The 71671-nt window shown below is 33.2% G+C and overlaps 6 protein-coding genes and 1 long non-coding RNA gene across 8 annotated transcripts; 4 read left to right on the forward strand and 3 right to left on the reverse strand.

The window, feature by feature from the left end:
- Positions 1-3607: 3607 nt before the first annotated feature.
- LOC120150696 lies at positions 3608-5102 on the reverse strand. Of its 2 annotated transcripts, XM_039163327.1 has the most exons (2): positions 4153-5102; positions 3608-4122 (listed from the first exon to the last, which is right to left on the reverse strand). In XM_039163327.1, exons 1-2 carry the CDS (start codon positions 5032-5034, stop codon positions 3886-3888), a joined length of 1119 nt encoding a protein of 372 aa, XP_039019258.1. In that variant the 5' UTR covers positions 5035-5102; the 3' UTR covers positions 3608-3885. The 2 variants fall into 2 exon arrangements, with proteins under 2 accessions (XP_039019258.1, XP_039019251.1); XM_039163320.1 differs by having other exon boundaries at positions 3608-5101.
- Positions 5103-10792: 5690 nt separating this feature from the next.
- On the reverse strand, positions 10793-11800 carry LOC120150712 (protein PPLZ02-like). Its single transcript, XM_039163339.1, has 2 exons — positions 11636-11800; positions 10793-11548 (listed from the first exon to the last, which is right to left on the reverse strand). The coding sequence occupies exons 1-2, from the start codon at positions 11716-11718 to the stop codon at positions 11077-11079; spliced, it is 555 nt and encodes a 184-aa protein (XP_039019270.1). The 5' UTR covers positions 11719-11800; the 3' UTR covers positions 10793-11076.
- A 10776-nt stretch (positions 11801-22576) lies between these two features.
- On the forward strand, positions 22577-41578 carry LOC120149662 (aspartate aminotransferase, chloroplastic-like). Its single transcript, XM_039162392.1, has 6 exons — positions 22577-22777; positions 37512-37544; positions 37637-37803; positions 38293-38557; positions 38904-39049; positions 41569-41578. Exons 1-5 carry the CDS (start codon positions 22577-22579, stop codon positions 39033-39035), a joined length of 798 nt encoding a protein of 265 aa, XP_039018323.1. The 3' UTR covers positions 39036-39049; positions 41569-41578.
- Positions 40098-42841, reverse strand: LOC120150722 (probable receptor-like protein kinase At1g80640). Its single transcript, XM_039163345.1, has 10 exons — positions 42598-42841; positions 42090-42263; positions 41712-41962; positions 41484-41616; positions 41312-41375; positions 41138-41234; positions 40951-41053; positions 40751-40869; positions 40574-40663; positions 40098-40381 (listed from the first exon to the last, which is right to left on the reverse strand). The coding sequence occupies exons 1-10, from the start codon at positions 42758-42760 to the stop codon at positions 40241-40243; spliced, it is 1335 nt and encodes a 444-aa protein (XP_039019276.1). The 5' UTR covers positions 42761-42841; the 3' UTR covers positions 40098-40240.
- Positions 42842-49329: 6488 nt separating this feature from the next.
- On the forward strand, positions 49330-50434 carry LOC120149672 (protein MEMO1-like). The gene is made up of 4 exons (XM_039162404.1): positions 49330-49392; positions 49477-49619; positions 50044-50218; positions 50309-50434. Exons 1-4 carry the CDS (start codon positions 49330-49332, stop codon positions 50432-50434), a joined length of 507 nt encoding a protein of 168 aa, XP_039018335.1.
- A 7750-nt stretch (positions 50435-58184) lies between these two features.
- LOC120150730 (topless-related protein 1-like) lies at positions 58185-65116 on the forward strand. Its single transcript, XM_039163357.1, has 26 exons — positions 58185-58291; positions 58868-58972; positions 59081-59260; positions 59363-59476; positions 59564-59722; positions 59864-60041; positions 60145-60265; positions 60354-60421; positions 60509-60656; positions 60748-60857; positions 60951-61020; positions 61117-61190; positions 61275-61370; positions 61448-61543; positions 61627-61754; positions 61856-62090; positions 62210-62377; positions 62633-62776; positions 63050-63145; positions 63261-63440; positions 63679-63807; positions 63899-63994; positions 64088-64276; positions 64386-64552; positions 64656-64948; positions 65031-65116. The coding sequence occupies exons 2-25, from the start codon at positions 58890-58892 to the stop codon at positions 64873-64875; spliced, it is 3249 nt and encodes a 1082-aa protein (XP_039019288.1). The 5' UTR covers positions 58185-58291; positions 58868-58889; the 3' UTR covers positions 64876-64948; positions 65031-65116.
- Positions 65117-65555: 439 nt separating this feature from the next.
- LOC120149179 lies at positions 65556-67178 on the forward strand. The gene is made up of 3 exons (XR_005518441.1): positions 65556-65860; positions 66523-66581; positions 66655-67178. It is a non-coding gene; the product is annotated as an uncharacterized LOC120149179 (long non-coding RNA).
- The last annotated feature ends 4493 nt before the right edge of the window (positions 67179-71671 follow it).

Here is a 71671-nt window from a genome sequence, read left to right on the forward strand (position 1 = left end):
TAATCTTTGTACTATATATCCTGCTAAGCTTTTTTTTTCAATCCTCCCTCTCAACTACTTCTTCGACACAAGTCCTTTCATTTTTTAGCCCCAACACCCTACAACTTCCTGAACCCCCCAGAGAAAATGAATATCCACTGAACCTAATTCTATGGTTTTTAATATCAAAATTCTCTATCAACTCCAGACACAACTCCCGACGAATTGCTCATGTCGTTATTTCAATCAAAGTATCGAATCATATTTCTTTGATAACATTTAGTTATTCCTTTCCTTTTAGCTCTTCCATCAATTCATGCATTCTTATCAAGCTATATTTTGTCAAGAGTTTCTACATTTATTTAAAAACATGTTATGTTATATTCTACACAAGCTTTATAAAAAAAGTTACATCTTTATTTAATTGTGAAAGTATTACTCCTACCTTCTTTTTATGTGCACTCCTACATGCATTACATACTTCTTTATATTTCTGCGATAGTTTAACAGAAGGTTCTTTCTCCTCTTCGGTCATCAACTTCCATTTCAAATATGCTTCTTTTCATCTGCAATCAACTTTTCTTTATCAATAATCTTTATAATACTCATTCTCTATAACCTTGTCAATTCAATTTACATACAAACATAACCAACCTTTTTATACGATGCTCCCTTCAACCGTCGACATTCACTCACACTATAAACATTTCAAATTTGTCACCAATCTAAAAATCTAAAATACTTAATTTCAATAACCACCATTCAACCAAGTATTAGACAAATACATGGTTACTTCCTAAAAGTGCATATATGGAGACATTGATTGCTTCGGCCTTCTTTCTCTCTCAGTTGTCTCTTGATCCTCGAAATCATCTTCTTCTCAAAACACAATTGACATGTCATTTGTTTCTTCCTCATACGTTTTTTGTCCACGTGATGCCAACTTCTTCTTCTTCCTTTTAATTCATTAGATATAGATTTCAACAATATATGTTGCGATTAACAATTCTGTAAATGTAAATGTAATTGATTTTCATAACTGATTATTATAGTAATCTTTTATGTACAACCAATAACGTTCTCTACAACCCAATCTTTCTCTCTCAGTAGTCTCTTGATCTTCGAAATCATCTTCTTCTTGAAAAACAAATTGACATATCATTTGTTTTTTCCTCATACGTTTTTTGTCAACGTGATGCCAGCTTCTTCTTCTTCCTTTTAATTCATTACAATATAGATTTCAACAATATATGTTGTGATTAACAATTCTGTAAATGTAAATGTAATTGCTTTTCATAACTGATTTTAGCCATAACTGATTTTAGCCATAACTGATTATTATAGTAATCTATTATGTACAACCAATAATGTTCTCTACAACCCAATATTTTCTATTCAACCTATAATGTTACATTGCACTTGCTTTACTAACCCCATTTATTTTTCATTCATTCAAACTATAACAATAATTGATCTATTATTTTACATATTTCTCCTATAAATTAAACCATAATCCCTAAATTCAAATTCCTTAATTGAAATAATTGTAAACTAGGTTTTCACGAACATATCTCTCTATTCTACAAATTGCAATTTCAGTTATATTCTTTAGTATTGATGTATATTGCTTAGATGGAAAACGAATTCTACAAATGAAAACTTTTTCTTCTATTCTCTAATTCTACCCTTTACCTTCCCTTAACCGGTTATGTTATCTATAAATACTTGATAATTTTCCCTTTGTATCGAAATATGTGGAAAAGTTCGATACTTTTAAAGCCTTCTCGTCTTCCTTTTTTTTAAAATAGAAAATATCGATACTTCAAAAAATAGTATTGATATAATCGGTTTACAACACAAAACGTTCTATCTAGAAACAAAAAAAAATTATCCGTTTATATAATAATATTGGTTTAAATTTAAAATGTTACCATTCTAATTAGGGGTGTTCAAATCCGGGTACCCACTTTTTTTGGTCCCTAAGTACCAGTTACCCGGATGTTCGGATAACTAAAATTCGACCCATAACCCGGCCCATAATATTCGGGTACCCGTAAGTTGGGTACCGGCTAATTCGGGTAATATGGTACCCGATTCCTTTCTCAAGAATCCATCTAGTGTAGTTTTCGTCTAAATTAATTTTTCCAGAGATTTTATAGACTTAATTATTGAAAGGCTTGCAACTGGAAGAAAAAAAATTTCTTCCCTTGATTCACTTAAACAAACAATTAAGTTGCAGCAGACAAACAAATATTATTATGATCTAATTGAAATGCTAAGAACAATGTTTATTATCAGATACTATTAACAACTAATGATATTAGAAAACATTGATAATTATTTATGTATTTCAAGGTTCTTTAATAAACTGCTTTACCTCTAAAATCCAACAAAAGTCGACTAGCAAGCCAAGGACAGAAAGGGGGCAGGGTTGAATCTAAATAATTGAAGACACGAACAATTGAAGATTGAAGATTTAAAATAACGAGGGTTGAAATTGAGAAAGTATTTGGGGCTGGCGTAATAACATTGGTTGGCTCTAGGTCTTAGGCTACTTGTTAACGAGTGATGGTGAGAAACGATGAGAGCACCGAGCAATGAGTGAGCACCTGACCGGTAGATATGTGAGCACCGAGCAGTGAGTGATCGTCTGGCGAGAGAGATCGTGCATGAGGGGACTAGGGATTGAAAATTTACAATTCGAGATTGAGAATTGAGGACAGTTGGACGAGGTTAAAGATTTTTTTAATAAAATAATATAAAAATTAATTTAAATCAAATAAAAAAAATCGAGTATCGCGTCAGTATGTACCTAATTAAAACATATATCATGACCTGAGCCTGACCCGAAAACCCAAAAAAATAGTGGGTTGAGTATAGGACCTGTAAAATCAGGTATTTTTAATATAATTATCCAATAATTTTAAATCGGGTCAGCAGATCAACGGATCGGGTAATTTTGAAGACTCCTACTTACAACGATCACAAAAAAGTTAAAAACCGTCAATGTTATTAGTATATTTAACATTTTAGGTTGCCTCTTCAAATGTTACCGAATTTTAAGATGATGTAAACTTATTCATTCACACAACAACAAAATAAGTTGGTTGTTATCTAAAGAATAGATTGTAATATGAAATGTTATATATTTCGAAACTATCGATATTTTTGTACAAAGTATCAATACTTACCGGTAAAATAAGTTACCTGATGAAATCATTTTAAATTATTTTAATTACTTGCAACCTAATATATTAAATTTAATTCAATATTTTCAGACTCTGTAACTTTAAACCTATTTTCTTAAATTTCTTTTAAAATTTCTGATAGCCGGTTGCGCCGTTTTCCCCCCTCATAGTACTCTTCCCTTTCATAGAATTTCCTCAGGTCATAGGATCCAAACCCTAGTGATAATCTTTTACACGCATCCCCAAGGAAGCCAAACGAGATCCACATCTCACTTGCACCGTCGCCAATGTTGGAAACTTGGAAATTTCCAATCACAAGCACCATTCCAACCAGCAAAAAAGACTTGGCATGCAGCAATGAAAACCAAGAACAAAATGGTGTTCATGAAATAGAAAAATAAACAATTGCTTCTCACTCAATCTGTAATCTATATGATATATTTGATCTCAACCAGGGCGGGAGTATCAAATTTACTACCGCAAACTTACAAAGAAACAACTATAATGATTTCAATTATACAACCGTAATCTCTTCGAGAATACGGGAAAGGATTGAATCTATCTATATGTATAAATCTCTCTCTCTCTCTCTCTCTCTCTCTCTTTATAATTTCGTTCTCCTAAGTACTATGTTCAATAACAAATGGGGTTAGTGAGAAATCGAATAGCGACATTATCAACCAAGGATTAGAGGATTATCAAGGACAATGGAAAATCTTTATTTTTTCCAGGCATGAACAAGCAAAGAGAAACCAGTAGGAGCACTTAACTCACTCTCCTCCACGCTTGCCCACTCCATTACGGAAGAGCTGCCTCCTGAGGAAGCCGAAGACATAGAAAGCGAAGAAGATGATGAGCTTCTAGCAGTCCTCAACAAGCTTTTCCTCATCTTTTTCCACTCGATTCCATTGACGCCAAAACTACATGAACTTTGCTGCCACAAAACGCCCCCATTCTTCTCGTTGAAAGCACCGACTACTTCTTTGGCTCCATCTTGCTGATAATCTCCACCAAGAATTTCAGAGCCTTCGTTCTCAAACTTAAACATGAAAACTGCATTCCCGTTGTTCAAATCATTATCAAACAACCAGTTATACACGTCCCACGAGACTTGTATTGAAACGCCATCTACTTCAATACGTTCATTGCCTCTAAATTTCCACTTAAGTCGCTTCACTTGCAAAACCCTTTTGTTATCAACGCTAAAACACAGCTTCCCATCCTCGTCCGCTTTAAATTCAATAGAAATTTCCCTATTTTTGCCTCCAAATCTAGCTTTTGTGTTGTACACTTTGTTGCCGAGCACGTGTTCTCTTCTCAAAACAAGAGCTTGGCTTTCCCTAGGCTTTTGAGCTCTAGTTCTGGCATAAGCCTCTTTGGCAGAATCGCCAACAAGAAGCGCCATTTCTCCATCAACAACAATAGCAATATAGAATCCAGAGTCGGGTTCCGGCCCGGATCCGAACTTGGCCCTGGAAAGGTCCCAGAAGACTTGAACATTAGGGACCGTGGAGCTGCTCAGTTTCTTATATCCATGTTTCTTCCAAAAAATAAAGGGCTTAATAGGCAGATGAAAATTGAGGGTGGTGAACGAAAGGGAGGCAGGGAGAGGGAGCGGAGAAGAGGGAGAGTAGTGAGAGGAAGGGTGGAGGTGGAGGTGGAGAGAGTGGCCAAGGAAAGTCCGTGACCAGGTGAGGGAAAAAAGGCCGAGACTTGTGTTGTAGAGACTCGTAGCAAGATCCGTTTTACCTGAGATCTGTGGCGGCGGTGGCGGTGGAGGAGGTGCTATGAAGCTTCCATCGGCGGTGGACCAGGGTCGGAAACAAGAATGGAACGAAGGGGAGTGGTGGTGGGATTGAAGAGGCATCCTTTGTTGGCTTGAGATTTGTGTGAAATGAAGTTTCAAGGGATTTCCAATGGAGGCTGTATATCAGCAGGGCCTTATAAGGATGGGTTTTTTCAAGGGATTGAAAGTTGAGACTTTAGACTTTCCTACCTGAAATTTTTCGTTAGGGCCATTTTTTTTAATTAGATAGACTAAAGATTTTTATTTTTCTGAACAATTTAATCCCTTGCATAGAAAAATATATATTAATCTTTTATGGTGATGCATTGCAAGTAATTAACAAATAATAATGACTAATTACATATTAATGCTTCTTGAAATTTGACCAAGGTCAAACCGGATTTTATTATTTTAAACACAACCATTTATTTATGTAAATACACTACATACTCTAATATATGTCTCATTTACCTAATCATATTTTATAACTAAAAATAAAATTGTTTGGTAGGAAATTAAAACTATGAATGTTTTGGGTTATAAAAAATAATGGTAATGCATAACACATTCCAAAAATTTATATTAGGTTGTTGAACTTGTATGAATGTAGTTGTTGTGGCAAATTACTTCCAACCTTTCTCTTTATTTTTCTCAACAAATATGGTTTAACTTCATTCAATTTGTTTCCTCTAAAGAACAGACTCCACTCGCTTTGTTTAAATTAAAGCCTCTGAAAATCCGGTAGCCATGATAATACATGCCAACTTCAAACTTAAAATTTTCGAGAATTATTGTTTTTATAATTTATAAATATATAAGATATTGCCAGCAAATGGCATTATTTCGAGGGTCCAAAGAAACAATTGGAAAGAGGCAGAATTAGTATTAAAGGTTTGACGATGGAGTCTAGGTTTAATTATGCACACGATTGGACCAATTCTCATTTAAGTTGGGAACATAACATGTGATGTTTAACCAAGCATGATGCCGGAAGTGGAAACCAAATGACTTTAAAAGAAAAACATCCCAAACTGTTTGATTTAATCACTTCGCTGCTAAGACGACGATAGCTTGACTGGGACGGCTCTTTGGTCCAACATCATCCAATTGTGGAGTAAAGTAGGGTCATCGAAAGCTAACAAGCAGCCATGTCCCAGCCGGTTCATCGTATTTGTTTAGTTGAAGCCGTGAATGGATAACTCTCTCAACGAAGCTGGCATTGTCTCCTCGGTTACTCGGTGTCCATCCTTTGCTTTTAATTCGGACAGCTGGTACATCCATGTACTCGCAATCTCGTTGGACCATTTTTTCTTTATTGTTATGCTTACCCTCACCAAAATACAATCTTCCACGGCCTAATTGGCTGGAGTTGGTGAAGTTTCCTGGAAAATGTTTCAAGTTACAAATACGATCATTGAAATAAAATCAAAGTGTACGTTACATAATTGTTAATTTTGAAGTCAATAGGTCAAAAGTGTGTGGGAGGGAAAAATATTTTACATTGGACTGCGTCAGGCTGATTCCAAGGATTAATAAAACTCAGACTAAACCCGTGCTCAGATTCGACTTGTACAAGTTTGTAGCGTGTGGATCATGAGACATTTGAAGATTGAAGACTTATAAGGGGATTTGTCAAAGTAAACTGCCAAGAAAAGAAGAAAGTTGACCCGTTGCATCACAAGACTCAAAACCAACACGCGGTTTTAACAACGCAGTGATCAAAGTTGAACTCAAGATTAGTTTTTTGAATCCATTTCTTTTACATTGTTTGTTAGAGTCGCAGGCAGCTTGTTGGAAAAAGACACTCCAATTTAATTATTAACATCAAACACAATTAAAAATTCTTTTTTCCTTTTTTTGGTTTTAACCAACAACTGCTAACTCGGTAATTAATTTACTGATTAATCAAAGGAAAGACGGATCTATCTATGATAATCTGCAAATTTAATGATGTGTTCAGACATCAAGCTAACTCTTTACCTAAATATTCTCCAAACTCTTCCAGCTACGACACTATCCAACAGATGTCTTACCATCTTAATTCTAGCTTAATTAATTAGGGTAGCTAACCCAAAAGTATATGGAGTTGTTGAACTCATCAAATAAGATGTGGGTTTCCATTTTCTTGCGGTTTTACTCTGTGTTTTATCTAATGTTTTTTTAGTTGAAATATCGGGGGCGTCACTGCATAAAGACGGAGTTCCCTGCCATGTGAGTTGAAGTCTGATAAGGCTGAGCCCAGGGAGATGGGTTTGAACTTCGAAGAGTATAATCCTTACTTAAAGCTGGCAGCCCTAATCTGTCATCATGACTAATTCCAGGCCACACATCTTTCTTAGAGGGCCAATTAAGGCACTAACTACGGAAAACAATTGGTTTTTTTTTTTTTTGCCGTATTATGGATTCCAGCCCATGCACATTTTCCAAGGTAAACTGGTTTGAAACCTTGCTAATATACTATTATGGACTGATCCAGTGGACATTATGATAAAGCAATGGAGCTGCAGCAAAGTGTTTTCATGTCGTGGAATCTGACAAACCAAAATACAATTCCATCATCGCTTTATAATTTTTCTATACAAGGAGAATTTTTTTATTATATTAACTTTAAAACCTGAAACTTGAAGGGACTAAAAAAGAAATTTTCCCATTATGGGAACTGTTAATTAGATCAGCCCTTGGGTGGGGAAGGTCTTCCTGTATTTAACATTTCAACTGCACAATGATAACCGATTGAAATGAACAGTGCTGAATACTAAAAAGAAAGTAAATTACATATTTTAGTCACTTAATTGTTCGTGTGGTTTAATTTTAATTATTTAATATTTTATTTTTGAATTATCTAATATTATATTTTTAATTTATTTTAGTCACCAATCATTAAAAAATTAATTGTAATGTCGATGTGTCACTATAAGATAATGTCATATCATCATTAAAAAAAATGTCACGTTAATAGTTTTGTCAATTTTTTTTTGACAACGTGTAACTAAAATATAACATTAGATATGATTTTATAAAAATAGTTAGATGATCAAAACGAAACTATTTGAATAGTTGGGTGACTAGATACATACTTTACCCGGAAAAAAAAAAGCAATCACGATTGCAATGGAATCTAATGAAATCTCCAAAGCTTAAACGGATAAATATACACATAAATGTCTATAATTGGATGGAATGAAACTTGAATACTAGTGGATTACAGGGCAGGTATTGCTTTAGCAAAGTTTCAATATAATTGCATTTATGATACTGACAGTGATGGCACTAGCAATATGAAAGAAAATGATATTTACAATTAATTGGCGCATAATTCATTCCCTAAAAGATGCTTACATAATAAGTATGACAATGATTTACGAAAGGACAATTGGGAAGGAAGAAAGAGCCGGTAGGTCCCCTTTCATCTTTGTATCGTCTTTCTATCATAAAGGAATGGAGGTTTTAGGACACAAACAATATACATGTTGGCATTCACATGGTCATACATGTGAACAGAATGGAGATACAACAGGAAGAAGATGACATTCCATGCCATGGCATGCACTGCACCATGATGTCTAGAGGCCCTCCTTCTACATATAAAAATCTGAGGTTCTGTTAGTAAAGCAATTTTAAAGGACTTTTTTTTTTATGATCCAGAAGTTGTTGAAACTAACCTTGGCCTTTTTCAGGGTGTAGGCCAATAACCTTTTTGTAGCACTCTTGAAAAAAGTTTGGATTTTTGCATGACTCACTTCATTCAACGAATCAAAAACAAAGATAATACCCCATTAGGATGACAATCTCAGCACAAATTTAAAAGAATTACGTGATATCTGGAAAGGGTTTTAAGGGCATATGATTGTCTTTACCCCCCAACATTTCCTCACGAGATTCTATACATCATGATTGGTTTTTGACCACTTTTCTTCTAAGGAAGATCTCACCCTTGACTCTTGTGTTCTTCCCTCTATTTTTTTCACTAAGATGTGCAATCTAAGGGAATCAAGTAGTAAAGTTTTTTTTTTACTAGGTTCACCGGAAGGAGCGCAACTCCACTTCTTAGAACCAGATACTCTGTTATTTTCCAACTCAGTACTTGAATTTCAACATCAATCACCGATAACAATTACAAGAATATTTAATCAATTCATACAAGAGCATTCAAGACAGTTCTGTATCGCCTGGTGACAGAATTCAGACTTCATTCAAGTTGCCAGGCCATGACCATGAACAATTGCAAGAATATTCAATCATTTCATGGTAAGGTGGAATTACAGAATGTTTTTTTAGATAAGAGAATTGGTAGGTCTGTTTAAAAATATCAGAAGCCAAAGGTGATCAAAGTTTCAAACTATTAATGATGGTAAAACTCACTAACATGCCATGATGTTAATCACTTTTGCTGAATCAAAAGTGAAACAATATAATGAAAATGAAAACAACTTTATTTATTTATTTTCTTTTGAAATGGTTGTGGGAAACAAAATCAATTTCCAAACAGGTGAACCATCATGAAGTTTCATTGATGGAGACTAGACACTAAGAACAAAAAAGCATTCATTCATTTTTATACTTAAAATAAGCCATCCATGCAAGTTAATCATAGAAAATTAGGTTAAATCATATTTGCTCTTAGCTCTTTTTACATGACAATTATTATTTCCTTTGGATCAAGTAAAAATGTTCTCTATATATATATAAAAAAAGCAGTGAAATCCTGCTTATAATTTTAAGACTTATCGGTTAAAACTATAATAACCATCAAATGTTTTGGATCAACTTGAATAGGGTTGTTTCAGTTCAATTAAGGTTTCGAGTTAAGTGTTTGAGATAATTATCTTTATCTATATGATTCGATAAAATTAGCTTTTACTTGAACTGTTAAACTAACATGTAATGGACAGCCGTAGTTCATAAAAAAGGAAAGACTATTGTAAAACAACCGGATAAAAGGTTAATTAGGCTTGTATCGTTGCATCTTCTTTATTTCCATATTTGTCAAAAAAGGGCAAGTTGTTTCCAGATCCCCAAGAATTTTTGGCTAATCAAGTTGTTTTAAATTAATATATTCTAAAGGTGCTCTAGTTTTCTTTCCTCATTCTTGGGTTGTTTGTCTTACCTAATTTAGAAGTAAAGATACTGCTATTTTTAGCTATACCGTTTGATGAACTTAGAATATAGTGATGGGAAGTGCTTGCCAGATTACTTTATGTAGAAATTGAAGTGTTAATATGGAAAAGAATTGCCTTGTCTTGGTATGTGTGGGTTTTCTGTGATGGCATGTTAATTTCTATTAGTAGAGATTCTTACAGGAAGCGCCCTATATTCAGTTTTATCATCAAAAACTTCACTAACATGAGTGTTTCCCATAAGTTTTCTAGGTCTAGTTCTGTTGATTATCATTGATTAATTTCAGCAGAAGTATGTTTGGAGCTCAAACTCTTGATGAATAAATGATACTAATAATTTCTGCAGGAGTATGTTGCCAAGAACAAAGATGTTATCATTATACTAAAACAGGTGAATCACATAACTTGTTTAATAATGAGGAAATGATCCGCACATCACGTAAAACCCTGTGATAGTGACGAATAATGTTTGAGTAGCTCGACGGTTTGGTGTGGAAACCTTGCAAATAATAAAAGGGATGATGGTTCTACTGTTGCTTTGAAAAGTACAAGCATGACTTTGCCTTATCTAGGAAGATAGGCTAAGTCCATTTGAATTGTGAAAATATGGCAATGAGAGGTAATTTATTATAGAATACTCAGGAACATTGCAAAGCTGAATGATGGAAACTCCTACATTTCATCCTCCGAATCCATGATCGAAAAGCAAGAGACAGAGCAGATGATAAGAGTAACATATATCATAACAGAGCTTACTGTACACCGTAACATAGTAGACGCTAGGAACTAAAGGGACGGTCTAAACACTTGGTAAAATGGTATTGGGAAGGTTCAAGGTTGCTTAAGAATGGGTTACATTAGCGAATCAATGCCGCTGGCATGGAATATGGTGTAAAGACTAATGACCAAGCCAGCCTTAACTCCTCAAGGCTTGTGTTTCCAACGATGATGAAAAGGAGAGAAGGGGAGAAATGTGGAGAGAGAGAAGAAAGGAATGTTGGATATCCTATGGACATAGTTCAATGGAGCCATAATCAAGCAGCTCCTCAATCATTTGTTCAATGTGATCCTCTTCAAGAGATTTGAAAGGTTGGGTTCTTTCAACTTGAGCTTTTTTGACAACCCAATTGGTTTCAGTCTCTTGAACTGGCAGTGGTCTCTTCTTCAGCAGGCCAACTCCCATTCCATTGTCTCTACCTGCAATGCCATTGTTGCTGATGACATGTGGTGTTGGTGGCTCACTTTTTGGCTCCTTCAGTGGTTGTTGTTTGCTCATTTGAAGTGAAGCCATGTAGCATTTATGTAGTTTAGCTGTCAAAGTTGCTGATAGTATCTTGGATGATGATGATTGAGGTGCATTCGGATTATAAGGGAAGTTTGTTCTAGCCCTCGGTCCACACATAAGCCTTGCAGCTTCATCGTAAGCGCGAGCCGCATCTTCTGCCGTTTCAAATGTTCCCAGCCAAATTCTAGTTTTTCTGTACAAACGAAACGTTCGAGTCAGTACACATGCTTGAAGAGCCCAAACGTTCATGGTTTTCGGGAAAAAATAAAGTTAAACTTACAGGATAGGATGGCGAATTTCGGAAACCCAAGAACCCCAATGCCTTTGTCGGACACCTCGATATCGTTGTTGTTGTCTAGCCATGTTAGTGTGAAAGAAAGTTGCTTTTGAAAAGAAAAAAAAAAGTGTTTGTGGAAATGCCTGAGAGAATGAATAAGAATGATGCTAGGGAGGGGGGAGGGGAGGGGAGGGAGAGGGCCTTTTTGTAGCTGACGGACATTGTAAAATTCAGTCATCCAATTTGAAAAATTGAAGGGTCCCGCAAATTTTCAAGGTCTTGGATCTTTTGTTCTTTATTTAGTTACAGTTCGCTGATTGTTGAATTGATATATAGGAGAAGGGAAATTGAAAACATCAAGCACATGGTTATCAGGTTATGAAAATATATTCTGGTCCAAAAATAATTTCCGAATATTGAGCTCTTGTTTTATTCACCCTTCTGTCCTTATGAAATTCTAAGGTCAAATCCCATTAGATTCTTTAGTTCAGATAATGTGCATAACTACCTGTTGCTTTATAAAAGAAGGGTTTATTTTTAAAATAAATACCTAAATTATACATCTGGCTGATTTTAATATTCAAAGATTTGTTTATCAAACTAGGTGATTAAGGTTTTGTTTTGTTTCGTTTTCATTTTCATTTTCATACTGTCCCTTAAAAAATATCGTTATAAATCATTGATGAGTTCTGTCACTTTTTTCACAAATAAAATCCAAGTATTTTGAGATTACGTTTTTAGAGTAATAATTTTGTTTTGAGTACTAAAAATCTTAGAACATATCACAAAAAAGTATATATATATTTTTTTACAAGAATCCTGAATTTGAGCATATATCAGCGGCTATTTTCCCGGTATATCACCGGTGATCGGTATTATTATCGATCTAACACCGGTCAGATTATATTTCTTGATCTAACACCCTTAGCAGAAAAGCGCGCCCCCTGCACTGCGCTATATGTTGATTTGACGTCACGTGGGTATAGCGCGCCCCCTGTCCCGCGATATACGGTGATCTGGCGCCACGTGGGTATAGCGCTCCCCTGATCCGTGCTATACGCCACGTAGGGGTATAGCGCGGATCAGGGGGCGCGCTATACGCCGTACCAAAATTATATTTAACGCGGACCCTGATCTGCGCTATATCTTTTATCACATATAGCGCGGTGCAGGTACCGCGCCTTATATGCTTATAAATACACTCCTTCGGCTCACATCTCCTCGCATCTCTCCTCTCTTATAAATTAATACAATAATTCCGTCAACGAGTAATAATTCTCGCAATCTTCTCAAATTTAATTTAGAAGTTCGTGCGATTTTTCGTTATAAGGTAATTTTGTTATAATTTTTTAATTATACTTATTGTTATTATTATTATTTGGAAAAAATATTATACTAATTATTTTCAATTAATTTTTATGTTTGTAAAATTGAAAAGCGGGAGCATACGTCGAAATAGTTTTGCGGTGCAGGTAATAATATAAAATTATATTATTTAAATTATTTACGTTGATGTGTAAAAAATTTATTGTGTTATATTTTCGTTCATATATAATATATTTAATCAGGTTTGTTTAAGTTATTTTTTTGTAGATATAATATTGCCGCACTTTTAAACTTAAAGAATGGCGTGACTTTCAGCTATTGTTTATTATGATGGTGAAATTCGAGAAGATGAAACTGGCGTTATTTTCGTATCAAATGAGCGTATTAAAATATCATTCAAGAGAAACATAACTCTTGAGGAGCTAATAACGAAGATTTCGAGGAAGATTCATGTTGGAAGTAACAGAAGAATGTCGTCGTTGCAGTACAGATTTCCAACATTATTGTTGCCATTAACTTATACAGCATTCGAACTTTCGAACAATGATGATGTTCAAATGATGGTTGAAGCTCAAAGTAATTATTCAGACGCCATTATTGAGATGTATGCACATTTTGTTCAAGTGCGTGCTGTTCGGGGTCAATCTTTAAGCTCACACTATGGGCTGGCTGAACAAGTTGATCAAGTTGACAGCCCGACTACAATAATGTGTAATGATTTTAATGCCATAATGGGGAGACATTCATCCGCAACTCCTTACGATATGTACCGAGGTGGGTCCACGAACAATCCGTATGGCAACATCGCATCCAATTCAAGGGGAAGGCATTCATCTGCAAATTTCTTTGACCATATGGAGATGCCATCGACGCAACCATCTGTGCAATTTCCATTTGACACGATGGCTTCAAGCTCCAGGGGGAGGCATACACGTCAAGACTATAACCATTTTGTGGATCCCGTATACCTACTATCTAAAGTTTTTAAGGTATACGAATTTGAGTTTCCCCCCATAGGTAATGACAAAGACCCTGATGAGGTTCAAGATTGGCTTCCGATTGTACCAAATCCGAGTTTATTGAGGGAGCGTGGTCGTCCAAAATCCAATCGAATTCATTGCGATATGGATATTCGAGAAAGATCTAGACAAGATAGAAGATGTGACCATTGTAGAAACCCAGGACACACTAGAAAAACATGTCCACTTCTGTTGTCATCAAGTAACAATTGATGAGGAAATGATGTATTTGTTTATCAAATAATAATTCTTGTATTTTAATTTGCATTTACTTCAAGTTAATGTCATTCGATAATCGCTGATGAAGATTAAAAAATGAACACTATTATTAAATTTTATCAAACTAATAACAATTTGATATTTAAATACAACAAACTTACAATAAGAATTAAATGGTAAATGATAACCAAATTACAATAACTGATATTAAATGGTAATAAACAAAATTAACTAAAATATATTAAAAAAAAAGTCCAACAAATTTAACAAAATAAAGTAAGTATTAAATGAGAAATAATAAAAAATTACAATTAAACAAAATAAAGTAAATACAAATATAATAAAAAAAATCTATCGATGCTTGCGTCGCGAATGTGTTCTGCATGGCGGTGGCTTTCGGTCTCGAGGAGGATTTCTTCGTATCACTGGTTCTGACTCCTCGCTGTCATCATCATCGTCATCGTCGTTGTCACCATCGTCATCGTCATCGTCGTCGTCCTGAACAGGTACATCAGGTTGATGAGAAGTTGATGACGATGAAGCACCTCCATAGAATAAGGACCCTGGAGGTGTATGACTGACTATCCCACCGACATGCGAAAACTGGGAAAACTGAGAAAACCCAAACATCGCTGAGTGTGAAAACTGTACAGGAGGTGTTTGTGTTGCGGCCATGGGTGATGAGGATGAACCCGCTAAATATCCAGCATATGAACCCCAAGTCAGATCTGCAAACATAGACCCATAATAGCCTCCAGGAGGGGTCATCTGTGACGGTGGCGGTGGCAAGGTCATAAAACCAGGTGAAGGCGGCGGTGGCGGCATCTGGTAATGGAAAGGCGATGGCGGCATCATATATGGTTGTAGCATCATATATGGTTGTGGTGGCTGCTGTGAAGGTCCTGCTGGTGTAGCTGAGGATGAACCGGAAGCACCTACTCTCCGTCCACGAGTCGGGGGACGATGGTACTGTGTCGGTGAACGTCTCTGTCGACGTCGTGGAAAGGTCTGCCCTCGTACATCCTCGGGTAGTAGAAACGGTTTCCCGTTACTGTTGAACCACTCATAATAATCCTCAGCATACATCAAGAGGTCATAAAAAATAGGCTCTCTACGGGGAAGGCGCCGATATCAATCCTCCCACAACACGATCCACCCATGATGCCTTACCAACCAATCTGTATCTGTCTTGCCGCGTCTATCTAAGCTATGCAACTCGTCCATATTGTGAGGTGCTTCCGGAATTGGTTGAAAACAACCAAACTGCCGGAGCACGCGATCAATAGAATATGGCACCCATTCAAACTAAAACAAATAATATATAATTTTTATCAAAATAATAATCTAATTATATAACTATAATCTAAAATCGATTTTTAAACATTAAAATTCATACATGTGTGCCAGCCTTCTGATCGATTAGCACCCTAACTTTTTCTAAATCATCAGGTAACTCCTGATGATTTTTCCTATCAGTAGACCACCTATTCAAGGAAAAAAATTTGTTATACGCTTTATAAAATTATTAATATACAAAATCAGTTTTATAATTACCTCAGAAGTAGTGGAAATATGAATGGGCTCTTCACAACATGACATAAAAAGGGCAATCAATATCATGCCCAAGACTGCAGCAGCAGGAGACATCCGTCGATAGCATTACGTATGTAGTCAGTGGCTCCACACATCTCCCTGTACAGCAAATCCAAAACTGCCGAGCCCCAACTGAATGATCCGACGAGACGAAAGTCGCTAAGATGTCGCAACCACATGCAGTGAACTAGGTTGTGCAATTTGTCCGGCATCAGCAACCCTCCTATCAACTGCAGTATGCATGCCCGTGCATACATCTTAACCTCATCCTCAGAGGCATCTGTGCTCAACTCCCGAAAATTGGCATCTAACCAATTTAACGGTATCCTACCTCCGATAAAATTTTTCGGGACACGTCCTAGACTATCCCGACACAAAGTAGTCCAAGAACCGGAAGCTATCCCCGATATCACATCTCCATCCACCGGAAGCCCAGGTGCTTAGAAACATCCTCAAGCGTGATCGTGCACTCTCCGCACGGAAGATGAAATGTGTGGGTCTCCGGCCTCCACCGCTCTACTAAGGCAGAAATCAGGTCTGGCTCTATCTTACAGTGACCCTGATATCTACCTATGTAACCGAATCCAACCTCTACTAAATACGGCAAGACACAATTGTGTATCACTAACTTAAGATTCCTAATAAAAGGATCTAATACACAGTCCTTCTCTTAAAAATAAATAATTACAAAAATTAATTCTTAATCTAATAATCATGCATTAAATGAATCAACTAATTATTACTAATAATTTAAATTAAATTAAAACGTTAAAATGTTATCGTATTAGCAAAGTGTCGAGATATTTAATTCTTAATCTAATAATCATGCATTAAATAAATCAACTAAATATTACTAATAATTTAAATTAAATTAAAACGTTAAAATGTTACCGTATCAGCAAAGTGTAGAGATATATGATTTCCATCCGAGCGAAGTAGACTGCCTTCCATTATATATCTGTAAAAGAATTATATTAGTAAAATATTAAATAAAGTAAAAATATAATAGTGAAAATATTATAAAATATACCTTAAAAAGAGAGTATTTGAGAGAAATTTAGAGAATTTGAGAGAATTTGGTGTGATAAAAGTGATTGATGATGGGGGTATTTATAGGGAGGATGAGAACGTGAAGGGTTGGTAATTAAGGGTATAGCGCGCCCCCTACATCGCGCTATACCCCACGTGTCAGATATCCAAGTATAGCGCGGATCAGGAGGCGCGCTATACTCACGTGGCGCCAAATCAGCATATAACGTGGTGCAGGGGGCGCGCTTTTCTGCTAAGGGTGTTAGATCGGAAAATATAATCTGACCGGTGTTAGATCGATAATAATACCGATCACCGGTGATATACTGGGAAAATAGCCTATATCAGCAGCTATTTCTGACCCTTTCAATTGCTTGATTCAGGATGAATGAATCCACATGACACCAAGACACAAAGCAGCAAGTTCGTGACAATTTGGCAATGGATTTTAACTTATTTTGATACATTTCTTAAGCAAAAGTTGCCAACTTGATATTTGATTTATGGTCATTCATAAAGCTAATCCTAAAATATACACAGAAAACTAATCCTTTTGAACTGCATATAATAAAGGTTAGTAGTTCGTTCACGGATGGAACACGCAGCATGTAATTGGACAGAAAAACATTTAAAAAGTTGGTCTCACTCCTGGTTTACAGCTAGACCTAACCTAAATTCTGTATTAAGATTGAAGAGAAAAGTCAAAAATATGAAATGAAAGCTAATTAAAAGCCTGGATGGAAACAAAATGAGAGGGCCCACTTCGCAATTCAAACGCGTTATGAGAAGAATCCAAAGAACATAACATGGGTGATGAAAGAAGATGGATATGGTTGTCCTTTCATTACCCAACCAGTGGGTGTCGATAAAATCTTCTCAAAGGTTTTTGAAGGCGAAGGCTCAGCCGTCCACCCAATTATCTGACCAAACACGCTTCACAAGCTCTTTCCTTGCCCATCTAATCCTACAACCTCACATGCACACACAGTTCATTGGTCCAACGACATTTGTGATGGGAATATGTTGTGTCGCGCAGGCCGCTGTGGATTTGGGTAGCAGGGCAGCCAGTCTGTGGGTTTGAATTTCTGGAACACATACCACTAATCTCATCATTAGTATTGACCGAGGAGGCGAGGGGGCCGGGTTGGATTTATTTTTTTGTCAATTCAATCCAACTCAAGAAGCATATTATCTTCGTCCGACCTGATTCAAGAAGTATATTCTTTTCATCCAATTCGAGCTGACTTGAGAAACATATTTTCTCCATCTAAATACGATCCAACCTGAATTTTAGAGTAAAAATCTACATCTGAATCAACTTGGTTCGAGAAATATATCTCTTTCACCCGACTCTATCCAACTCAAGAAGCATATCTCGTCCATTCGAATTCAATCTAATATAAATTTTAGAGTAAAAACCCGAATCCAACCCAATCCAACTTGATATACATATATATAGATTATTCGTTAAATAAAAACTTAATTAAAAAAATTATTAGTGAGGGCATTATAAAAATTATCTTTAAATTTATAGAAGAAGATTATACTATTACCTTATATCGGGTCAAATATTTTTCAGTATAAATCTAAATCCGACCCCACCCTCAATAAAAACTGACCTAATTCGACTCGAACGAAACCATTCCTTAATCTTATCAAATGATGACGTATCAAAATCTATCAAATCCTAATTAAATAATCATCTCACCCAGTGTTGACATGAAAAAGATATCTCAAAATCTGCATGTACATGTCCATGTTTCGTTTCAGTCTTAGCCTTAGCCATACATTTATTCATAATTTGTAGACACCCATTTTCGTCTGGGACATTAATGGTTTTATTTTTTTAGTATATAATATATATATTTTTTCAAATGTTATTTTTGAAAGTATATAGTATATGTTTTGAAAACGTATAATATATGGTTTCGAAAATATTTTTTGGAAAACATATAATATATAGTTTTTGAAATATCTTTGAAAACATATAATATATAGTTTTCAAAATATCTTTGAAAACATATTATATATAGTTTTTTTTAAAAATATTTTTGAAAACGTATAATATATAGTTTTCAAACTATCTTTGAAAACATATAATATATAGTTTTAAAAAAATATTTTTGGAAAACGTATAATATATATATTTTTAAATATTTTTGAAAACATATAGTATATAGTTTTTAAAATATTTTTGAAAACATATAATATATAGTTTTTAATGGTTTTTATAGTTTTTAAAAATAAAAAGCGTATACATATTATTTGTAATGCCCCAAATATTGTATAAGGGACTTTATTGAAAAGATTTTAATTTTTGGGGATTTAATTGAATAAATGATCAAAGATGAGAAAATGATTGGGAATAGTATTTTGAACTAAATTGTATAGAAAGATGAATAAAGAGGGTACTTTGGTCTTTTAAGAGGGAAATTAAAATATATCTCTATTAGGGATTTAAAAAGGGGAAAAGAGGAAAAGTTGATATCTCTCTTTTCTCTTCTTTCCCGTGGACAAGCTCTCCCCATAACAAAGGTGAGATTTCAAATTGATGGTTTATCCTTTTATTTTTGGTTAGTTATTGAAGCCTTAAGCATGATAGAAGCTTAAGGAATGATTATATGAGATTAAAACTAGGAGATAAGGGAAATATTAGAGCTTTAAGAAAATGGGGTTTTAAATGATATGTTAATATATGAGTGTTTATTGAGGTTTATTGGTAGAATTGACTTGTCTTAGAGGTAAATGAAAGATTAGAAGCATTGGATGAGTGTAAAAACAAGTTAGAAATTTTGGTGTGATTCTTAGAATCAAATGCTCTTGAAGGATACTAGATGTTTTAAGCATCTAAATGAGGGAAAGTCAATATATATAAGTAATGAAGAGTTTAGTAGCATTATGGGAGGTAATCCTAACGAAATTTGACTTAAATTGTGTAATAACCGAGGTAAAAACTAGAAAATCTAGGCAAGGATATCGGTACTGATAGAACAGTACCGATGCTATAGGCTAAAATATGATGAATTCGTTGAGTAGTATCGTTACTGATTCAATCAGTATAGTATCGGTACCATGGTAAGAGTATCGATACCAGGAATCATCAAATCTAAAATTGGTATCGATACCGAAAGGTGTATCGGTACCATAGCATGGTAGTATTGATACCATGGTAAGGGTATCGATACCAGGCAACATCGAACCTAAAATTTGTATCGATACAAAAAGGGGGTATCGATATCGTAACATAGAAGTATCGGTACCAGGGTAGTTTATCAATACTATGAAGCTAGAATTATTAAAAATAGGCTGATATTAGTATAAAAAGTTAATGATATGTTCTTTTGAGTATGATTTAAGTATAATGATTAGGAAATATACTAACATTGAGTATGATACATGTTTTAATGGATGCTTGAGTAGATCGGCACCAAACTCTTGAGACAAGCAAAATTAAGGGTAAAGACAAAGTACTGGAGTAGTCATCCTTACGTTTGGATACTTAGCGAGGAAAGTCAGGTGAGTACATTTAATTATGTACATATATGTTATTGTAGTCATAGTTATATTAATTATTAATGTAAGAAATTCATACTAACTGTATAAATTTCCGTATAGGGCACTTTATGCGCTAAAATGTTAAGAAATTCATACTAAGTATATGAATTTCTGTATAGGGCACTTTATCCGCTAAAATGCTAAGAAATTCATACTAAGTGTATAAATTTCCGTATTGGGCACTTTGTGTGCTAAATGATAAGAAATTCATACTAAGTTTATGAATTTCCGTATGGGAAATACATGTGTATAAAATGTTAAGAAATTCATAATAAGGAAATGGCTTTTTATATTGGTAATGGGTATACAAACTATAAAATTTTTAGTGATGGTTTATAAAAAACGGTATTAGCAATATCGATGTAAACCATAGAGTGTTTATTGAATTGAAAGAATCTCTTGATGAACTACCGTATAGGCACTACGTATGCATCTCAATAAATGAACAAGAATAAGAAGTTGGTAAATTATCATGTGAGCACTAAGGGTGTAACTGTATAAGGGTTATAATAAATTAAAAGAGAGTTAATTGATAGTAAAAGTAAGTATTAGAGTTAAAATTATTCCAAATAAAATATTAAAGGTCTAACTGTGCATTTGGCAGAAAGGTGTCAATTATGCCAATTAGATGAAAGGCTAAGTGCCTTTGAGGCCTAACTGTGCATTTGATAGAAAGGTGTCAATTATGCAAGATAGATGAATGGTTAAGTACCGTTGAGTAAAAGAATAATAGCCTAGCTATGCATTTGACAAAAATATGTCAATCATGCCAGTTAGATGAAAGGCTAAGTGCATTTGAGGCCTAATTGTGCATTTGATAGAAAGATGTCAATCATGCCAGTTAGATGAAAGGCTAAGTGCCTTTGAGGCCTAACTGTGTATTTGACAGAAAGGTGTCAATTATGCCAATTAGATGAAAGGCTAAGTGTCTTTAAGGCCTAACTGTGCATTTGACAGAAAGGTGTCAATTAAGCCAGTTAGATGAAAGACTAAGTGTCTTTGAGGCATAACTGTGTATTTGATAGAAAGGTGTCAATTATGCCAGTTAGATGAGCGGTTACGTACCGTTGAGTAAAAGAATAATAGCCTAGTTGTGCATTTGATAGAAATGTGTCAATCATGCAGTTAGATAAAGGTTAAATGATTTGAGTAAAAGACTAGATGTATAACAATATATAATGGTGTATAAAAGGCATGAAAAGATGACATAAATGAAATGTATAACGGCGTATAAAAGGCATGAAATGATGCCATAAATAAAATGTATAATAGTATTTATAAAAGGCATGAACAGTTACCATAAATGAAAATGCATAATGATGCATTATAAGCATGAATGGATGTTTTCAATGAAAATAAAGAATAATGACTAAAGAGATAAATGGAAAAAGAAAAATATAAAGAAAATAGGTATGCTAGGCGTACTAAAAATCATTAAGGCAATTGTGAATGGAAAACGGTTTAACTGATGAGGATTATAGGATCCTTAAAGAGTATACGATTTAGTATGAACTAAATAAATATGGCATACTTATGTATTCATAAAGATTTCTTAAAATATTTTGTCTCACTACGTAAATACTTAATGTGTGTTGCTTCCATGCGTAGGTAAAAGAAAAGCAAATCAAATAAGGAGTACAAATGTAGCAGTAGATATCATCAATTAAGATTGACCCATTAGTAACGGTAAGACAATCATGTTTATTTTTGAAAATAAATAAATTACTGCATGTAATCGAATTAAAAGAAAAATGCTCTGGAATGTATGTAACTTGAAATTTTGGTAGTATAGTTCAATGATTGTTTTATAATTGTACTTAAATGTTTTAAATAACAATTTTTGAAACAAATTTTTAAGGGTCTTTACTAAAGAGGAAATATTTTAAAAGTGATGTGACATCGATATTTCGTGTACGGAAAGGTATACGAGATATGGGTGTTACATTTATTGGTATCATAGCTACAGGTTTAGCCGATTCTTGACTAAAATCGAATGTCTTTTAATGTAAAAAGGATTACATGCCATTCAGATTTTCAAAGTTACTGATATGGTGTCAATTAAAAGGCGATTGATATCACTCATTATTAACTTTATTGTTATTCTTATGAATGTTCTAATAGATGTCAGAAACTAAGGACAAAAGTAAGAAAATAGATGATATAAAAGAAGGTTGAGATAAAAATCGACCCAATAGAATTCGACATGATTTTAGTATCATGCCGAAAAAGAGTAGAAGCTGCTAGGGATTTTCCTCAATTCTATGGAAGAAATACCCTAGTGTTTAACGATGATCCTGCATTTGGGGAATCTATTAAAAAGTTTGAATGGTTTATAAGAGAAGTTGGATCAGATAAGGATCCAGAGGAGATTCTGAATATATTGATGATTCTGAAATTTATTCAGGTAAGCTTAATTAATTGAGAAATATTTAAGTGAAACAGTAAATTGTTCAAAGTGTTGTTAATTTGAGTAAGAGGAAAAAAGTAAGATGTAAATATATTAACCGCTAAAAGCCTATAGAAAGATGAATTATTAGTGGATCAAGTGATTATGAGTTTGTTTAAGAGTAAATTTGGTTACTAATATTTTTTTTTTGCATTAACTGTTATGAGGTTATTGCCACAAAGTTATTAAGTCTTATTATTTAATAAAGTGGATAACTAGACTTTCATAGTCGAGAGATAAAATGTTTCAATTACTCGAGAATATTTTAAATAGATCTGGAAAGTTACAGATTTTCTCGAGAAGGAAATGAAATATTTTAGAATAATAGTATTATACTTAAATTAATCTCGAGTGAGATGATAGTAGTAAACCCTAGTGGGTCATGGTGCAAAGATGAGCTGGACAGGTAGTAAACAATTGATATAGATTCCAGGGGCTATGTTTCCGGTGAACTTGATGAAATTATCAATTGATGAGTTAAAATCATATTGAAATAAGTTGTCTGTCTCTAGAGACGATTATTTCAGAAAGATGTAGAGGGTATGAAAATTATAAATTTTAGTGAGAAAGTAAAATCATCGCTCAAGACGATATCGATAATGATTGTGAGGAGAATGATGTTAGAAATATCTATATATATAACATGTTTCTATGAGTTAGTATTAAATGAATTAAGTGAGTCAAGAGAATTAGAGACTCAATTATAAGAGTTGATTGATCAAAGTTTTATCAACTCGAGTATTTCATCTTGGGAAGTATGTGTGTTATTAGCAAAAAGAAAGATAAATCTATGTGGTAATACATAGATTTTGACAGTTAAACAAGACTCTTTGAGAGAAGAACTTGTTTTTCAAACTATTCAAATGTGAAACTTTGGTAAGAAGAGATGGTTTCTTTAACCATGTTGTTTCGGTATAAGGTATAAGATTAGATCTTAAGAAAAACTCATGTTGTAGTAAATTGAAAACTCCCAAAGAATGATCCTAAAGTTTGGATTTCTTTGGGGCTTGCAGTTTACTATCGAAGGTTAGTGAAAAAAAAACTTTTCGATGTTAGCTTTGCTGCAAACCAAGTTTTAAGGAAAGATATATCTTTTTGTAGAACGAAAAAAGGGGTCAGGAGAGTTTTGAAATACTAAAGAGGATTGTAACATAGATACCAATGTTTATACAATTGGAGTTGGTAAATATTATGTAGTTTTTACTAATGCATCTATCAACGGGTTAGGAAGTGTGCTTATGCACAAAGGAAAAGTTGTGGCATATGCCTCAATAAAGTTAAAGACTCACAATAGGAATTATATATGCATGCATTAGAGTCGACCGTAGTCGAATGCCTTAAAATATTTTACATTATAATTTTTATAGTGAGCGGTACTATAATTGTGCTAATTACAAAAGTCTTATGCTCTTATGCTAATCTGAAGAGAAAAATGATTGAGTAAAAAGAAAATGGTAAAGTTTTCTGAAGGTATCACTTTGGAAGTAAGTATTGAGGTTGGAACTGGGTTTGAGAATTATTGAACCTTAATAGATTTTATCAGTTTACTGGAAAAGAACCAATACAGATCTGGATTAGAAAAAAATCCAGAAATCGCGAACCAAAACGATTCCTCTAGTTGTAGTAGTGTAGTAAACGCATAAAGTTTTTTTTTAATTTAAGGATGAAATTTCTTAAGGAGGAGAATTGTAATGGCTCAAATATTGTATAAGGGACTTTATTGAAAAGATTCCAATTTTTTGGGATTTAATTGAATAAATTTTAAAAGATGAGAAACTGATTGGGAATAGTATTTTTAACTAAATTGTATAGAAAGATGAATAAAGAGGGTACTTTGGTCTTTTAAGAGGGAAATTAAAATATATCCCTATTAGGGATTTAAAAATGGGGAAAAAGAGGAAAAGTTGATATCTATCTTTTAGTTTTTTAGAAGCCTTAAGCATGATAGAAGCCTTAAGCATGATAGAAGCTTAAGGAAGGATTAGATGGGATTAAAACTAGGAGATAAGGAAAATATTAGAGATTTAAGAAAATGGATTTTTAAATGATATGCTAATAAATGAGTGTTTATTGAGGTTTATTGGTAGAATTGACTTGTCATATAGGTAAATGAAAGATTAGAAGCACTGGATGAGTGTAAAAACAAGTTAGAAATTTTGGTGTGATTTTTAGAATCAAATGCTCTTAAAGGATACTAAATGTTTTAAATATCTAAATGAGGGAAAGTTAATATATATAAGTAATGAAGAGTTTAGTAGAATTATGGGAGGTAATCCTAATGAAATTTGACTTAAATTGTGTAATAATCGGGGTAAAAATTGGAAAATTTGGGCAAGGGTATCGGTATTGATAGAACAGTACCGATACTATAGGCTAAAATAGGATGAATTCGTTGAGTAGTATCGATATTGATTAAATCAGTATCGATACTGAAGAGGTAGTATCGGTACCATGGTAAGAGTATCGATACCAGGAAATCATCGAATCTAAAATTGGTATCGATACCAGGACTCATCGAATCTAAAATTGGTATCGATACCGGAAGGGGTATCGATACCATAGCATGGTAATATCGATACCATGGTAAGGGTATCGATACCAGGAAACATCAAACCTAAAATTTGTATCAATACAAAAAGGGGGTATTGGTACCATAGCATAGAAGTATCGGTACTAGGGTAGTAGTATTGATACTATGGAGCCAGAAATATTAAAAATAGGTTGATATTGATATAGAAAGTTAATGATATGTTCTTTTGAGTATGATTTAAGTATAATGATTAGGAAATATACTAACATTGAGTATGATACATGTTTTAATGGATACTTGAGTAGATCGGAACCGAACTCCCGAGACAAGCAAAATTAAGGGTAAAGGCAAAGTACCGGAGTAGTCAGCCTTACGTTTGGATACTTAACGAGGAAAGCCAAGTGAGTACATTTAATTATGTATATATATGTTACCGTAGTCATAGTTATATTAATTATTAATGTAAGAATGATGATTATCAAATGACACTAAGTGTATAAAGTTAAGAAATTCATACTAAGTGTATGAATTTCCGTATAGGGCATTTCATGCGCTAAAATGTTAAGAAATTCATACTAAGTGTATGAATTTCTGTATTGGACACTTTGTGTGCTAAATGATAAGAAATTCATACTAAGTTTATGAATTTCCGTATAGGAAATATATGTGTATAAAATGTTAAGAAATTCATAATAAGGAAATGGCTTTTTATATTGGTAATGGGTATTCAAACTATACAAATTTTAGTGATGGTTTGATAAATGACGGTATTAGCACTATCGATGTAAACTATAAAGTGTTTATTGAATTGAAAGAATCTCTTGATGAACTACCGTATAGGCACTACATGTGCATCTTAATAAATGAACAAGAATAAGAAGTTGGTAAATTACCATGTGAGCACTAAGGGTATAACTGTATAAGGATTATAATAAATTAAAAGAGAGTTAATTGATATTAAAAGTAAGTATTAGAGTTAAAACTATTCCAAATAAAATATTAAAGGCCTGACTGTTCATTTGACAGAAAAGTGTCAATTATGCCAATTAGATGAAAGGCTAAGTGCCTTTGAGGCATAACTGTGCATTTGACAGAAATGTGTCAATTATGCCAGTTAAATGAACGGTTAAGTACCGTTGAGTAAAAGAATAATAGCCTAGATGTGCATTTGACATAAATGTATTAATCATGACAGTTAGATGAAAGGCTAAGTGCCTTTGAGGCCTAACTGTCTATTTGACAGAAAGGTGTCAATTATGCAGTTAGATGAAAGGCTAAGTGCCTTTTGAGGCCTAACTATGCATTTGACAGAAAGGTGTCAACTATGCCAGTTAGATGAAAGGCTAAGTGCCTTTGAGGCCTAACTGTGTATTTGACAGAAAGGTGTCAATTATGCCAGTTAGATGAGCGGTTAAGTACCGTTGAGTAAAAGAATAATAGCCTAGCTGTGCATTTGACAGAAATGTATCAATCATGCCAGTTAGATGAAATGTTAAATGCTTTGAGTAAAAGACTAGATGTATAACAATGTATAATGGTGTATAAAAGGCATGAAAAGATGTCATAAATGAAATTTATAATGGCATATAAAAGACATAAAATGATGCCATAAATAAAATGTATAATAGTATATAAAAAGGCATGAACGGTTGCCATAAATGAAATTGCATAATGATGCATTATAAGCATGAATGAATGATTTAAATGAAAATAAAGAATAATGAATAAAGAGAGATAGAAAAAGAAAAATATAAAGAAAATAGGTATGCTAGGCGTACTAAAAATCATTAAGGCAATTGTGAATGGAAAATGGTTTAACTGAGGAGGATTATACGATCCTTAAAGAATATACGATTTAGTATGAGCCAAATAAATATGACATATTTATGTATTCATAAAGATTTCTTAAAATATTTTGCCTCACTAAGTAAATACTTAACGTGTGTTGCTTCCACGCGTAGGTAAAAGAAAAGCAAATCAAATAAGGAGTACAACACTAGCAGCGGATATCGTCAATTAATATTGACTCAACAGTAACTGTAGGACAATCATGTTTATTTTTGGAAAAAAATAAATTAGTGGCCTGTAATCGAATTAAAAGAAAAATGCTCTGGAATGTATGTAACTTGGAATTTTGGTAGTATAGTTCAATGATTGTTTTATAATTGTACTTAAATATTTTAATTAACAATTTTTGAAACAAAATTTTAAGGGTTTTTACTAAAGAGGAAATATTTTAAAAATGATGTGACATCGGTATTTCGTGTACGGAAAGGTATACGAGATATGGGTGTTACATTTATTGATATCAAAGCTACAGGTTTAGCCGATTCTCGGCCGAAATCGAATATTTTTTAATGTAAAAAGGATTACATGCCATTCAAATTTTCAAAGTTACTGATATGGTGTCAAGTAGAGGGCGATTGATATCACTCCTTATTAGCTTTATTGTTATTCTTATGAATGTTCTAATAGATGTCAGAAACTAAGGACAAAAGTAAGAAAGTAAATGATATTGAAAAGAATGTTGAGATAAAAATCAGCCCCATAGAATTCGACATGATTTTAGTATCATGCCGAAAAAGAGAAGAAGTTGCTAGGGATTTTCCTCCATTCTGTGGAAGAAATACCCCAGTGTTTAACGATGATCCTGTATTTGGGAATCTATTAAAAAGTTTGAATGGTTTATAAGAGAAGGTGGATCAGATAAGGATCCAGAGGAGATTCTGAATATATTGATGATTCCGAAATTTCTTCAGGTAAGCTTAATTAATTGAGAAATATTTAAGTGAAACATTAAATTGTTCAAAGTGTTGTTAATTTGAGTAAGAGGAAAGGAGTAAGCTGTAAATATATTGACTGCTAAAAGCCTATAAAAAGATGAATTATTAGTGGATCAAGTGATTATGAGTTTTTTTAAGAGTAAATTTGGTTATAGATCTGGAAAGTTACAGATTTTCTCGAGAAGTAAATGAAAGATTTTAGAATAAAAGTATTATATTTAAATTAATCTCGAGTGAGATGATAGCAGTAAACCCTAGTGGTCATGGTACAAAGATGAGTTGGACAGGTAGTACACAATTGATATAGATTCCAGGGGCTATGTTCCCGGTGAACTTGATGAAATTATCAATTGATGAGTTAAAATCATAATGAATATAAGTTGTCTGTCTCTAGAGACGATTATTTCAAAAAGATGCAGAGGGTATGGAAATTATAGATTTTAGTGAGAAAGTAAAATCATCGCTCAAGGCAATATCGATAATGATTGAGAAAGATATCAGTGTTTATACAACTGGAGTTGGTAAATATTATGTAGTTTTTACTAATGCATCTATCAATGGGTTAAAAAGTGTGTTTATGCACAAAGGTAAAGTTATGGCATATGCCTCAATAAAGTTAAAGACTCACAATAGGAATTATATATGAATGCATTACAGTTGACCATAGTCAAATCCCTTAAAAGATTTGACATTATAATTTGTATAGTGAGCGGTACTATAGTTGTGCTAATTACAAAAGTCTTATGTTGATCTGAAGAGAAAAATGATTGCGTAAAAAGAAAGTGGTAAAGTTTTCTGAAGGTATCACTTTGGAAGTAAGTATTAAGGTTGGAACTGGGTTTGAGAATTATTGAACCTTAATAGATTTTATTAGTTAACTGAAAAAGAACCAATACAGATCTGGATTAGAAAAAAATCCAGAAATCGCATAACCAAAACGATTCCTCTAGTTATAGTAGTGTAGTAAATGCACAAAGTTTTTTTTAAATTCGAGGATGAATTTTCTTAAGGGGTAGAATTGTAATGCCCCAAATATTGTATAAGGGACTTTTTTGAAAAGATTTCAATTTTTGAGGATTTAATTGAATAGATGCTAAAAGATGAGAAACTGATTGGGAATAGTGTTTTGACCTAAATTGTATAGAATGATAAATAAAGAGGGTACTTTGGTATTTTAGGAGGGAAATTAAAATATATCCTTATTAGGGATTTAAAATGGGGGGAAAAGAGGAAAAATTGATATTTATCTTTTCTTTTCTTTCCCGTGGACAAGCTCTCCCCATAGCAAAGGTGAGATTTCAAATTGATAGTTTATCCTTTTATTTTTGGTTAGTTATTGAAGCCTTAAGCATGATAGAAGCTTAAGGAAGGATTAGATGGGATTAAAACTAGGAGATAAGGGAAATATTAGATATTTAAGAAAATGGGTTTTTAAATGATACGTTAATAAATGAGTGTTTATTGTGGTTTATTGGTAGAATTGACTTGTCGTAGAGGTAAATGAAAGATTAGAAGCATTGGATGAGTGTAAAAACAAGTTAGAAATTTCGGTATAATTCTTAGAATCAAATGCTCTTGAAGGATACTAGATGTTTCAAGTATCTAAATGAGTAAAAGTCAATATATATAAGTAATGAAGGGTTTAGTAGCATTATGGGAGGTAATCCTAATGAAATTTGACTTAAATTGTGTAATAATTGGGGTAAAAACTGGAAAATCTAGGCAAGGGTATCGGTACTGATAGAACATTACCGATACTATAGGCTAAAATGGGAAGAATTCGTTGAGTAGTATCGATACTGATTTAATCAGTATCGATACCGAAGAGGTAGTATCGGTACCATGGTAAGACTATCGATACCAGGAATCATCAAATCTAAAATTGGTATCGATACCTGAAGTGGTATTGGTACCATAGCATAGTAGTATCGATACCATGGTAAAGGTATCGATACCAGGCAACATCGAACCTAAAATTTGTATCGATACAAAAAGGGGTATCGATACCATAGCATAGAAATATCGGTACCATGGTAGTAGTATCGTTACTATGGAGCTAGAAATATTAAAAATAGGCTTATATTGGTACAGAAAGTTAATGATATGTTCTTTTGAGTATGATTTAAGTATAATGATTCGGAAATATACTAACATTGAGTATGATACATGTTTTAATGGATGCTTGAGTAGATCGGAACCAAACTCCCGAGACAAGCAAAATTAAGGGTAAAGGCAAAGTATCGGAGTAGTCAGCCTTACGTTTGGATACTTAGCGAGGAAAGTCAGGTGAGAACATTTAATTATGTACATATATGTTACGGTAGTCATAGTTATATTATTTATTAATGTAAGAATGGTGATTACCAAATGACACTAAGCGTGCAAAGTTAAGAAATTCATACTAAGTTTATGAATTTCGTATGGGCACTTATGTGGCTAAAATGTTAAGAATTCATACTAAGTTTATGAATTTCGTATGGGCTTTGTGTATAAATGTAAGAAATTCATACTAAGTTTATGAAACTATGCAAACTATACAAATTTTAGTGATGGTTGATAAATGATGGTATTAGCACTATCGATGTAAACCATAGAGTGTTTATTGAATTGAAAGAATCTCTTGATGAACTACCGTATAGGCACTACGTGTGCATCTTAATAAATGAACAAGAATAAGAAGTTGGTAAATTACCATGTGAGCAATAAGGGTGTAACTGCATAAGGGTTATAATAAATTAAAAGAGAGTTAATTGATATTAAAAGTAAGTATTAGAGTTAAAATTATTCCAAATAAAAGATTAAAGGCCTAACTGTGTATTTGACAAAAAGGTGTCAATTATGCCAGTTAGATGAAAGGCTAAGTGCCTTTGAGGCCTAACTGTGCATTTGACATAAATGTGTCAATTATGACAGTTAGATGAACGGTTAAGTACCATTTAGTAAAAGAATAATAGTCTAGCTGTGCATTTGACAGAAAGGTGTCAATCATGTTAATTAGATGAAAGGCTAAGTGCCTTTGAGGCCTAGTTGTACATTTGATAGAAAGGTGTCAATCATGTCAGTTAGATGAAAAGCTAAGTGCCTTTGAGGCCTAACTATGCATTTGACAGAAAGGTGTCAATTATCCCAGTTAGATGAAAGGCTAAGTGCCTTTGAGGCCTAACTGTGCATTTGACAGAAATGTGTCAATTATGCCAGTTATATGAAAGGCTAAGTGTCTTTGAGGTCTAACTGTGTATTTGACAAAAAGGTGTCAATTATGCCAATTAGATGAGCGGTTAAGTACCGTTGAGTAAAAGAATAATAGCCTAGCTTTGCATTTGACATAAATGTGTCAATCATGTTAGTTAGATGAAAGGTTAAATGTTTTGAGTAAAAGACTAGATGTATAATAATGTATAATGGTGTATAAAAGGCATGAAAAGATGTCATAAATGAAATGTATAACGGTGTATAAAATGCATGAAATGATGTTATAAATAAAATGTATAATAGTATATAAAAAGGCATGATCGGTTTCCATAAATGAAAAATGCATAATGATGCATTATAAGCATGAATGGGTGTTTTCAATGAAAATAAAGAATAATAACGAAAGAGATAAATGGAAAAAGAAAAATATAAAGAAAATAGGTATGCTAGGTGTACTAAAAATCATTAAGGCAATTGTGAATGGAAAACAGTTTAACTGAGGAGGATTATAGGATCCTTAAAGAATATACGATTTAGTTTGAACCAAAAAATATGACTTGCTTATGTATTCATAAAGATTTCTTAAAATATTTGCCTCACTAAGTAAATATTTAACGTGTGTTGCTTCCACGTTTAGGTAAAAGAAAAGAAAATTAAATAAGGAGTGCAACAGCAGCAGCGGATATCATCAATTAAGATTGACTCATCAGTAACGGTAAGACAATCATGTTTATTTTTGGAAAAAAATAAATTACTAGCATGTAATCGAATTAAAAGAAAAATGCTCTAGAATGTATGTAACTTGGAATTTTGGTAGTATAGTTCAATGACTTTTTATAATTGTACTTAAATGTTTTAATTAATAATTTTTGAAACAAATTTTTAAAGGGTTTTACTAAAGAGGAAATATTTTAAAAGTGATGTGAGATTGGTATTTCATGTACGAAAAGGTATACGAAATATGGGTGTTACACTATTTATATATATCTTATTTATTATATTGTTATTAATATTATTTTTCTTTTTTTTACCAATAAGTCCAACAATCCAACAAGGAGTCCAACTGGGGTCTAATAAATCTAACAGTCCAGCAGAGGTCCAGCAAGGAGTCCAACTGGGTAAGCCTGACCCAGCCCATGTCCAATCAATTAGGGTTTCTGCATCATGGGAAGGTGACGCAAAAATGAAGATCGTTGGATCAGGGAGAAGATCAACGACCAGGAAGCTAGGGTGTCATCTAGCCGCGGTCAAGCCTAGGCCGTTGGATTAGCACCCAATCCAACAACCAAGATCAAAGGTCCATGCAACAACCGGCCAAGATCTTTGGCCACTACCATAACACCAAAAAGCCAGAAACAAAAAAGTAATCCAAAAAATTGGGGATCGAGACTGCACCATCCCGGTTTGTTCGGGAACAATCAGAGTCGGTGGGGGTATAAATACCCCCACTAATCTGTCAAAAGGCATGAGAAAACTGAGCAAAAAATATTAGCTACCAACGAAGAACAATAACACGAAAAGAACACCCACAAAAGAAGATAACGATCGGAACAACCAAGCAACAACAACAAGGAAAATGGAAACAACTCAAACATCACACAAACAAAAAAAACAAAGCTTATTCGAACATCCATCACAAAGTCAAAACACAATTAGAGAAGAGGCTCAACTGCACGAAGGGAAGCACAATCGCGAGGAGCCAATGACACCAGAATACGAAAAGTCACTATGTAAAAATTGAGGATTTAATCCTATATCTACGCCATTTGGGGGTGTTTTAAGGGGTTTTAGGTTCAGTTTTAGTATCGGGGAGTAGAGGGGAAGCTTTTAGGTGTGTTTTGGAAAATTTTGGCCGTCGCGACGGAGGAGGTTCGTCGAAGTATGGCCGGCCATGGGTCGGTCCGTTTGTGTTGAGAGAATTTTGAGAAGGGGGAGTGATTTTGAGGGAAATAAGAAAATGAGATGGAAGGGGGAGTGATTTTGAGGGAAATGAGAAAATGAGATGAAAGGGGGGGTTTGCACGTATATATATCGAGGGTCATTTTGTAATTAGCAGAATTGTAAATTTTGCCTGCCGTCTCTGCTGTTTTGATATGTAAATCATTTTGGTCACTGTTTTCAATTTGGTCCATGAATTTTAATTTTATTTTAATTTAATCCGCTTTATTATTTCTTTGTTTACTTTAAATTGATACCTTAACTTTTATTTTTTTCCTTGCAACTTCCATTTAACTTCGATTTGATCATTAATTTCTTTAATATTTTTTATTTAATATTTTTCGTTTATTTTTATTTTATTTTATTCTATTATTTAACATTAATTTGGTTTTTTTAGGACAATTTTAATTGGTCAAAGGTAAGTAATTCGGATCGAACTTTTAAAATTTTAATTTAACTTTAATTTTGCAATTAAGACAATCGAAAATTAAATTGGTACCGAAAGGGCAGTACAAGGGTGTTAATCCTTCCTCAACTGTAACCGACTCCTAAACCCGACATATTTCTGGTAAAACGCAGATTAGGTAAGATGATAAATTGAGGTGTCCGAACAACCTAATTTAGAAAAATGATCGGTGACAATTCCATCGCCTTCAAAATTATGTCAGAACCTGATTTTGGGCCCACACGAGGAATGGTTACGACACAACCATATATACATGATTATTATTATCATAAAAGATAGATTTATTTAATAAATTACAATTGTCAATCACAATCTAAAGCCGGAACCAACAACAAATATTGAAGCTGGTAGGTAGGGAAATGAAGAAAACAACAAATGAAGGGGAGAGTAAACTCACCAAAAATAAGTTGGCAGAAGCACATGGTGTTTGTGAGTAAAGCTCATGTGCAGTGATGGTAGATTGAATAGATTCATGTGGCTCTTATAGGAATATTGCTTTTACATATCTATTTATTTGGAAACTTCTTTTGTTGTCTTGTTTTCCACTTTGGCATCTTCCTTATGCATTGTTTGATAGAATTTATTAGTAAAGTACTATTTGTGATCTATGCTCATCCCATGTTCATTGTATTTTTCATAAAACAAACATGAGTTTGTTTTATTATCAAAAGATGATGCATACTCTTCGAGTATAATTATTAATAATTTATGTTATATTCTTGACTATTTTCTTTAAGAAAAAACAGTTCATTGATTGGATTAAAACCATTCGTGGAACCAAAACAATTACATATTCGATATAAAGCAAGACAAGAACTGTGAATGAAGACCCAACATCATAGCCTGCTCATGGACCGAGCAGCCCGATCTGATTGGACCCAGACTTGAATTTAAACGTTTTACTCACGGGTTAATTTTTTCAAGTTCAAATAAATAGTAAATAACTTAATATATTTCATTTAAATTTAATTATAAAAATAAAAACATAAGATTATATTTTATTATTTTAGATCAGAAATAGATGGGTCTAATTTAGGGATGACAGACGGGTACAATCTCATAGATTCCACACCGTATCCACACCAATTAGGGTGGCGCTGAGTATAAGTTTAGTGGGTAGTGGGCGGATGCAAATGTAAAAAATCATACTCACCGTGGGTAGATGATGGGTTTAAGATCTTACCAGCCCTGCATTCGTCGACCCCATATCCATCAGCCCGCTAACTATCCATTATATAAAATTTGAACCATCATGAATTTAATTATAATTCCAAAGATTATTTTGTAAATATTAAGATTTTAAAGGAAATGACTTTTCATGGTATAAATATTTTTAAAATTGAAGTATGTCCTTTTTCCTATCTCAAATCAGTGGGCAATGGCAAAACTTGGTCATAGAGTTTGGAGTGACCAACTTAAAACTTTAAAAAAAATTTGAGGTTTAAATTAAAATTTTTAAAAATTTTGAAGAGTTTAGTTTACATTTTTCAAAAAAGTAGGGTCTACCCAAAATTTTTAAAATTTTGATAGGCTTAATGAGAATTTTTATAGTTTATGGGAGTGGATTTAATTAAGAATATTAAAAATTTCTAAAAATTTTGAGGAGCTAAATTAATTTTTTTTAAAACATAAAGAATTAAATTATATTTTTAAAATTTTGGGGGCATGGCCCCACTAGCCCCCTTTAGTTTTGCTAATGTTGGCGAGTATAAACAGGTAAAAACGTGTACGAGATGGAGGTGAATATCTGGTTAGGTAATGAGTGTAGGGATGGATTTATGAATATATTCGTATGAGTGGCTGTGAATTTAAAACATTTATCTGTTGTGAGTGATGAATACTTGATGGATACAAAAATATTACATAAGTATAAAAATAGAAAGGAGTATCCACACCCGTCTCGTCGTTTTCCATCGCTAATCTAATTTAATTATTTTTTAATTTAACTCGAGCATCTTGACCTACCATTAGTTCATACCTAAATTTAGTATCAAGTCCACGGTGTGGGACCAGTCTTTGCACTGCGTTTTGTAGATTTTAACCTACTATTTTTTATTGATGATCAACGTAAGGGGTGATAGATAGTTCACGATGATTGTTGGTTTAAGAAACTCAAGTTTTATCTTGTTTGAGGTGGGCTAAGAGTAGCTGGTAAGAGTTATGATTTGTGTTCTAGATAAATGGTTATGCTTTTATTTATTTATTTATTTTCATTTATATTTCTATTCTTTTTTTCCCTTATCCTCCTTGAAATTTATGTTTATCCTAAAATCATTTTAATAGTCGAGATTCAAAATCTGGCCGATTGAATTTATTCCTTATATCAATGACATATGGATATCTTTAATTTATTTTTCATATTTTTAGAATTTTCTAACCAGCAATAAAAGAATATAATAAATATCCTCCTATCTCAGAAAATATTTTTCCCACCATCTTATATGAGCCGGTCTTTTTTTTTTCAATGCCCCATTTAATCGATGTTGCTCATAAATATATGTGTAACACTCCTTTATTAATTCGTTACCGAACACGAGTTGGAGATGTCACCCGAAACTTTTAAAAACATTCCTTACCCAATTTTAGAAAAATTTCGTTTCTTTAAAACTATATAAAAATATTTATAACAAAATTTCAAACTATTTAAGTCTAGTTACATACATCACACAAAAACTAGTGATTTTTATAATTATAACAGAGCTGACACATCATAAAACCGACTATAAAAACATATACATGTCAACTATGAAATCAAAATACATCAACGAAGATGTAATTACTGTAGTGGCCTGTGGTTTTCTCTCGAATAGGAAATTATGCGCAACTCCTCCTTACTTTCGATAACTACGATCAACCTACGTGTAAATCGATTACACGCTAAATATACATTTAGTGAGGCATTAATATAAAAATACAAGATAATACATAGTAATAATACAAAACATATCATATAATGTTAGAACGAAGATATCTGATGCAGGGGGATCTGAGACAGATGATGCTGAGCTGTCAGATTGCACGTTGATGGCGCTGAGATACCATGAGTTGGCAGATCAGCGCAAAGGCGGGAATTGATTGTGACATGTTCCTTATTGGGGTCGTTTTGAGTATGTTTCAGTCTTTTGGCCATAACTTTGGCTACAGGTGTCAGAATCGCGCATAAGACCCCAATCCGGAAAGCTCTTTTCGACGCGCACGCTCTCCACATTGAGCTACGCTCCATGTGGCCTTTTTTTCAACCTCAAATTCTGCCGTTTTCCCCTCCGAATCACTAGATTTAGTTATTTTTTACTATTTATGGTAATATTTCGATTGTTAATTAGGAAGTCAATTTAAATCCGATTTAGACCGGATTTTTGGGAGATTGCTTATTTTATTTCGAATTTCAATTTAGAGTGATTTTCGGGATTTTGCTATTTTTGGCAAAATTCGAATAAATACGATTTTTGCTATTTTTGGCAAAATTCGAATAAAGACGATTTTTTTAGCTATAACAGTCCGGCTTGTGGACTGCTTTTGGGAGTTATTGATTTTATAATATTTTATTAAACCCTAGAGACTTTTTTTTTCTCTGGTTTTTGGGCGAATTTTCTCTTGTGAATCGTCTGTCGGAGCTAGCCTACAGGATAATCACTATTCTGTCTGGCGTCAATATCATAAAATAATATATAATAATATAAATCCGTCTTATATCAAAGTCATTCGTATCAAGTATCACCTGAAAATCATCAATTCAGATGTAAAGCATTTCATGCCAAATCAGTTCTAATAAATAAATAAAAGAACCAAATTCCATTTTTTGATATTGCATACCAGGTAATGATTGCCTGAATGCTGACGGTAATATCATATTAAGATGGAAAATATGATATTTTAATGAGAACTTGTTGAATTACTTTTGGTGATAGGGATTTGCAAGTGGAAGCCTTGATGCTGACGCAGCATCTGTGAGGATGTTTGTGGCTCGTGGTATGGAGGTCATTGCTGCTCAGTCATACAGTAAAAATCTTGGCCTTTATGCAGAAAGGATTGGAGCAATTAATGTTGTTTGCTCGTCATCAGATGCTGCTGCAAGGTGCAGTTTTGCTTGATACTGTAGAATGTTATGAAGTGAGCCTTTTCTTCAATTAAGCTAACCAGAAATGATTGCAAATGCACAATAAGCCATGTAGCTAGATTTCTTTTATTTTTCAGTAATTATGCTGTGTTACATGTGGTGAAATATAATTTCCCTTCATTTTGAGAGTGAGAAGATGATGCTCAAGTTTAAATATGTCAGCATATTTAATGCCCTTTGTTTTCTGATGCATAGAGAATTTGTATTATAGAAACTAATTGATGGTTATTTTTACATTGGCACTTGCGAATCTGTTGGCAAAGTTATAACAGTAGAACTATTTTATGTCTTTTCACATCCTAGTCCCTCCACCAGGTGCTCCCGTGAATATTAGTTCAAATGAGTTGGACATGTTACACATAGTTCGCTTCTGGTTTCTAGTCTCTTTGAATGGTAATTGATATATTGTTTAGGGACTGAGTTATATTCTGTCTATTTCTATTTCAGGGTTAAGAGCCAACTGAAAAGAATTGCTCGACCAATGTACTCAAAGCCTCCTGTTCATGGGGCTAGGATTGTTGCCAGTATTGTTGGGGATGGAGCTTTCTTCAAGGAGTGGAATGCAGAGACGGAAATGAGGGCAGGGAGAATTATGCATGTGAGGCAGAAACTATTTGACAATCTTTCTTCCAAAGATAAAAGTGGGAAGGATTGGTCATTCGTTCTTAAGCAGATTGGCATGTTTTCGTTCACTGGCTTAAACACAACTCAGGTAATAACCTGCTCCCACCTTTTCTTTGTATTTTGGAAATTTCTGGGGTATTCATTTATGGCACCCTATATGACAGTGAAATATAGCTATATAACCACATATTTGACCAATAACCTCATGTTGGATTAATGTTTTTTTTGGCCTTTGAAGGATTAGAACATAATTGGTTTAAAACGAAATCAGTATTTTTAGGACGGTATTATCACCTTTGAGTTAGCATGATAAATGGATTCAAATTTAGATGACTCAACATTGGATTATGTTTATAGTTCTGTTTCGAATTTTCCAAGGCATCATATGACAATATTCTTATTGTAATGGTTTTCTTCTTTTCTTTTCTTAATAGTGTGATAACATGACCAACAAGTGGCACGTATATATGACCAAGGATGGAAGGATATCCCTTGCAGGATTATCGTTGGCCAAGTGTGAATACCTTGCAGATGCCGCCATTGATTCTTACCACAATATCAGTTAAAATTAAGGAAAACTTTTCAAGTGATTTGAGCCAAAACCATGAGTAAGTGAAGTGATTTTATGAAAAAGATTTTGTAATAATGTTTGTGCTGACCAGGGCCTTAAACACTCATTTATTTCGAGTTTTGATAGAGGCATTTTGCAATCTCTAGTTTGTTTTGCTGAATGTAGAAATTTTGAAGTTTTTCAATGAACACAGCAAATCTGGAGAGCATTATTGATTATTATAACTTTGTCTCAAACAATGAAGAGTTCCTGTGCTAGTAGAGAAATGTTGAAATTTAGTTATCGTAGTTCATGTATTTATGCAACTTTATGTTACTTTCATAATGTTATAATTGTGTCTAAGGTTTGGATTCACTCGACCACTCCAAAAGCTTCTGGCATCGGAAGTTAATGGATGGGATCTCTATTATAAAAATAAACAAATCAAATGTATGGTCCCTCTAATAAAATTGGTATTGTATTTATTGCTTCCCACTCATTGTGACATTAAATGAAGGAACCATATGGCCATGCTAAATCATATTCATCCTCTTTTCCTTATTTAAAACGCTTTGCATGGATGACCACTCGATTTTGTTTAGCAACCGATGCACACGTTTACTCTTCGTTTCGTCAACTTGTGGGTTGAGGTTGTGTGAGCCATAAAAGTACCCATTAATTTCTACAAAAGAACAATTCGTTTGCCTCTCACCGCCTTCCAAGTCCCATGCAGGTGTACCTAATGCACTATAATTATCGCTTATATCATCATCGTATCTGCTATGCTCTTTGTATATTTACTATATCTTTTTAATCATTTCAGCTACGTGGCCATTGGAACCTATTATTGGATCTTAATTAAAGATTTGATAATAATGCGAATCTTTTTTATCATTTTATAATGATTAGTTGGAAAAAGTACGAAGGTAAATGTAACTTCTCGTTTAATTTGGGAATTTAAAATTTAACCAAATTATAATTGTATGGACAAATAAATCTAAAATTGCTGTATAAAGCATTTTCAAATTTAGTGCAATTTACAAAATATATTAACAATCAGAAAATCTTCCAACTCCAGCTCAACCGGCTAATGTTCACTCTTCACCCCAAAGGTATACATTATCATCAAATGTTTTGCTTACAATGGGCCATGGAACTGATGTTCCACTTATGATTTGGAATTGGAGACATAGTCAAACACACATGGGGTAGTTTTTGGTGTTAAGGGGCAGCAGCTTGTGTAACTCTTAGAGTCCCTCCAAGTTCCATAGCAACAAGAGGGATGAGCGAGTGCAGAACATCAGTTATCAAAGGCCGATAGCCCGGTTCGGGCTGCACACACAGAACGGCAACAGCAGCAACCTGTATAGTACAATTCCACATTTTAATTACCAATGTAGTAACTAAGGGAATAGAGTCAAATTCAGCAAAACCAATCAGTCTGCAAAATGAATGAACGGGTTCGAAGCTCACTCATTCCTACCTAACCTACCTAACCATAACCAGTGAGACTTGTGTGACATAGCAGGTAAACAAAGACAGTAGCTTACCAACCTGATACAAGTGTTTTAAATCCATCGTATTTCGTATTACAGGATCCACGATGTCTGGGAGTTTAGATCTGTCGGTAAGCTGAGGCATGGCCTGCATTCAATAATAGATATGGCTTCAGATTTCCAAACAACCCTTCATTTTTTTAAGTGAATCGTCGTAAGAGCAAGGAATGCATACCCATGTGACAATAGATTGGCACTGAGCTGGTGCCAGTTTCTCCACAGGCTTTCTTCCCAATAGAAGTTCCAGCAGCACAACACCAAATGCATACACATCGCTCTTATCTGTTAGTTTACCTATAAAAGGAAAACAGACAACTCATTTAGGTTCCTTATCTATAAACTTCACTTTCAGATAATTTGCAGAAGCTTACATACCATCTAAAAGGTATTCTGGGGCAACATAACCTAAAGTACCAGAAAGCTTCAAATTATTTTTTTTATGGGCTGCGTCAGTTACCGCAAGACCGAAATCTGAGAGCTGCATCGGCGAAATTAAAAGAAAGTGAGCTTCGATGGACAATACAAGACATGAATAATGAATGTCCAACAGCATAATCTTTACCTTTGCGTTGAAGTTTGAATCCAAAAGAATATTTGATGATTTCAGATCTCTATGGATGACTGGTGGGTTGCAATGTTCATGCAGATACTCCAATCCTCTGGTCAAGAATTGTTAATTTATTAGATCATATTCATTAACTAAGAGAAAAAAGTAAAAATGAAAACAAAGACTTACCTAGCTGTATCCAAAGCAATTTTCATCCTTCTATCCCATGTTAATGACGACCCCTCAGAAGGTCCTGAGATGTAATTTAAAATTTTCCAGAAACAATAATTAACACATTTTGTTTATATTGGTGAGTTCTTTAGTTGTTCATGAGAGTCGAAGAGGGTGAGAGAGTGCTTGCCATGTATCTGAGTTTCCAAGGAACCATTCTGCATTAATTCATATACAATAAACCTTGATTCATTTTCACTGCTGAAACCCAACAATGATATTATGTTGGGATGCTTAAATTTACATAGCAAATCCACCTCATTCTGCAATTCCATACAATATAACTCAACATACGAAAAGATATGAAATCCTTGAAAACACATAAAAGGGACTGATAAATTTCTTTTTTTAATAATACCTGAAATTCTTTTTCTGCATCCTGATTTTTACAGTCCAACTTCTTCACAGCAGCAAAAGAACCATCATCGAATTGAGCCTTGTAAACACACCCAAATCCACCCTGACCTAGAATATTACCTTGATGAAACTTGTCTGTAGATTTTTCAAGCATCTTATAATCCATGAATGAAGCATTACTCTCCTTAGAAACTGTCCTTGTAGGCTTGAATTTACCAAAAAATGGTGTCAAACCAGCCCCTTTTTCAGCATCTTCAAATCCAAAACCATGGAAAGAGGGGGAAACATAGGAAAAAGAAGCATAAGTTCTAAACCCAAACTTTCAAAGTCCCAGAACTAAGAAGAGAAACTGAAATAGTATGGAGTGCAAACAATGTACCTGAACTTTTGTCATCATTTCTGGTGGATATGCGTGAATTCTTAATGTAATAAACCCATAAACAAAACATCGAAGAGATAATTGCAGCCAAGGAAGAGAAAGCAAGAATGAGAGCTATTGACATTTTCTTGGGTGGATCCTTCTTTTTGTGTTCCTCGCTTCCCAGTTGAAATCCTGCTATCTCATTAAACCACTTCATAGAGTCAAAAGCATAACTTTTTTAGCATAAACTTAAAAACGAAAACTTCCTTCTCCAAGCAAAATGCTCTCCGGTTTTAGAAATCTGAAGAGATTTTAGAATCAAAAACTGTCCACATTGAAGATATTAAATGCACCGAATGAAAATTTGAACTCGGATAAGATTGTCTTTAAAGTCTAACCAGAAACAACCTAGACAGTCGGGGGGGGGGGAACAAGTGTTTTATGTCCACTAGCTAACAGAGTCAAAAAAAAAAAAAAAAGAGGCAATGGGCAGTTTCATTACTAAATTTTGAAGTAGTTCTTCTACCTGGAGAGAATGCAGACATTGAAGCAGAGATGGGAGTGGAAACGGGTGACGAAAGAGGGGATAAAGAGTGAGCAAGAGGGCCGCCTTGCACGGCCGATGCTGAAACAATAATGGTTTCATGAGAAGAAACAAGGAAAATGAGCAGAGTCAGAAGCTTCTTCATCGCTTGGTTTCTTTTCAAACAATAATAATGCTTTTTACTGTTCCTATTAACGGAAGAAATTTCTTCAAAAATGATGAAGAAAGGGATATGATATATAGCAAAGTCTCAGCCTTTGAATTTGTAAAATTTGGATGTGGTAGAGTTGTAGGCTATTAGTTTCTAGGCTCTGGTTGCTCTTCTTTTAACTGTCTTTATGTTTTAAAAAGTAGAAAAAGCAAAAAGGGATCACAGAGGAAAGTTATTTTATTTATGTTGAGAGTGGGGCAGGCAGACAGTAGATGCTTAGTTCACACAACACAATCATGTGGGCAACTTCTTTAAAATAAAGTTTAATTATAAAATAAAATTTTAAACTATATTTTTTTAAATTAGTGTTTAAATTTTTTCAAATATCTAAGTGATTAACATTATAAACATTATCACTCTAGATGCTTGAGTCATAATTATCTGTTAATTTTTTTCATTAACTGGCATGTGTTGTATTCTGGTAATTTTAATTTTTTTAAAAAAATATTATTATATTTATAAAAAAACCCTTAATTAACTTAAATTACAAAAACTCCAAATCCCTAAAAAAAACTTAAATCCCTAAATCTAACCCGCCGTCGTCACTTTTATTGGACACGACCACCTCAGTCGACGTAGTCTCTGTCATCTTCTAGTCATGTGTTGTCATAGTTGTTGTCGATTAATCGTCGAGATCACGTGGGGTCATGATTTTCAACCTAGGGTTTGCATGGTACAAAACGTCGATTGGTCGCGATTTCATAGAGTTATTGATCGTTGGGGGAGATGAGGTCGGATGGAGTTTCGTCGACAGTAAAGGGCAGCAGTCATCGCAGGGTACAAAATATCGATTGGTCGCCATTTGAAAAAAATGATATGATTTAGACACTTATTTTATAATTATACCATAAAATAATACCATTGATATACGTTTATCAAGCTTACTTATCGTGTCAGTTTTCTTTCTCAGCTCCGCTTGTACGATCAGATTTCCAAAATTCCCTCACTATGAGCAAGAAAAAAAAAACAAGACAAAATTATGGGTTTTGCTTCTTGTTAAAAATCACGTCATCGGACAAAGAATTGAAGTTTCGAAACTATTAAAACAATAATAATTCAAATAACACAAAAGCCAGTGATCCTCATCTATATGAACGTTGTTGTCAATTGCCATATTGTTTTCTTAGCTTATAGCTTTAACCAGCTATCGATTTTGAATTTCGAATTGCTATTAATTTCTCGAAATAAAACTGTCTAAATTAATACCTTTTTAAAAAGAAAATTGTATGAATTATTAACTTTTCCAGAACTGAAGTAATATGTAAGCAAAAGATGATAGAAGTTGATTCCATGCAATTGACAGAATGAAATCAAATGCTCCACACTTCCAGCATCAATTACTAGGCTTCGAATTGTAAAGCAATATTTACTTCAATGAATGCAAAGCCCACCACCTACTCTTACTCTCTTACATCTTTTATATGATTTTATTAGTTTTTTTCCCTTACATTTATTATAGAGTCTCATTGGATTTGAGACCCATTAATTGGATAAGTAATAAAGTGTATTCATATTATCATTTTATGTAAATTCAAATATATTTAACTTGAAAATGTAATACCTCTTTCTACAATAAAAAAGAACTTGTTGCATTTGAAGAATATAATGTAAGATCATCGTATAATAAGTAGGATAAAAATATTGGTGGTCATTGAATTTTTAAGATGTTTTCAAATTAATCATCAAGCTGTTTCAATTTATATTAGAATCACTAAATTTATATTCCGCTTTCATTATGGTCATTATTATTAGTTGTTAGAAAATGCTGACGTGGAGTCTTCTCTAAAAAAATCCTAATTTACCAAATTGGCAGCCATCGTAAAAGTTGAGTTTGACCAAAAGACTAACATAGTTCGATTTCAAATTGATTTAATAGTTAGCAATAACCGATCAAAAAATTTTAGTTTTTATTTTTTATGGGAGCATTGTCTATACCATTGTTTAATTGTTTCTCCCGTCGAAAAAATCACCAAACTACTACTCTTCTTCTCTTTCTTCTTTTGGTTCAACATTGTTGAAAAACCTTTCAATCCCCTCAAATTCCAAGTAAATCCTAATTGAAACTAAAAACTTTTTTTGTCACTATCAACTTTCGGATCAGTTTAAGCAAAGACGACCAATATATCAACTTAAGGGGACAAAATATAATTAATCATAAAGAATAAGGGAGCAAAGTATAATTAACCACAAAAATAGGAACAAAACCAGAATAAACTAAAATTAGAAGGTTTAATTTAGTATTTACCCCTGTATATTTTTAAATTATTAAAAAGGTAGGGGGCAATGGCCCCCCGGGACGCAACATAGCTTCTTCCCATAGCTTGAAATCAAATTGTGTTAATCTTCTTACTAGGGGCGGATGCACTTAGTCTCATTATTTTGATAAAATTATTAAATTTAGTTTAATGTGTTATAAAAAAAAAAGAAAAAAAATTGCATACCCATCATTTTAAAAAGATAGACCTCATTATTAAATTTCTGTATCTACCAGTGCTTCTAACCAAACGAATCATCCTTAGACTTTACTATTGGGATTGATAAACGACTGTTTCGTTTATCAAAATTTTGACTTTGATAGCGATAACAAATTTGAAATCTTAGGAATTTTTTTTGGAAAGAATGATTTAAAATGTCACATCAATATTTTTTAACGATAATTATCACAATAAAAGTAAATTAAAAATTTAATGATCAAAATGAAAACATCTTAAAATCAATGTCTACTAATGTAATTTACCCTCATAAGTAATAGCATGATTTTTTTTTTGTTAATGATAAGGGTAAAAATAAAGATTATTCCATCCTATCTAAAATTTCATGTCAAAAGAAAAACTCAAAAAATAATAAATTATTAAATTTATTCTATGTGATTTAAATGAAATTCCATATATAAAAATCACCACCGAAAATCAATTTCCAGTCCTACCGGTTTCTCACGAAAATGTTAAGTATATTATTTATTTCCCACGAGTCATTGTAAAATTAATTTGCTTCTCTGTTGCTCTTATATCTTTCATCACTTGTCATACAAAAAGAATGGCCCTAATTATGTAAGTCAGCACATGGCCATATTATGAATTGTCTAAACAACATTTGTTGGTTAGACATGAAGAACCCTAATTCCTACAATCATATCACACTAACTAGACGGCCCTACTTTTGTAAAGCTACAATTCATAAAAGACTTTGAACTTTGCTCTTTTTTGGATCATTTGATTGTAATATTCTTAAGGTATAATAACTTTATTTAGCCTTTCAACAAATTGATCTATTCCCTATAAAATATATAACAAGTTGAGTACAAGAAACTATCATCAAATCAACACCAAATCCTTATGGGGTTGTACCCCATTCAAGTTTAGCACAACTAAACGTGGATGATTCAGATTATATTGGATTGCTTAGAACACTAGGAGTAGCAGTTGGGTCGACTTATTTTGAATAATTGAGTGACGCATGATCTTTCGTGGTTTATGATTTATGAGCTTATTGAAAGACCATAAATGAATACTATGCACAGTAAGCCAATGGTTTTTTTATAGGAAAAGCAAGTCAATTGTTAGTTTAACTTCGTAAGAATACTGCACTCGATTGAAGAAGAAAAAACATCAGAAAATTGTCGGGATTTGTTTGAAAAGTAAATTAAGTAGGGCTTAATTTTGATTCCTCGAGCCTGCATAAGCCCATGGTTTCAACAGACAACGGATGTAACATATTTGTCGATTGTCGAATGGCAGAAACCAGGCCCAACGAATTTGTATATCACATAGCCATCTGTTCCTTTCTTTTCGGCCAACTGATGGTTTCTCATTTAGGCAATGATTTTCACTGCGCGGCTTCTTGAGACAAAGCATCCATTTATATGGCTGGGCCTGGCACGATTGACAGTGGTCCCCGAACAGGGTTCCTTTACTGCGGAATAAATTGAAACCATGTCCACGATTTAAGGCTCATCAACTTCGCCTGGACTTTACCTACTGTATTTTTAGCTCAGCCTGGGTAATTGATGATAGTCAACTCCATTTGGATCATTTTCTTCCACTTTGATTTTTTTAAACAAGAAAAAAAAATGTTTTGAGATCAAATTCGAGAACTGGTAAATTAAAATCAGTATGATTATTAATGTACCATATACTTGATTGGAATTTTCCTTTATATTGATAAATTAAATGAAAGTACCCAAATAATCAGAATTAAAGAAGGAATATTGGGTTGAGTTTGAGTCGGGTTTCTTTTGGATCATTAGGCAGAAATGCTCACATTTGTTTCATGGACCGTCGGTTCCCATCTTACTTTTATTGGGGTTTCGAAGAACCCAGAGACACCATAAAGTAGTCACAAGCCTTTTGATCGTCATCACAGTTCTGAGGACATGCTGATTTTAATCGGGAGAGCTCCTAGCTAGGAGACGACTTCACAATACCTATGATAAACGAATCGCATCACCGGAGAATCAACAACAAAGATAGCAGATATTATCGAAAAATAGGACAGCAACGCTCTAAGAGAGGCTCGATACGACCCATGAGTAATACACATCTCATCCCCCTTCTCAAGAAAAGGAGCAAGGATACAGAGCGCCGAAAGACAATATTGTCACCCACGCTATCCATAGCTTCCCTTTCCCTAATCATATCATTATATACGTGCTCTCACTATTTATTTCCCTCACCTATAATTGGTTGGTACAGGATGGTGACATTCTTTAATAATAATTAAACACTATTCTTTCTCGTTTGAAAGCCTACCCTATTATATAATGGTAGATTATACTTTATCAATCAAATTAATTTGGGCTTTATTGTAGCTTATGCCCGGTTAGTGCCATGAAACCTCAACACGGCAAATTCATTTTATAAGATGTGATCAACACTTGTTGAACTTTGAACTAAAGTAGGACTCAATTCTTTGTTTGTTTATGAATAATAATCAACGGTCGATTCTATTCATCTAAAACAACTTATATAACGTATTGTTCTTACATTAAAATTTTCTATATTTGAAAATTATATAATTTTTTAATTGGGTTAACTACATGAAAATTCACTTACGTTTATTTTTTGTCCACTTTTGATCACTGATTTTAAAAAACATAAGATATGGGCACTTTCGTTTTTGTTTGATTAAAATGTGGTCAACCCGAGTTAACATCAGTTAAATATTTTGATAATCACACATTTGGTCTCTATTATTTACATATTCTTTCATAAACTCGACTCGAAAAAAATTCAAGTTCAAACCGAGTTGTAAAATACAACTCGAATAACTCAAAAATTTTAGTAATTAGTGAATTGATTTCTAAGTTTGAATTGAGTCTCTCAACTTTGTATCATAAATGTATATCACATATGAAAAGAAAAATGAAGAAATACACATGTATTGTATATGGTTATAAAAGATCATTTAAATTGGAATAAAATAATATCATAATATTATAAATATTTATAATTAAATTTAAACATAAACTCAAAAATTTGACTCGATTTGACTCGAAAAAATTCTAAATCAACTCAGAGTTGTAAAATATGATTAAATTTATTTTAATTTATTAAAAATATGACTAAATTGAGAGAATATGTAAATAACATAGACAAAATGTATGGTTATATCAAAATATTTAACTATTGTTAACGACAGTTAACTCGGGGTGACTACATCTAAATTAAATAAAAACGAAAGTGATCACATCTTAATTAAATAAAAACGAAAGTGATCGTATCTTATGCTTTTTGAAATCAATGATTAAAAGTCGACAAAACATAAACGTAAGTGATTTTTCATGTAGTTAACCCTTTTAATTAAATATAAAATTATAATAAGTTAAAAACATGATATATATAATACTATAGAGAGATAACCTAAAACAAGTATACATGTAACGAACATGTGCGCCTTTTGTTATACTTCTCCTCTTTGATTGTTATAGTTAATATCACAAATTGTATATCGATCCTTAGGAAATATGCATTTCTTTAATCATTATTCTTATCTTGAGCCAAACTTTGTTAAGATGTTTTGTACTGAATATGTGAAGATTATAATGTTTGAGCTAAAAACCAATCACTTCATCTGCTTCATTTGTTATTAAAATCGACTGATGTTCACGAAAATCAACAAGTGCAGTTCTCGGATATTCCTTCTCGGTCCATCTCACCATTATTACACTTCAAAATGTGCTGTGTCAACTGCTACGATGTACAAGACACCGATAAGGGACTCACCTATTGATTTGGAAGGTGAGTGATGCCCATTCACATCGAGCTAAATATCATTTTTCTTCTTATCATATCAGATTAGCTTTGTTGACAAGTCCAGTAAAATGTCGCACTATATTTTATTGAACCAATTGACTGTGGTTTTTGGTTTTGGTAATTCTTTTCCCATAATGAGTGGCTTGTGTTTTCCCCCCAATCCCTAAGCCTCTTTGTCCTCGATGCGAAAGTAGTCATTCTTTTCATCTTTCAGTCATCGAAGAGCTGAAAACCGCAGGAAAATTTGAATTGATGAATCTTCGAGTTGATGAAGCAGAGCATAGCATGGAAATGCACTTGCCTTATCTTGCAAAAGTATGAGGGGTAAATTTCAAACATATATTAAGCAATGCTCTATACTTGATTCTAATTGAAGTTGATTGTGTGATGCTGATATAGGCATCCAATGAAATTGTACCAATTTTGAATGGTGCTCTTAGTGCTGAAAATGAATCGATGTATGAAAAGTTGTTGGCCAAGTATATAGATGATCCTCAAAATTTCTTCTCTGTATCATCAGATTTTTGTCACTGGGGTACTCGGTATGCTGGATTCAGTCTTCCTTTCCTCTTAAATCTCACCTTTTTTGTTGGCAAAAATACCATATTTGTTGTGAATGATGCACAAGATGTCTTCATATGTATACTAGCTACATCTTTTAGTATACCAGAAACTTACCTCGCTCCTAAACCCCTAAAAGGGAAGCTGTGTGATGTAGACTTTTATATGATCCAGGTTATATGAAATGTTAGTTCTATTTTCAAACACTAGTTATTCAGCTGGTTCATAGATGGTTTTATTTACTGATTACCTATCAAAAGTACAAATACATTCTTTTGGTGCCAGGTTTAATTATATGATATGATATATATGATATGAATCATCAAAGCTTATTCAATGTTTGGATGAATGATTTTGGTTTTCTACGTTATGTAACTAATACTTAGCTTTTCCTTTTGGTTCCAGGTTTAATTACATGCACTATGACGAGAAGTATGGTGCCATACATAAATCGATAGAAGCCTTGGACAAGATGGGCAAGGATATACTAGAAACAGGAGATGCAGATGCATTCGAAGAATATCTGTCGGAGTATCACAATACTATCTGTGGACGCCATCCAATCAGTGTTTTCCTTCATGTAAGTGCCTCAAAAAGCCTACTAATGGTTATTTCAATTTCCTGATTTTTCATTTTTTTTAATGGCCATGTTTATCTTTGAATATTTCAGATTCTAAGGAACAGTTCAATGAGAATAAAGATCAAATTCCTTAGATACGAGCAATCTAGTCAGTGCAAAACAACAAGAGACAGTAGTGTGAGTTATGCATCTGCTGCAGCAAAGTTGGATGCTTGAAATAAAATTGTTCTCTCTGGTGTGAGAACTTCTGGCAGTCCCAACTCATTTGATTTAATCTGTAACATATAAACATAATGACATGCATTTTGCGAGACCCGTCAATTGATCAATTGATGGGTTACTTGCTCGTAGATCGAGACTGATAATGCCTAATTGTTTCTGCCAATTGCTTATTTGCTCAAGTTTGTTTTGATGTTAAATTTCCGTACTTTTTAATTCGTCTGAGGTGTTTTGGGTTTAGGGCAATGTGATGATCATCTTATGTCCCATACTTGTATAGTTGAATCCAGAGTAGTTCTTACATGGATATCTTCCTAGAAATGGCATCCACACCTAAAAGAATCAACTAGCTGATTGATCACTTTCTCCATGATGCAAAATTGACATTTGAGATAATATGAAACGTAAACAACCTTAATCATCTCGTCATCGCCAACCATATTTGAATAATTCATCATTTCTTAATGAAGTTTTCCAACATCTCTTTAAACTTACCAAAGAAAGAACCATTAGGATTGAGGACTCCAAGCGACACAGTTAACCGACATGGATCTTTCATCATAGTCGTCTGAACATAATTAAAATGGTTCTAATCATGCAAGTGATTTTCAAACTAATTTCTTGTTAAGATATATGGCAGTCTTGAAGAAGAAAGACCTTCAATATCGCTGAGCATGCTCCAATGTTCTAAACCCATAAAATTTCTTGAAAGCCTTTTTCCCTCCCGATCCCTATGTCTCCAATGTCCGTTCCTACTGAAAGAACGAAAAGCAATAGGTCACGGGGGCATCTTCTAAACAAATTCCGGTTATCGTCAACTAAACTGAGCTAAGTTTCAACTTGATTTAAAGAATTCAATAGTCGAGAGACAATATGGTATCCAGCTAGCTTGAGAAGCTCTGCCTCTCGGTTCAGTCATTTTGGCTCGGGTTCAGGTAAAATGGAAGTGACACGTACGCGCCTTATATAAGTCCGTTGTTGTACATGGGTCCCATAGTGGGGTCCACTCGTTGCTATTGTCTTCCGATGCTAACCCCACTGGGTTGATGAATATCGTGATTAAGATTTCTTTAATTTCCTTTTCTTTTGGATTTATTTTATCCCCAATTTTTTAAAAAAGACAAATTCCTCGTACTAGTATTGTTTAAGGGCGTGTTTGGACAATTTTTTTTAAACTTTTGGAACTCTATTAATTCAAAAACAATATTTTTAAAACTGGACCGGACATTGAACCGATGAAGGTACTGGTTCACTGGTTCAATCGGGTTGAACCGTGGTTGAACTGAATTTTATATAAAATAATATTTTTTTTTAATTTTACATAATATTCAAAGCAATATTAATATATATGTAACACTTTTTTTAAGTTTAAAATATTAAAAGATATAAAAATATCACAAGTCATAACATATATAAATTAAAAACCATAAAATCAAGTGAAACAAAAATGATTTAAATCAATTACAACATAATTTTTAAGATAAAACATATTAAATAATAAATATAATTATATAACTATAATCAAAAAATAAAATCGGGACTTAAAAAAATCATAACAAATGATGCATTTGGTTTAATTTTTTTTTAAAAAATAATCCCACATGGCTAAGAAACATAGAAGAGCATCCCGACTTACTTCTATAAATAATAGAGGTAATTTGACATTCAAAATCATGGAGCATTTTGGTGAGCACAGAGCGAACTATTCTTTCGCTTCAATTGAGCTCAAATTTTAGGCTTCAATCGAACTTCTAATTTTTTTTGAGTTCGAGCCATTTCGAGTTCAAGTTTTAATATTATATTTCGAGTTCGAGTTGAACTTGATAATTTTTAGCTCGTGAGTTTTTTAGTCGAGTTGAGCTTACTTTTAAAGTTTTCGAGTTTGAGTCGAGCTCAGCAATACTCGAATTTGACTTGGCTCGTTGAACAAACAACGTTGTTTGGTTTAATTTTTTTTAAAAGAAAAAAGTGAACCGGCAATTCAAACCGGTTTTGCTGGTTTTCAGCCGGTTCACCCCGATTTTACCGGTTTTCAGCTGGTTCATTGCTAGACCGGTTTTGTGAGGTAACCGAACCGGACAGGCCACCGATTCATGGTTCAACCGGTTGAACCTACAGGTCCGGTCCGATTTTGATAACCATGTTAAAAAATGTTAGTAGTTATTGTACTAGTATTGTTTGGATAAATATTTTTAAAACATTTTTAAATATATAATTTAATAAAATAAATATGATAACTACAATATTGATCTATTAAAAATATGCAATATAAGTATGGTAACAGTTGTAAAAATTAATAGATGAGTAAAAAAATATTTTAAATTAAGCTTTTTAATTGAAATTGAAAAAATAAATACAAGTTAAGTTTACACCGCACGTCACACATCACAACATATCACAAAAGCAACATACCAAAATACATAACTAATTAAATTATCCCTATTAAATTATATTAAAAGGATAAATTATACGTTTAACACTTACACTTATCATAGCATTTACACTTATCATTTTTATTTTGTTTTAGTACCTATTTTCTTAAACCATTAATGATAATGCTAATGTGACATGACATGTCAATTTTTTATTCTTTTAATTTTCATTTTTTTCTATTTTTTCGTCAATATTTTTAATTAATTTTATTCAATCAATTAAATAGGGATATAAAATAAAATAAAGTAGTAATTCATGCCTCTTACATGAATTGCAAGGCACTAAACCATTGAATTAAACTAGTAATTTAAATTAATTTTACCATATTTTATATTTAACTTATATAATAATATCACCACAAAATTAATATTTTTTATGATTATAAACTTTGAATATGATCGAAAGCTTAGTAATTCAACTATAATGTGAATCTATTTTTATTATATCAAACTTAATACTTACTTGTATCATTATTAAGGATGACAAACGGGTGGGACGTGAGCGTATACCCCTTCCTCCAACCTCATACCCACATAATATTTTCGTATCCATAACCTACCCACTACCCACGACTGGTAAAATTTTTAAATCCACCCTCACACTCACTACCTAACTGGATATCCACCACTCGTCTCGTACTCGCATGTACCAGCCTATACCTGCTTGGAAGTAACCTCACATACTACATAAGGAACAAAATATAAAACAAACACTAAGAAGTATAGTAAAATAAACCAATGATTAATTAAGTTTATATCCTAACATTTGGATAAATTATAAATCATGTCCTATAAAATCTTAAGAATTATAGAATATTCTCTGAAATTATAGTTAAATTCATAATAGTCCAAAATTTATATGGTGGGTAATTAGTGGGCGAGAAGATGTGGGGCGAGCAGATCCAGGGTTGGTAAGGTCTTAAACCCATCATCTATCCACTATTCACGGCAGGTATGACTTTTTACATCCACACATGCCCACTACCCACTAAACTTATATCTATCTACGCCCTAATTGGAGCGGATACGGTGTGAAATCTACGAAAATTGTATCAATTTACCATACGTAATCATTATTAAATTAAAGAATAACTTTTCACTTTATATGAAAACCTAAACCCTAAAAATAATTAAATGATTATTTATATATATTTATAAAATTTATATTAAATTATTCTAAAAAATATATTTATAATATTATGAAAATATTTTAAAAATATTTATTTATTTTTTTAAAATAATATTATTTATTTATTTGAAATAATATTAATTATTTATTTTAAATAATATTACTTTTAGATTATCTATTTAATTTTAAATAATATTGTGTAGAGCTAAAGCGGTAGTTGGATACTAAACGTATAATTTACCCTGAATTTTAAATTATTTAAAATTAAATAGATAATTTAAAAATAATATTATTTCAAATAAATAAAATAATTTGATTTTAAAAAATAACTATATATTTTTTTATTTCATATAATTTTATAAAAAATATATAAATTATTTAATTTTTTCTTCTAAATAAAGTAAAAAAATTAGTCTTTTAATTTAATAATGATATAAGAAAGTAATAGGTTTAGTATAATAAAAAAATCACACTATAGTTAAGTGACTAAATTTTCGATGATTAATTTAAAGTGTCTCATATTTGAATCGTATAATCATCGAAAAATATTGATTTCTTTGATGACCTATAGAGAATGACAGAAACTCTAAATAAATAAATAAAAAAGCAGAAAACAATTAGGATAAAGTGGAGAGAGCAACTAGGTTTTTTTTTTTTTTTAAATTTAGAATTATAATTTAAAACATCTAGATTTTGTTTATAGTTATTAGTAATTACAAAGCACTCACACCCAGTCGCATATTTTTACCACTAAAATTATTTGATGTGGTTTAAAATGTGAGAGTTAAATACTACTCCATTAGTTCTACTAAAATTATTCGTTTTTTACTTTTTCGATCAATATTTTTCAACTTTGACTTTTTATTACTTAAAATTCATTATTTATAAAAATATATTCAAGAACTTTTGAAATATATATTTTATAAAAATTTTATTATTTAAAATAATCATAATCAAAATATAAAAATTTAATTTTTTTTAAAAATTAATTAAAAATAAATTTAGCGGGAAGAGTAAATATGATTTTACACAGAAAAAACAAACAAAATGGTGTCTCTAGTTAAAATAAGAAAAATATATTGGAGGTTCAAATAAAAATAAAATAAATGAGAAAAGTGAAGACTGGTCAATTATAAAGAAATTGGTAAGAATAATTAATTAATAAATTTTAAATATTTTTAAATATACGATATCATTATTATTGACATGTAATATAATATTGTTAAAAAATAATATCAATAATAAAATAATTAAAATTTGAATATTGATTATTATTCTATTAAGAAAACTGATTTAGATATTAAATGTATATTTAAATTAATCTAAAAACAAAAGGAACTTGAGAATAACATCTGCCACAAATGCTTTGATATTGGTTGTAAATTTGGCACGCACGCATGACCTTTCTTCTCAAGGAATCTGAAACAATTTCAGGCGTCAGTTTCTTTTTGGTATTTTCAACAACTTTTAACCTAATTTTATAAATCAAATTAAAGTTAACTGAAAACTAACAATTAAGCCAATATTATATTTGAACCTCAATTAAATTTCTTGGATTTGCTTTTCTTAATATAGCTTCTCTATTAAGGTAAAACTATAATTAATGATCTCATAATTCATTAAAATAAACTATTAAAATTTTAAATAATTTCAAATATTCGATTTTTGATTGTTCGTTATTAATATTGAACAACATATATCAACTCATTAATTAAAGATGCATTCTGAAATGTAATTACTTCATTAGACTTGGGTAATTAATTTATGGCTTAATACACTTTTAGGTGTTTAAACTATATTTTAAATTGATTTTTGGTGTCTAAAGATTTCTTTTTAAAATAGGTGTTTAATATTTTTTCCGTTATATTTTTAGCTATCCACCGTTAAAAAAATTATTAAGTGACATGTGTCACACTTATATTTTGTTTTTTTAAATAAATTATTAGTTATATATATATATATATATATATATATATATTTAAAATTTAAACGTGACACATGTCACTTAACGATTTTTTTAACGATAGGCACCTAAAAGTGTATGAATAAAATATTAGGCACTTATTTTTAACGAAAAATTTTTAGTCACCAAAAATCAATTTGAGGAATATACCTAACAGTGTACTAATCCTTAATTTATTAATTAAAGACGTACAGATAAAACTACTACTTGATTATATTTGAATATAATTGCATGTGATTAGTTTCATATGTTTAATTAAGATGATGTTTGTTTACCTCATGGAATCATTCAGCGCTGAATGTTGAACCGTTCAGCATTCAACGCGTTTGTTTCGTACATCTAAATGATTCAGCAAAACAATGTTGAATGATTCAACACAGAAGTACATTCTGAATGATTCGGAGCCATTATCAAACAGCATGTCACATTCAGAGCTAATTCATACAGAGCATCTGAATCATTTAACATTTGAATCATTCAGCGCTTAATCATTCTGAAGTAAACAAACAACCCTTAAGTGTTATAATCAGTGGATTATGATGAATGTACTTTTTGAAATAAGTCGAAAATCTAAAACATGTATTTTTTAATTAATATTATAAAATTTATACATGGAAAACCGTATCTTATCATTTTTAACAAGTTAACGAATTAATTTTTTTATATAATCATAATCTCGTGTAATTATTATAATTATACTTTTATATAATTATTTTATGATGTACAAATACACCATATATCATGTCTAACGAATTAATTTTTTTATAATCACACTTTCATAAACCATAAATGAATTCAAACTAAACCTATAACTAACTAAAAAGTTAACACAAACATAAATAAATGAAATATCTCAACAAATTAAAAGAAAACGCATTAAGCATTTTTATATTTAATTTAAATTTTAAAGTGCATCTTTCCGAGTTCCATACCACTCATAGGGACGAAAGTTTCGTGCTATTGTCCGTTGCATCAGAACTAATGCGTTATTTTCGACTTTCGACCATCACAATGACCAAAGAGGACCCCTTAGGCTTGTAAATGAATCGAACGCACACGAATGGAGGTATGTTCATGTTCGTTCATTTAATAAATAAACGAACATAAACGAACATGAACATACACGAATTTTTTTTTCTTCATGTTCGTTCATTAATGAATATAGTTTGTTCATGTTCGTTCATTTAAATGATAAACGAACATAAATGAACGTAAACGAACACAAACGAACGAACATAATAAATAAACATAAACGAACAACACAAACACAAAAAATAAACTTATTCGAACACAACAAATGAATGTAAAAAAAGTAAACAACAAGAATAACAACTTAAAATTCTTTATATATAACCTACAACTTTAAAGTTAATTTGTTCAAATACGACAAAAACATACATAAATCATAAATAAGTTATATGATCATAATAAAGTCTCAAAGTTAATTTGTTCAACAAAACAATCTTCTTGAAATTCAAACAACTTCAATAATCTTCGTAACATATTTAACTTGCCCTCTGTTCGAACATAAATGAACATAAATGAACGAATATATAATCGAACGTTCACAAACGTAAATGAACGAACATAAATAAACATAAATCAACGAATATAAACAAACTTTCCGCCGCACAGTTCATGAACGGTTCGCTGAACGTTCAATTCATTTACAGGCCTAGACTCCATTCTCAATCGCCTTTTATCAGCTATTCAACTTACCCGCTAGTGAAAGGACTTTTTTTTTTTTTAATAAAACCAGTGAAAGGACTCTTCAAATACTAAAAAAGATACCCAATTAATTTAAAATTTTAAGCTAATTTTAGTTAAATGTTTTAAATTTGTATAATACATTAAACACGTTTATATTATTATCTTTAAAATTTCCATATTTTTATGTACACATTATATTTTACATATTAAATTTGCGTGAGCCTTTTAACTTTATTCCTTCACTAAGAAGTAAGAAACCGTCTAGCGAGTGTTGTTCACTCGCTCAAATGAGGTGAGGATTATAACTCAACTGTTGTTGTCATCTTTTAACAAAGTTAAGACAGCTGTCGGCCGACTTTTTTTGAGAGGGACCCACGTTTCAGCACCTGTGAACTCATATGGGCTTATCATTGGAAAATGCCCTTATCATGATACGCCAAACAGCTTATCCTCGAAACTGCTGCTCCGCTATATAATCCCCCGTTTGTCTTAGTCCCTTCAGAAATCCAAGAAGCGGCATCCCCTTGGGAAAAGAAAAGAAAAACAAGGAGAGAAAGCTGTGGTTCTTTGTTTCTTCGATTTGCTCTGTTCTTTTTCTTCTTTGCTCTCTGTTTGTGCAAGTAAGCTCTTTGTTCATCGTTTTCTTCTTTTACCTTTATCTGTTTTTTTTTTCTCACATGAAGTTGTGTTCACATGTTCTTTTCTACACATCCTACTTTACAACAACTTGAATTTCCACACACTAACTAAAGTTACTTTACTGTTTTTGATCAGTTATTAAAAAAACCCTTGGGTTTTTTTTTTGGGGAATTTCGTCCTTGTAAATCTGTACTTTCGTTCTTTTCGATCTGGTTTTTTTCCACCTCTGGGATTTTCATAAGCAGCGTCAATCAATTACCTTTGGTTTCTGAATTCCTGATTACGTTTTGAAAACGAATTCTGATGTTTTGCTTTCATTTTATAGCTCCATCGCGGCATTGCCTTTTGGTGTTTGTTTGTTTGTCTGTCAAGCGTTTAACCCAGGATTTGAGAGTAAAAAGACAAACTTTGAATCCATTGCTTCATATTTTAATTAATAAAAAAAGAAAAGAAAAGAAAAGAAAAGAAGCAGTCCTTTTGTCGGTTATGTTTATTTGTCTTATGTGAGAATCTCTCATTTTCATTTCAATTAATTGAGCTTCATTTGAAAGTTGCAGAGATAAAGAAGGTTTAGTCTCAATGACGACTTCGCTTGGCAGAGATCTAATCTTCCTGATCATGCAGTTCCTCGATGAAGAGAAGTTCAAGGAAACTGTTCACATGTAAAATTTCAACCCAAACACCAAAAGCATTACCATTAATGATATATATTTTTTCCTTTTAGTAATTGGTGATTGCTTTAATATGCCAATTTTCAACGTTTTGAACAGCCTTCAGCAGGAATCAGGGCTGTTTTTCAGCGTGAAGCACTTTGCGGACCTGATCCTCGGCGGAAAATGGGAGGAGGTCGAGCAGTATCTTTCTGGGTTCACTAAAGTTGATGATAATCGTTATTCCATGAAGCTGTTTTTTGAAATCCGCAAGCAAAAATACTTGGAGGCATTGGACAAGTAAAATCAAGAGTCTTCTTTAATTACAAAGTTTGATTATCCTTTTTGCTGTGGTTTCATCTAATTATATTTTCTATGCTTTTATGGTATTACATTGATAAGGCTTGATAGGACCAAGGCTCTCGATATCCTCACCAAGGATCTTAAAGTTTTTTCCTCTTTTAATGAGGATTTATTCAAGGAAATCACTCAGCTCTTGACATTAGATAATTTTAGGTATATGTTCTGTTGATGTTTTTCGAATTTCAATATTTCTTTTTGGTTAAAACTCTATGAACATTGCAACTTACTCATTTTCTGCAGGGAGAATGAGCAACTATCAACTTATAGAGATGCAAAGACAGCAAGATCAAATATGTTGATTGAGCTCAACAAGCTTATTGAGGCAAATCCTCTTTTATGTGACAAGCTGCAGTTCCCTAACATTAAAAATTCGAGGTTGCGGATGCTCATTAATCAAAGGCAAACTTCTCTTTGAAGATAATCAAATTGAAAGAAAATAGACTGTTTTCTTCTTGTTCGAGTCAAAATTACTTTTATTTTTTGGATTTCTAGAAACGTTCATCAATAAAAGGTAAACTAATTCCAATTTGCACCTGACAGCTTAAACTGGCAACATTCTCTTTGTCCAAATCCTAGGCAAAATCCTGATATCAGAACTCTTATGGTGGATCACAGTTGTAGAAATTCTACTGATCCATACACGCATCTAGCCTCAAGCAATCAGCTTATGGTTTCTGCACAAAGAACAGAAGGCTTCATTCCAGTGTGTGCAAATGGGGTAAGCATATATGCAACTGGCTTGACTTGGTTTTCTGAGCATCTTTTGCAGAATTCCACCAAACAAAAGTAAACAATTTTTCATACTCTTTGTCTTCTGTAAGTCATTCCAACCTGCATCAACATCAGTTCAAGTTCCTTCAAATGTGTGGGTGACAACTCCTTCAAGCATGAATCACCCATTAGTTTCTGGAGGAGTTGGCCTTGGTGCTCAGTCAAATCCCAGTAAGTAATCAGTTATATTTTACAAGCTATAACTAGAGGTTTTAAATTTAATTTCTCATTTCTATATCTGTTCTATTATGGGGTCTAGCTGCTGTGTCAAAGGGTCTCTCAGGGTCTGATATGTCAATGGCAATGGTTTCTGCAGTTTCTGACAGGGTGAGTGAGTTAAACTTTAAGTGCATCAGTACACTTCTGTTTTAGTTATAGCCTACTTATATTCGAAGTTTTGTTCATGTTGGCCAGATTATGCCACCGGGAATGAATCCCTCTCAGAATGGTTTGCAATTTAACATGACTGAAGAATTGCCCAAGACTGTTGCTCGCACATTGAACCAAGGATCAGTTACCACAAGCATGGACTTTCATCCTGTTCAACAAACTCTCCTTCTGGGTTGGTTTTACTTTTATGATCGTTATTTCAGATTATTTTTTTTGGTTGGCTTCATCATGACTAATATTTCCTTGTATGATGTTACTATCAGCTGGAACAAACATTGGGGACATAAGTTTGTGGGAAGTTAGTTCAAGAGAGAAATTAATTTCAAGAAACTTTCAGGTGTGGGATATTGGAGCAAGTTCGATGGCATTAAAGGTATGTCTCTTTTGAAAATAAGGAAAAGAATCTAATGAGATTACAGCTGTTTTCATTTTCTCCAAGACGATCTCAACGAATTTTGCAACACAGGCAGCTTTAATCAAAGATCCATCTGTCTCAGTAAGACGTATACTATGGAGCCCTGATGGTTCTTTGTTTGGTGAGATTGAACATATGTCATCAATTTAGTGTTTGAAATAGCTTACCAATTTAGTAGAAGTATTTTCTCATAAGTTGTTGCTTTCTTTCCAAGCAGGAGTTGGATATTCTAAGCATATGCTGCAGTTGTACACTTATTTTGGAGGGAATGATGTTCGACAACATTTGGAGGTGTGTTCTCATATCTTCTTCCTACAATGTAGTAAACTATATTATTATCTAATTTTCTAACAAAATATTACATTTGATTTCTAGATTGACTCTCATGTTGGCGCTGTAAATGATCTAGCATTTTGTAACCCCTCTAAGCAACTATCGGTTATTACTTGTGGTGATGACAAGACCATCAAGGTTCGTTATGATTGAATAGTTATATCTTCATTTATAAGGAGGAAAACAGAACTTCTATACTAATTTTTTGAGTTCAGGTGTGGGACGTAGGTACTGGCGTGAAATTATACACATTTGAAGGTCATGAAGCTGCGGTACATTCTGTCTGTCCTCATTACAAAGAAAATGTCCATGTAAGACCTCTGCTTGATATACATGTTTTTCTGGTTGTTATTTTCTTACTTTGCATCATGTGGCTTATGATTTCGCTCTTCAGTTTTTCTTTTCAACATCAGTGGATGGCAAGATAAAGGCATGGTTATATGACATGATGGGATCCAGGGTCGATTACTATGCTCCTGGTCGCTCCTGTGCAACAATGGCCTATACTGCTGATGGAAATAGGTTCATATATAGGAAGACATATTTTCACTAATGTTATTTTCATCATTTTCCTGTTTTATGAACAAAATGAAAACTCGGGTTCCTCTGTGAACTATATGTAGGTTGTTCTCATGTGGAACCACAAAAGAAGGGGAGTCCCACATGGTTGAATGGAATGAAAATGAAGGTACTGTGAAGAGAACCTACCAAGGATTTTACAAACGTTCTTTGGGCGTTGTGCAATTTGATACTGCCAGGAACCGTTTCTTGGCAGCTGGTGATGATTATTCAATTAAATTCTGGGATATGGAAAATTGCATTCTTTTATTGACTGTTGATGCTGAGGGAGGATTACCGGTTAGTTTACTTTTAATTTTCATCTATGTAGGTTGTGGATAAATGCTTGAATGAATATTTCTTATTTTGCACCACAAGATTCACAGTTCAGTGTGATGATAAACTTTTCTGATTTCAAGGCAAATCCTCGTATCCGTTTCAACAAGGAGGGTTCCTTATTAGCTGTTTCTGCAAATGAGAATAAAATAAAAATTTTGGCGACTGTTGATGGTCTTCGATTGATGCGAACATATGAAACTCATTCCCATGTTGCTCCAAGACCACCTCCATCTGATGCTTCAGCAATGGTAATTAACTAATTCTGGAATTCTTACATTGTCGATACGTTATAGTCTATGGAAAATGCTTTCCAAAGCGGTTACCTGAGGTTCATTTCCTTCTCAATCGTGAACTTCAGCCTTTAAATCCTCCTTTTGACCTTTTCTTTTGGCATTGATTCTCTTTCTTCTTTCCTTTTCTCATCTCAACTCTCTAATGAATCTTGGTCTATTCAAGTTTATTCAATATAATTTTAAAACTAATGTTTTTGGTGCATTTGCTAGAATGGTGACTCAAAAAAGTCGGAGGATACAAGAGCGAAATCAACGGAAGAAGTAAACCCAGTAAGAGCATGCCAACTCACTGAAATTAGGACACCTGCTCAATTTCGTGCTCTCAAACTCTCAGCTCGTTTCCAAACAGATAAGGTATGACATTCACCAGATTAAAGTTATTTTCACCAGATCAAAGTTTATCACTTTGAATGATTTTGTTGATACCGAGTATCAATAAATTTTATTCAGTAATTTTTTAATTGCTTGGGACAACTTAAAAAGAATTGAATGTAATATCTGAAAAATACTGATGGAGTCGAACATCAGAACTAATACCTTAGAATTTTTGTCGTAAACTAATGAACTGTTTGTTTTCTTGTAGCAGCTATAAATTTCTGATAGGCTTCTTTTTGTTACTTGCTTCAGATCGGAAGGTTGATTTATACTAATTCAGGTAATGCCCTTTTGGCATTAGCATTTAACGCCGTTCATTTACTGTGGAAATGGCCACAAAGTGGGAAGGTAAAGAAATTGCCTCCATATCATATGAATCTCCTAATCAATCTTAAGAACCTAATGAACAGAAAAATGCTAACTTTTGATTTGGTTACATTCTATCGAACTATTTGTGGTGTAGGCAACAACAAAGGTTACCCCTCAACTAGTGCAACCAGCATCAGGCATATTGATGACCAATCATCTTATCGAGGGTAACTCGGTTGAAACTGTGCCATGTTTTGCATTGTCCAAGAATGACTCCTACATCATGTCTGCATCAGGAGGCAAAATTTCATTGTTCAACATGATGTCATTTAAGGTAATTTTTTCAGATCATGCGATCAAATTACTTACAATGGTTTAGGCGTGTTAAAATTTACTCTATGTTTTCAAAGGTATTGTTCCAAGAAAGATGGTTCTAAACACTGGTATAGTTTGTCAGCATAAAAAGTTCTTATAGAACAAAAATGCATTATCCGAATATCCCCATTTGAATGGTACTGAGCAGCGTATAAAATTTTTGTTAACCACTTTAGACTTTTTGTGAATAACTACAGAAAATGATAACATTCATGTCTCCACCACCTGTGGCAACATATCTTGCTTTTCACCCTCAAGATAACAATATAATCGCTATTGGCATGGATGATTCCACAGTTTACATATACAATGTTCGTCTAGACGAGGTATGTTTTATATTTATTAGGGAAGGACTAATTTCTTCATCTATAAGCACGAAAGAGAGCTCATAGATGTTCACATTTTTCACTATAAAAGGTCAAGAGCAAGCTTAAGGGTCACTCTAAGAAAGTCACTGGTCTTGCCTTTTCCCATCTGTTGAATATACTTGTTTCTTCTGGAGCTGATGCTCAGGTAAAGTTCCCCCTCCTTAAATTCATACATACGAAAAACTGTTGGTTCGATGTCCCACCAGGCATGAAATCTTTTATCTTGTTGATATCACAGATCATTGTATGGGACTTGAATAATTGGGAAAGGAAGAATGGTTGTTTCTTGCAAACTCCAGCAGGAACGACGCCGACCGCAAGGTCAGACACCCAGATTCAGTTTCAGCAGGATCAGACACATTTGCTGGCTGTAAACTCAACTCAACTCGCCATATATGATGTGAGGAAACTGGAGAGTATAAAGCAGGTATATATGCAAATGGAGTCTTTTGTTAGCAAGAAAAGGTAAAAGAGATGAAATCGGAGTATCTATTTGATTGAAAGTTTTAAAATTGGAATGTCATTTGTCGTTTCAGTTGGCCATAGGAGAATCTTATGCACCAATCACCCATGGAATATTTTCATGTGATAGCCAGTTGGTGTACACCAGTTTCATGGATGGAACGGTGCGCATATTCGGTGCCTCAAACCTTCAATTACAGCGCCAGATAAATCCCACTGCTTATATGGCATCCGATGTCAGGTAATATCTTCATCTATAACAATATTGCTTCCATTATTTTTCCTTTTGATGATAAATGGATGGTTATTTGCTATTTAACGCATGTTTTGTCCCTCTATGGCAGCTCAACTGTTCATCCACTTGCAGTTGCTGCCCATCCCCAAGAACCCAACCAGTTTGCCATAGGCCAAACCGATGGCAGCGTTTATGTGTTTGAACCAATTGAATCCGAGGGCAAATGGGATGTTGTGTCCCAACTGCAACGCATTGAGAATGGATCTGCAAGTACCATTGCTCCGCAATCTGCAGTCTCGGATCAACCCAAACCCCAACCTCAGTGCTGATATATCTGCTTTGCTCTATCTAACTCTTGAATGTATAATTAGGTCATATAGTTCTTTCTTAATGTAAAACCTGGTAGACAGGATGCTGAAGTAAGCTTGTAGAATCAGCTTCTCTTCTGTTCCTGTATTAGCGAGAAAAATAAATGTAAAACCTGGTAGACAGCTAGACTTTTATATTTTTCCTAAATGAAACTTGATTTCTCCTTCTAAACTGGTATTTTCATTTAGTTAGTGTTTCATTTCACCAGTCTCTGAAATATTTTAACTTCCACGTTTATATAGATGATGAAAACATCTACTGCATTTTTTTTCTTTCACTAATGATTTTTCAATTAATATTACAAAATTACATATTTATAATTTATTTATCAATTATATATCTATATAACAGATATTCATGTATCTATAGTTTTTGTGTATATATTCCTAAGAAATATATATAAAATACTATAAAGGGAAGAAATTATTTTATGCACAATTCTTCCAATGAAGCCCATCTGCTGGGTTAAATTTAGGCCTAGCTGAATCTTATGGGCCTTAAACTAACCGACAGAAGGAATATTTAGGAAATGCAACAAATGCTCAAAATATTATGGTCAAAGGCATATCATTTCAGCTAAGTTAACGGCGATAATGCTCGTTTTATGATCAAAATCTGATTTTAGCTTGTTCTGCTCAACTCCACGACCGACAGTCTCTTTAACTCTGACATCAAGAACTCTTTTTTTTTTTTGATCCATCAATCACTCTTTCTTGAATCATGTGCTTGTGGATGCTAATCATTCCCCTAACCCCTAACATAAACCCCATACATTCTCTCTTCAATTGGGTTCCTTTACTTGTAATCTTAGTCCAAGGTATGTCAAAAGTCGGGCAAATAGAATGTCTGACCCGAAACGATGTGTTATTAGGCTTTACACAACAAGCTATGGTTGTCGACTCTGCCATTATTGTTACAAAGTCCTTCGCTTGGTTGCTCACGAGGGTATAATTTTCTTTTACTTTTGCTATTTATTTTACCTTAGCTTGTGAAGTTGCAATTTAAATTTATGGGTTAACAGTTTTGAGTGGTGGTTGCTTTTGTTCTTTATAAGGATTTATTTTCCTTGAATTTATTTGAAAATGACAAATTCTCTATGATAATTTGATTTCATTGTTCTTCAAATTAGAAGATTGCAATTTTCAGATTCAGTGTCGTTTTGGTTGTGGTCTTTTAGAGACTAGGGATTTTGTTACTGTGCCTAATAGGTTGTCTAGAAGTATAGGTTAAGGAAGAATTTAGTTAGGATGTTTATAGAGGAAAAGAGAGTGGAAGATGCAATGTGTTTTTGGAAGCATGGGTTCATTTAATATGGAATGTTAATGACATCAAGAGTAAACCGCTACATTTTAAGCTTTAAGAACAATTTCATTCTGTTGATTGTCTCTTTTTTTGTGTTTTGGTGCAAGAATGTTTGATTGTTTGTCATTTCGTCCAATCATATATTATTTGTGATTCATATGACAATGGGGGTAATTTCATTTTTCCTGTCTTGAAGTTGTGTCATTTGGTGTGATGATCTGCTTGCTTTTCACATATTGCTCACAAACTGCACCTGAAAGGAATCTGTTTTCCTTCTCAGCATCTGTTTTGGTGTTTTTTTCCAGATGTGAACTCTGCCTAATGGAATTGATATCCGCTTGAAAGAGCCTGAAGCATATGCTGGGTTAGTTGCATTCTTTTTCATCTTTCCTGACTTGTTCTGTGGGGTGGGAAAATTAGCCAATTTTCTTTTGCAGGTTTCCACTGGCTCAGCTTCTTGCTGTGAGAAAACCTAGTCCTGATAACAAGGATGCCAGTGATACTGAGGATGGTGATGATGATAATGAGGAAGCAGCAGTAGATGATCAAGATGGAGTAGGAGGAGGATGCTTCTGGTGAAGATGAAGGAGATCCCAAAGATGAACCTGAGGCCAACGGGGAAGGTGACAGTGGAGAAGAGGATGTCGATGAGAAGGAGAAGGACGACAATAATAACAATGATGTCGAAGAGGAGGAAGAGCTCCAGCCACCAGCTAAAAGGCGAAAATGAGCTTGAATCTCTTGTCCTTGTTATTTATCGACTTGCTGAGGCTAGGGGTATGGTGTACTGGGAAGTTAGAATGGGTCGATTCGAGTTACAGACTAATGGTGTCTGTCTAAATTAGAGTAGATAACATTGTGACAGTTCTGGAAATCACACTTGTTTCATATTTCCTAATATACAGTTAGAGTATCATTATATAATCTATGCTTCATTCTTTTCTCCTTGATCTTTTGTATGACTTAGCTCTAGTTCATTCAGTTTTACATTTATGTGTCGGCAACTTAAAATGACACTCCTATCTTGTTGCTTCCAAACATGCTCCGGGTCATAGTTGTTAATATCAAGATTCCAACCAGAGGCTTAGTAATTTCTAATGAATATCTAACGTTTTTCAGGAAAAATGGGGTGGAGGGATAAAAGGAAGAAAACTCTGCTTCATCTTTGACTAACTAAATTCATTCAAGGAGGAAATCCCTACTGATATTTTTCCTTCTGTTGGCTGCTCCTGCTCCCGCTCCCGCTCCCTGTAGTCTTATTATTATTATTATTGTCTTGTTAGTAAAGCTGATTATGCATCCAAAGTTATCATAACCCCTTTTAGCTGCTACTTCAATCTGTTAAAGGCAAATTAACTGGTGTTGCTCGGCGAAAATCAGTCATGTTGGGCTGAACCTTTAACGCTCCATATAATTTGGACACCACTGGTTTTCAACAAAAGAATCAATATAAGATGGTGACAACTTAAGGAAATCGAAGTGAAACCCAAAGAACAATGGTCTAAATTACTCTAGAAAGACCCTTTTCAAAATAACAAAAAAATTGAAGTTCCTTGAGTCTCGGCAAAGCTGAACGACATTTTCATGAGGAATTCATGTTTGTAAAACATTTTTCTCGACTTTCCTGGCCAAAAATTATTTGCCAATGTTTCATTATATCCTAAACTCTTCATTACAACTAAGAATTACAGATTTCTAAAGCAGGAACTCCAACTAAGCCTCAATTCTAATTTCAAGGGGAGGAACCCCATAGTACCTCTGCAACAATGGAAGCTCTATCTGCCTCAGAAACAGAGGCTTCTCTAACTCTCCTCAAAATCTCCAACTTAAATTCTCTTTTCTCCTTTTTACTTAGCAGTTCTCCTGATTCTAGTTGCATTGCATATCTTGCAACACAACCTTCAAAAGGACAATTCCTCACATAATCCTCTTCGTTGCTTTCCATTTCTTGGTCTGATTTTGAGCATTCTTCATTACTTGTCCCATTTTCATCCACATTGGATTACTTTTCTAATCCCTGCAACTTCACCAGCTTCTCCACCAACCCTGCTTCAAACATTGCTTCAATGGCTTCTCTTCTACAATAATACGCGATCCCGAGTATGCAATCCATGGCTTCAGCTCGAATCGCCACATTTTCTGAGCTTAAAAGGCTTATAATTCTTGGGATTTGTTTGTGTGCTTCTAGTTCATCAACCAAAGGGATTCTAATAAACTTGATCAGCAAAGACAGAACTCGAATCGAACAACAAGATGACATTGATATTAAAGCTCCAACAGTTGGACCCATTAGCACCAATCCCACAACAACATCTTTGTTAAATCTAACCAATGAAGCTATCACTAGTGCTACCTGATCTCGAACCCTAATCGAGCATGAAGAGTCGCAAAGTAAATGTTCGAGAATCGAGAATAATTTGGCTTTCAAAATTAAATCTTGAAAATGAATATCAAAACCTCGTGATAGACGTTTCTCAAACTCAACCAAAACCTTCACTTTCTCATCCTAGTCAGCTGAACCTTCAAGTGTTCCCACAAGATTTTGAACGCTTTCACAATCAAAATAGGCTTGAATATCAGCCTCTATTACACTAGCGACTTGGTAAATCTTGTATTTGATGATTTGGCGTCTGAGGATGCAGAGTAGCCTATAGCCCTGAAATTCTTGGAGCTTTCAAGCAGGCTTTTGAGGTTGCAAAGCAGCTGAGAGAGCTTGAAGAAATTCGAGTCGTTATTAAAAACGAGGTTCGCATTCTTTTCAAGGTCTAAGAAAGGATCAATGGTGGTGGATTGGGGTTCATGTGTTGAAAAATGGATTTTTTCTGCAGATATTTTGAAGCTTTTTTGGAGGGATTTTAGCATAGAAAGTAAGTGTTGATCGACTTGGTTTGATGTTTGATCCATTTTTGCAGAAATACAGCTTAGATTCTAAGCTTACTGCATGTGGTGGAAGGGAGAAAGGGAGAGAAGCAAGCTATCTGAGGGAACTCCCAACTACAAGTCCAAACATGTAATTATAATTGTGACAGACCAAACCTTCAATTACTTTGATCAAGGGAAAAAACCTAATATCTGTTGACGTATGCCAGAATCTTCCTCAGTTTCTACCTACATTCCAGTTTCACACTACAACAAAAAAAAATTATTTGTTAAAATATTATCATTAAAACTTGCATTTATGTTACTTATTATATTTTATAATAAAAAATTTGATTTCACGTTGAACATTATGTTAGATGTGTTATTAAATGTTTAATGTGACGATACATTTTTTTTGTCACATATTATTAGGAATAAGGTGACAATAATATAAAATGTCATATTATAATTTGTATTTAGTACAATTAATTATGTCATCAAATCAAATAAAATTCTATCATTTATCATTCGTTTCATCACCAATAATATAATATTTTTGTTATATAAGTGACAAATGAGATATCGTCACAATATTAATGGCATAATATATCATCACTTAATAGTAGCATAAATGGCAATAGTAACAAACTTTATAAAAATTGCAATAAAACCCAACTTTTTATAAATTACAATAAAACCTAAAGTTTTCATAAATTATATTAATAACCCAAACTTTTTATAAATCATAATAAATGCTCAAACTTTCAATAAATTACAATAATACCAAACTTTTTTAAAAAATTATAATAAAGCCAAACTTTTTTTACAAATTACAATAAAAACCCAAACTTTTTACAAATTAAACAGCAACCCAAACTTTTTATAAATTATAATAAAGATCAAACTTTTCCAAATTATGATAACAAACCAAACATTTTACAAATTATAATATCAGCCCATTTTTTTCTAAAAATTACAATACAATCATAGTTTTTTTTTTTTACAAATGACAGCTAGAGTTTTGAAACCATAGCTACCAAAACTAAGGTCAATGATGACATGAAACTCAGTCACTTGAGCATGCTGGTATCATCTTATCCTGACAACACACACAGTGGCCAACCTTGAAACTATCATCAGTACCCATTGCCCCACCTCATCCATTACTGATCACCCCAAAAAACAATCATATGAATATATTCTTTTAAAACTGCAAAAAACTAAGAGAAGAAAAAAGAACAGAAAAAATTAACTAAAAGAAAAATATATTCCAATATAAAATAAAAAAAAATCCCTATGAAAACAAACCTTTTCATTGATGATTTCGATCAAAATCTTGTTGAAAGTGAGATTAAAGCTAAAAAATAAGTACTAAGAAATAAAAAATGTATGAAAATTAAAAAGGAATATAGAAAACCAAGAAAATAAAATGTATGGCCTAAAAAGATGGAGAGAATGAATAACAAAAGAAATGAAAGGAGAAAATGAAAGGAGATATGAAGAACAAAAGTTGAAAAAAAAAGGAAAAAGAAATTGTTGAGAAAGGGAGATACCTGGTGAGTGAGCGGCAGCCCAAAGTAATAAAAAAATATTGAACAAAACCCTAGAGAATATATAAATAGGGAGTGACATTTTATGTAAATTAGTTAACTCATAAATAAATTCTTACCTTAAAGGCCCAAACAAAGTCTGATAAAGTGTATTTCGACCCATCGCCCCGCAAACTTTTGCGGTCATCAAAGGCAGACGACAACTTAGTCCAGGTAGCTTTCCATATATACGAACCCCACGGAAATAGATTCCATGCATTTAGGTCCTCTACCAATAATATTAGCTCCTGAGGAATAGGTTGTCTGGCCTCTCTGCCTAAAAAGCCGGCATACAAAAGTAGTAGAAGGCATACTCGGACAACATCGACGTCATTCATCCGAGTAAAACCATCTTTCTTATTAAACAATTTCTTCATATCGTCGACGTGTAAGTTCGGCTTCTCTATTGACTCATCAGGAAAAACCCTGGATAACCATGATGGGCGGGTGATATGACGAGTGTACCGGCCTACATCATCGTGTCCGAATTGTAGACCAGTGATTAAGCAGAACTCCTTCCGCCCAAAACAAGTATACGCCGGTGGAAAATGAAACCATATCTCTTCCTCACCACGTTGTATACTGTCGGGTAGATCGCTAGTCATAGTCTGAAGCCACAAATGGGTCAAACTAGCATCTCTACCCGGATGTTGTACTATCAGCCATGGCCCGAAGCAGGTTTCTTCAAACAATTTTCTTTGTGCAGGTGAAAGCTTCGAAGCAATTGTAGTGGCTAGGCTAACTTTATTCCTTAATGTCAATGAAGCCGAAAAAAATTCTACAAAAAAACAATAAACATACCAAGTTAGATATACCAAAAATTACACTGTCAAGATATACCAAAAACAAAACAATAAACATAAATAGTAGTTTATTCTTGAAACTAAAATTTGCAACACTGTTTTTGTCTTTTGGTTGAAATGAAAATCGCAACGCGGAAATGACTATCGCAACGAGAGAATCGCAACGCGAAATGAAAATCGCAACGCGAAATAAAAATCGCAAT

This window comes from Hibiscus syriacus, unplaced genomic scaffold, assembly GCF_006381635.1.
Source record: "Hibiscus syriacus cultivar Baekdansim isolate YM2019G1 unplaced genomic scaffold, ASM638163v2 tig00002793_pilon, whole genome shotgun sequence".
Taxonomy (NCBI): domain Eukaryota; kingdom Viridiplantae; phylum Streptophyta; class Magnoliopsida; order Malvales; family Malvaceae; genus Hibiscus; species Hibiscus syriacus.

Excerpts from the sequence above, each read along its gene's own strand:
- LOC120150696 (XM_039163320.1), bottom strand. The coding sequence starts at position 5,034 with ATGCCTCTTCAATCCCACCACCACTCCCCTTCGTTCCATTCTTGTTTC.
- LOC120150730 (XM_039163357.1), top strand. The coding sequence starts at position 58,890 with ATGACGACTTCGCTTGGCAGAGATCTAATCTTCCTGATCATGCAGTTC. Across the intron at positions 60,266-60,353 it reads TGGTGCTCAGTCAAATCCCA|CTGCTGTGTCAAAGGGTCTC; the intron begins GTAAGTAATCAG and ends TATGGGGTCTAG. Across the intron at positions 60,858-60,950 it reads CAAGTTCGATGGCATTAAAG|GCAGCTTTAATCAAAGATCC; the intron begins GTATGTCTCTTT and ends TTTGCAACACAG.
- LOC120149662 (XM_039162392.1), top strand. The coding sequence starts at position 22,577 with ATGATTTTAGTATCATGCCGAAAAAGAGTAGAAGCTGCTAGGGATTTT. Across the intron at positions 37,545-37,636 it reads TTTTTGATATTGCATACCAG|GGATTTGCAAGTGGAAGCCT; the intron begins GTAATGATTGCC and ends TTTTGGTGATAG. Across the intron at positions 37,804-38,292 it reads TCATCAGATGCTGCTGCAAG|GGTTAAGAGCCAACTGAAAA; the intron begins GTGCAGTTTTGC and ends TTTCTATTTCAG.
- LOC120150712 (XM_039163339.1), bottom strand. The coding sequence starts at position 11,718 with ATGGCTAGACAACAACAACGATATCGAGGTGTCCGACAAAGGCATTGG. Across the intron at positions 11,549-11,635 it reads GAAATTCGCCATCCTATCCT|AAAAACTAGAATTTGGCTGG; the intron begins GTAAGTTTAACT and ends TCGTTTGTACAG.
- LOC120149672 (XM_039162404.1), top strand. The coding sequence starts at position 49,330 with ATGAATCTTCGAGTTGATGAAGCAGAGCATAGCATGGAAATGCACTTG. Across the intron at positions 49,393-49,476 it reads ACTTGCCTTATCTTGCAAAA|GCATCCAATGAAATTGTACC; the intron begins GTATGAGGGGTA and ends ATGCTGATATAG. Across the intron at positions 49,620-50,043 it reads TTTTGTCACTGGGGTACTCG|GTTTAATTACATGCACTATG; the intron begins GTATGCTGGATT and ends TTTTGGTTCCAG.
- LOC120150722 (XM_039163345.1), bottom strand. The coding sequence starts at position 42,760 with ATGAAGAAGCTTCTGACTCTGCTCATTTTCCTTGTTTCTTCTCATGAA. Across the intron at positions 42,264-42,597 it reads AATGTCTGCATTCTCTCCAG|GATTTCAACTGGGAAGCGAG; the intron begins GTAGAAGAACTA and ends ATGAGATAGCAG. Across the intron at positions 41,376-41,483 it reads CTTGGAAACTCAGATACATG|GACCTTCTGAGGGGTCGTCA; the intron begins GCAAGCACTCTC and ends ATTACATCTCAG.